The 72,089-nt window shown below is 41.5% G+C and overlaps 1 protein-coding gene across 2 annotated transcripts; it reads right to left on the bottom strand.

Moving 5' to 3' along the window:
* Positions 1-33,013: 33,013 nt before the first annotated feature.
* Positions 33,014-65,960, bottom strand: hnmt (histamine N-methyltransferase). 2 transcript variants are annotated; one of them, XM_043694071.2, is made up of 7 exons: positions 65,747-65,884; positions 60,634-60,743; positions 59,128-59,183; positions 50,014-50,121; positions 46,542-46,672; positions 43,443-43,536; positions 33,014-34,952 (listed from the first exon to the last, which is right to left on the bottom strand). In XM_043694071.2, exons 2-7 carry the CDS (start codon positions 60,711-60,713, stop codon positions 34,612-34,614), a joined length of 810 nt encoding a protein of 269 aa, XP_043550006.1. In that variant the 5' UTR covers positions 60,714-60,743; positions 65,747-65,884; the 3' UTR covers positions 33,014-34,611. The 2 variants fall into 2 exon arrangements, with proteins under 2 accessions (XP_043550006.1, XP_043550005.1); XM_043694070.2 differs by lacking the exon at positions 60,634-60,743 and having other exon boundaries at positions 65,747-65,960.
* Between the last annotated feature and the right edge of the window lie 6,129 nt (positions 65,961-72,089).

Here is a 72,089-nt window from a genome sequence, read left to right as displayed (position 1 = left end):
ACGCATGAGAATTCCTAGAAGCATGGCATTCCAACCTGAACTCTATCAACAAACACATTGAGTTAGACCCCAAATACCACCCCCTGAGAAAAAGAACAGGAAATGACATCACTCCAGGAAATGACAACACCACAGGAAGTGACACTACCAACCCAAATATATAAATAGGAAGCAGGGATCATCAGCAGTGCTTTGCCCAGAAGCCCACTGAAGATGTTACTGAGTAGGGTGACGAAACGTCTGGAAATGAGCCTTCCAGTTTGGCGAGCATCCAGAACCTCAACCTGAGCTACAAATCTTCTCAAAACTCATTAATGCATCTAATGTCATGTAAAATATTCTTAATAGCCATATATTTTTCTCAGGATTTATTGATGTTAAAATTCAAGTGATGATTAGGTTGAAGATACATCAATATTTCAGTCTATTCCATTAAATTGATTTTGAACTGTACAAAATAAATCTCCATAATTTTATGAGTTTAAATTTCTAGTTCACATTCTGAAGGTTTTAAAATACATTATTGTAAGTGAATTACAATTTTACACAGTAATTCATTTTCCCTTGTCCTGAAAGCTTACTTTGAATTATCTAAGAAACTATCATAGGTTCTTTTTGCAGCAGAAGCAATTAATTTTACTTTGTTAACAATGCACCATTTGTCAAGCGTACCCTTACATATGTTAATCATTAAAAACATATATGGTAGAATAGCATATGTTGCATATTCATGTTACCACAAGGCATTTTGTTTTTCATAATGCATGCATAAGTTATAAATACTTTCAAGACATAAAGAAATAATTTACATAGGAATCCGACTTAGCGTAACCAATTTTGGCATATCAGCTTTCTGAACCAAACAAGTATGCTTTCCGTATAACTAATTTTTGCTTTGGGTAATTTCAAACATATTACTATTTTCATTTGAAGGTATAGGCTGATTTACGCATTGACATCTTTTATGCAGAGAACAAAACTAAAAATTAAGTTGCAGTTGACTAGTTTTCAGCACATTTGCATAAGGTTTGAAACATAGGCAAACACTATTTTTGTTGGCCAGAAGAATTAATTTATGTCATTTATCATCAATTCTAACGGATATTTATTGTTTTCTTTTGCATAATCCCATCCAAGGTATCAGTACATTCAGCATTTTGAAAGATTTCTGTATATCATTTTGAACTAAAATATACATTATTTTAGATTCAGCAGCCAATAGGGAATATTTCAGCTGCAAATTTCTATATCCAAAACCTTATGCTCATAAAGTGTTGTGCAAAGTCCAAATGATAAACATTTCGGAAGTGTTGTAGAAATGCATAACAATGTATTGGTTTTATTATCTCATCATGTCAAGTAGGATACTATGCTTCCAATAGTTTTGACACAATTTTTAAAAAAATTAGACAATAAAAGGACACTTGTTCTTGTGATATGCACAGTCTTCCAAATAATTTCATGTTATACGTTTTTGTTAGTTGGTGACTGATTTCTGATGGGAAATTATTTAAAGCAATTTTCTTTGCAGGATACCATGATTATCACAAACAGCCTCAAAATACTTTATTCAAAAGCATTGTTTGTGTGAACCATTTAAAAGCAAAGATTTGGGCTTGGACAACAACAGGTCTATTATTATTTGAACCAGCTGCACTGCACTCAAACTTAAGTTACACCTGCACATGGATTTCAATATTAAAGCTGAAATTTCAACCCTGAAGGTAACTCATGGGGCAATGTAGTATTTTTGGGTGGAAGGGGGTCACCATGGTTCTTCCTTCCTTGACTGGATCTTGAGGTCTATTTTTACAGTGGTAGAGGATTATAACAAAAGACTCTTGTGTCTTAATGAGATGTAGTTTATTACATGCAAAACTAGTAAGACTTAGTGATGAATTTTACTTTATTTGGTTAAGTTCTGGCTGCAGCAAGCATTTTGGAGGGTGCTTGGCTGTGAGGCTTAAAGAGTTTCTTCAAAGTCCTATCAAACTTTCCCCATGAACTACCTATCCTGTGCCTATGGCATTTCTTTCAATTTGCTTCAAGCTCCATTTTACCACACACCAGGGTGCTGTTGCTAAGATATCCCAGAATTGACTGGCAACCCTGCTGTGGTAACATCTTTAAAAATGACTCTTTTCATTCACTCATGGGATTTGGACATCTCTGGATGAGCCAGCATTTATTAGCCAGTCCATGTGCTATAGTAGAACCACAGGATTTTGACCCAGCACCTGCAAATATATTTTCAAGTCAGGATGGTGAGCAGCTTGGAGGAAAGCTTGCAGGTGGTAGTGTTCTCATGTATCTGCTGTTATTGTCCTTTGAGATTGAAGTAGTCACTGATTTGGAAGATGCTGTCTAATGATCACTGTGCAGCCTGACAAGCACTATCAGTCCAGAGGTGCCCTGCATGTTTTCTGACATTTGCACTAAACATGACAAACAAGGGGAATTTGGCACTTTGCTTTGCAGGTAGGGGTCTGAAGGTCCTGCTGGATAGGATGTTGTACAGGCAGGATGTCCTCTGCCCGCAGGTCTGGCAGGGTTGACCATGACACCAGCTCACGCCATCCTGGTCTCAGATTGTGCCTGGGTCAATGCAGTGACAGCTATCAAGTTAAATGCACAGCAATCCAAGAAGGTCAATGAAAACAGACCCCATTAGACTAGAACAAGTCAACATAGATGGAGGGCTACAAACATTTAACTCCTCATCCCTTATGTGGGGAGCATTCTGACCACAGCAGGCAGCTGACCAAGCCCCAGGACTGGGATCAGAGGCTTCCCATGACCCACTCTGCCAGCAGTCACTGACCAAAGGCTACCTCATACAGTCATACAGATGTAAGAAAAAAATTAGAATGATAAATGCATGCCTTAATGATTGAAACAAAAACAGAAATGGCTGGAGGAACTCAGCAGGTTTAGCTACATCTCTGGAGAAAAAGCAGAGCCAACCTTTCTGGTCCTTCAGGTGCTTCATCCCATATTCTGATTACAGGGCAGGGTATTTTCTAATGTATAATTTCAGTTACATCACACTGTAAATTGTAGCTATAAATTCTGAGTCTTACAATTGTGTCCTCCACAAGCACCTGATGAAGGAGCGACGCTCCACAAGCTAGTGCTTCCAATTAAACCTGTTGGACTATGACCTGGTGTTGTGTGATTTTTAACCCTGCAGTATCAATTGCATGTCTGTCCTCTTACATAATAGACACAACATGTCAGTAGCGAGGAGGCTGACTGAATCCTGAAGAAGGAATTAATTGGAGCCACACACGTGGATTCATCTGCAGCCTCAGACTAAGGTATTTGTCCTCTCCAGACAAGACTGATAGTCTTGGCTACAACCCTGTTAAACTGCCTCCTGCTCCCATTGTCTTGCTTCCCCTCTGTATTAGCATAGGTATATGAATCCCCTATTGAGAACAGGCAAAAACCTTCTGTTTAATCTCTTCCCATCAACACATGATCATGAAGAATACGATAATCCATTCATTTATTATCACAGGACATAGGCGTTCACTGGGCTTTGTACGTTTATAATTGCCTATCTTAAATAACGTAGCAACAATCTTTCCATGTGACTGATAGACCTTTTGTTTTATTCCTATAGAAAAATACTGTCTTTGTTTGTAGGGCAGAGTTTGGTGAAAAAGTGTCACCATAAGTAGACGAACAACTACTTCTGGTCACATTGAGAATCTCTCATCGGCTGTCCGATAATAAAGCATCTACCTTTGTGCAGAAACTTGTGTCATCTGGATTTGTGGGTAAAAAGAACATCAACATTTGGTGCCGTAACTCAGGTCTCAACACAGGGAATGTCTCACAGGGCTGAGTAAGAGACATGAAAATCTGAATTGGGCAGAACCAAGCCGTAAGAGTGCGCTGGAGTGTTTTACCCCAGACTGCTCCTTGTTTTCAGTCAGACGATCTGTCCTTCATCCCATGGAACCAGTACCTTGACGAGATTGCACAAACTACCCGAACTCAGCTTGTAAGGTAGGAAAATTGTCCAATTGCTCTAAATTGCTGCAGGATGACATTGGCTACTCTGTATTGTGCAAATTCTGGTTTGAGAGCTGCCTCTTTTGAATATAGCCGGAGGAAGTTAATCTAGAGCTATATAGGAAAGAGAGCAGGCTCAGCAAATCTCTCGAATGAGAATGGGTGGATGGTAAGCGAAAAAGAAAACAGGACAACAGCGCAAAGAGACGAAAACTGGGGAAGATAAACTTGAGGGGTTAAGGAGGCAAGGAGAACGTAAACACTTCTCGAGATCCTGAGCTCAGGTCTGGCATACCGATGTACCTTGGATAACAGGGAGAGGGGGTCAATTACCAGTGAGGCAGCCAGGCCAGTGTTTCAACTGTGGGAGGCCCAGTCACTGGAAGGCTGAATGCCCCCTTCACCCAGAACCCAACTGTCCAGGCCCGGACCTGCCGTCCCGGACTCGTTTCACCTCATTTCACCATTCGCCTGATTCCCAATCAGTAACCTCCCAGTCGTCAGCACGTCCCCTCAGCAGGAACCTAGCATTGCCCTGCAGAAAGCTGGAATGCCAATCCTATTTCTGATAGATACAGAGGCAATCAATTCCACCCTCGATCAGAAAATTGTGAGGGATAAGGGATTTCAGCTATCAGGCGAGACCGTGGCACTCGCCGGCTTTGAAGGGACAAGCAGCATATACCCTAAAATTGCTCCACTGAAAGCTGAGTTCTGCAGATGAACCTGCTCTATTTCCTTCATAGTAACAGATAAGATCAGATGGAACCTGGCAGGCAGGGATCTGCGTTGTCCCCTAGGAGTCGAGATCACCTGTATGAATGAGGGCATTGCAGTGGGACTGCATGGCCAGACACAATTCCTCCAGTTTGTAGTCCCTCAGTGGTGGGGGCTCAGCATTGAATGATCTGCCTTTACATCGTTGTTCCCAACTCTGGTCCCCCATGTGATAGTTTGCTATGACTCCACTGTATGCTCTGCAGAACAAAGCCGGCATTACACGCAGTTTGAGGGCATGGAATTCTCCGTTTCGGTTGTCAGTGAGGTTGAAGGTAAGGAAGGCTCTGCTTATCTTGTTCAAATCCCACACGATCTGTGGCGGCAAACAGGCTTGGTAGTCCCACACATCCCTTGAACCTTTGGCCGCGGTTTAAACCCAGAGATGTAAGCCACTTTGCCTAAACTCTGACACAACTTGCTTCCAACATCAGGGGACAGTGGCAACACTTTACAGAGGGCCATTTGAAACACTGGGAATTCCCATAACAGAAGTTTGGCATCCTGATCCTCCACATATCCTCTGTAGACCCAACCTGGGACGTTGACCCCCAGCTGTAGGCTGCCTCTAACCACGAAGTCGACTATACCCCTTGCCCTCCGATGCAAATACTATTATAAGTGAATCAGAGCCTGCCTTTGATCCCACAGTATCCCATTAAACCAGAGGCAGAACAGGGAATCCAGGCACCCATTGACTCTTTCCTGGCACAAGGTATCCTGGTTCTGTGCAAATCACCTTGCAACACCCTGATCTTTCCAGTTCCCAAACCCGGCCGACAGGACTGGAGGCTCGTGCAGGATCTGAGAAAGGCCAATGAGATTGTGGCACCGTTACAACCCCTCATCCCAAACCCGGCTACCATATTAAGCTGCATACCTGCTGATACCTGCATTTTTACCATCATTGATCTACAGCATGTCTTCTTTTCCATTCCGCAAAAAATCTGGACTCTCAATATTTATTTGCCTTTATTTACCGGAGCCAGCAATACACTTGGACCCGCCTGCCCAAGGGATTTGTCCCCTCTCCCACCCTATTCTCACAAACCCTCCACAATCAGTTACGGTCCTTGAAATTCCCACGAGGATCTACAGTTGTCCAATATGTAGGTTACCTGCTTGTCACCAGTAGCAGCTTATCTAACTGCGAGACCGATGCCACAGTACTACTGAGTTTTCTACACACCCTTAGGTATGTGGTTCTGCCCCATAAGGTCAAGCGTTGTCAAAAGGAGGTGAAATTTTTGGGGCTTCCCCTCTCCGCAGGGGAATGGAAATTGACAGAAGAGCACATTCGACCCATTGTGGAAACCCCACCGCCTATGACCCCTAAACAAATGCAGGCCTTTCTTAGCCTTTTAAATTTCTGCAGGCAATGGATTCCAAATGTCGCCCTTCACATTCGCCTACTGACTCCACTGGCATCAAACAATGCCTCCTCCTACCACCGCGACTTCACTCTTACAACCGGACAGCTAACAGCATTTATCAAATTAAAGAACGGTCCTCTGCATGCCCCAGCCACAGACCAACCCTTATATGATCGACCGTTCCAACTGTATGTCACCGTTAAGGATGGATGTGCCACTGCCATCCTCACCCAAACGCACAGTGGCAGGAAGTGCCCGGTTGCATACTTTTCAACTAAATTGGACCCGGTAGCAGCTGGCCTCCCGCCCTGCTCACTGGTACGTCCTGCTATACATATCCTCATATCAGCCCCCTCAACCATCACCCTGCACCAGCCAGTGGGGGGTTTGACACTCCATTGTTGACCTTCTCACCTTCCGGCAGACTCACCATTTAACAGAGGCACACCAGAATAAATACAAAGCAGCCCTACTCAACAAACCACTACTGACCTTCTCCCGTTACACCACCCTGAATCCAGCAACCTCCCTAATGGAACCCCCTGCAGCACCTCTCATCTTGCGAACACGACTGCCTGCTACAGAATCACCTTTTCACCTCTGCTCGGGGCGATTTAACTGACCTGCCCCTTACACATGCAGACTTCGCCTTCTACGTGGATGGCAGCTCCTACATTTCACCTACAGGTCAGCGATGCTCTGGATACGCGATCACTATGGATGATGAAGTGGTGGAATGTGCAGGCTTCGAAACTCCACTGTCAGCACAGAAGGCTGAGTTGTTTGCCCTCACTCGGGCTTGCATCCTGGCGGAGGGGAGTTCAGCCAATATTTCCATGGACTCTTGGTATGCTTTTGGTTTTGCCCACAACTACGGTGTCCTATGGGAACATAGGGGATTTTTAACCTCCACAGGGCAACCCATTAGTAACGTTGTTTTTGTGCATAATCTCTTGCAGGCCTTACAATTAACTTCCAGACTAGCAGTGATGAAATGCTCAGCCCACACTGGTGCAACTGACAGATTCTCCAAGGGCAACGCGCAAGTATATGCCACCGTCAAATAGGCAGCATTACACCCCACTCACCTAGTTTCTTCAGGGGTCACAGCAGCACCTCGTTACAAATGGTATGAGGACGGGTATGTCAGACCTGGGTGAGATATGTCACTTTGGGGTGATGCCCCTGCAGAGGAACATAGACTATGGTCACGAATGGGGTGCACTGTTGATGCCTATAACAAACTATGGATGACCCCTGCGAAACAGGTCTGTGTTCCCTCTTTGCTTATACCTATCCTGGTAGATTATATGCATAACTGTACACACCTAGGCAAGGAGGGAATGGTTAGCACTTTCTTACAGATCTGGTGGCACCCTGACGTCCAGAAGGCAGCTGAGAAATGACCACACGCATGCTGGATCTGCAAAAAGACTAATGTTGGAACGGGGATGCCTTGCAGTTCCGGGACTACCCCCTTGCCCGGTGGGCCTTTCAATGGTTTATAACTAGACTTTATAGAACTACCCAAAGTACAATGTGAGAAGAATTGCTTGGTAATAGTAGATTTTTTCAGCAGATGGATTGAGGCAATGCCAACAACAAACAACGGTGGTAAACATACTGCTGAGGGAAATAATTCCACGATATGGATTCCCATTAGCACAGACAATGGGCCACACTTGGTGGCTAAAATTAACCAGAGGATTTGCAGGGAACTAGCAATGAACAACAATTCCACTGTACCCACCACCCAAAAGCACCTGGAGTGGTGGAATGGACAAATGGTACCCTAAAGCATAAGCTGTCAAAGCTAAAACAGGAAACAGGCCTAAGTTAGTTGAAGGTCCTCATCCTTGCCTTATTCCACATGAGGGCTACCCCTTCTAGCAAGACTGGCCAGTCTCCTGCTGAGGTGGTTTACGGGAAGCTCATGAGGATCCTATGGGAACCTGGGATAGTCTGACCCTCCTTCCCTGAGAGACTAGATATGAACACCTTGGGAGAGGAGGTGGGGGTATACCTGCAGGGGCTAACCAAAACTCTCCAAAATTTGCATTCATAGGCACGCCAGGCTTACAGAGAAAGTGACGATCTCCCTGAAGGGGACTACCTGCTGCTGAGCCAGGGGATTTTGTCCTGATAAAGTACCGGGAACAAAAGAATGGTGGAAAGGACCATTCCAGGTGCTGCTGACCACTCCCACAGCTGTAATAGTACAAGGGTACCCCCGGTGGATACACAGAACCGACTGCAAAAGAATCACCATGGAAGCAGACACCAACTAAGGCCAAAGATATTTTCCATACTTGTGACTTTGGTGACTTTGGGAAATGGGGCCTTGGGAATAGATGGATTTCAAATTGACACCCCTCAGCATAATACCTTTTTGCACCGAGCCTATCAGACAGCCTGTGTAAGGGGGAAAGACACCCACTGCTTGGTATGTGTCCACATGTCACATTTTTGGGGGTGGGGGGAGCTCTTTGTGGCCTGTACCTTTTCGTTGGCACGAACCGGCCCAATGGCTACTGCATCAAAGCCTTGCTGGTGACCTTGCTAACACCAATGATGCATGAAAATGGCAGTTAGCAGGGTATAACCTGACCTCATTCAGGTACTGGTATTACCCTAATTACAACCGATCGCATAGGCCTTCCTCCCTTGTAGTTCTCAACCACACCATCGACTACACTATTTATTTCAGGCGGGAAGGGAAGTCCTCCAATGGTATTACATGGGAATGAGTGAATGCTCCTCTGTCATTCCCTGGGTCAAACCTATTCAGAATTTAACAGAATGTGGGTACTTTATATTTGATTGGTCTGTTGTCCACAACAGAACTTCAGGCCACCTCTGGAAAAATTCTGCTTCCAGGCTGTTTTGGGGTGGGGGTGGTTGGGTATGCTGTTTCCACCTTGACTGCACAACTTTATTTGCAGGTTAAAAGCCTATCCCTGGCTTCCCTCCGATTGGAAGAAATCGTGTTACATGGGGCATGTTGTACCCTGCATTTGCATTTCAGGCAACTTGCCCTTACCCCCGAGACCCAGAAGATCCCTTGCCAGGTTCCTAACCTGGGTGGGAATGTTCTCTCCCCCAATGGGAATCTATTTACATGCCCAAGAATTTAGTCAGCTCAGGAAGGTATGGGAAAGGGTCACCAATGATACGACTAGTGCTTTAACTGAAATTAACGCAGAACTACTTGCAGTTAGGACTGCGGCCCTCCAGAATCATTTGGCCTTGGACTTCTTGCTGGCCACGGAGGGTGGTACCTGTGCTATTGTTGGGGCAGAGTGCTGCACCTATATCCCAGATGAGTCTACTAACATCATTGACCTCTCTAAACACATCACATAGGACATACAGACTCTCCCTCCTATTGACAAAGGGTTTAGCGATGGCATGGAAGGGTGATCACTAGGGGGCATTTTTGGTGGACTGGGAGGCCTGCTGGTACATATCGAAATTGCAATGCTAATTGTAATCTCCTGCATTTTAGTGCCACTATTGTCCAAATGTTTTCGCTATAGGCTTTGAGGGGACCTGGTTGATCATCGAATGATCAATAGGAGGGAATGAGGAAGCTAGAAAGGGATCATTTCCATATTTTACTTATCTTTCAAGGCATACTGGGGGCTCAAGAATGGAAAATTCTATTACCAAAGAGACTCACTGCAGTATCAATTGCATGCCTGTCCTCTTACAGTATGGACAGAACATCTCAGAAGGGAGGAGGCTGACTGAATCCTAGAAAAGGAATCCTTTGGAGCCACACACATGGATTCCTCTGCAGCTCCAGGCAAAGGTATTCGTCCTCCCAAGGAAAGACTGATAGGCTTGGCCACAACCCTGTTAAACTACCTCCTGCTCCCATTATCTTACTTCCCCTCCGTATTAGCATAGGTATATAAATCCCCCATTGAGAACAGGCAAAACCCTTCAGTTTAATCTCTTCCCATCAATATATGATCATGAAGAATATGATAATGTCCTTATAATCCATTCACTCGTTATCATGGGACATCGACATTCACCGGGCTTTGTAAATTTATATTTGCCGATCTTAAACAGTGTAACAACAATTGACCATCTGACTGATAGACCTTTTGCTTTATTCCTATAAAAAATACTGTCATTGTGTGTCGGGCAGAGATTTGTGGAGAAGTGTCACTACAAGTAGACGAATGACTACTTCTGGTCACATTGAGAATCTAGAACATAGAACATAGAAAAATAAAGTACAGGCCCTTTGGCCTTCGATGTTGTGCCGATCAAGGCCCACCTAACCTACACTAGCCCACTATCCTCCATATGCCTATCCACTGCCCATTTAAAAGCCCATAAAGAGGGAGAGTCCACCACTGCTACTGGCAGGGCATTCCATGAACTCACGACTCGCTGAGTAAAGAATCTACCCCTAACATCTGTCCTATACCTACCACCCCTTAATTTAAAGCTATGCCCCCTCGTAATAGCTGACTCCATACATGGAAAAAGATTCTCACTGTCAACCCTATCTAAACCCCTAATCATCTTGTACACCTCTATCATGTCACCCCTAAACCTTCTTTTCTCCAATGAAAACAGCCCCAAGTGCCTCAGCCTTTCCTCATACGATCTTCCTACCATACCAGGCAGCATCCTGGTAAACCTCCTCTGCACCCGTTCCAGTGCCTCCACATCCTTCCTATAGTATGGCGACCAAAACTGCACACAATACTCCAGATGCATCCACACCAGAGTCTTATACAACTGCAACATGACCTCAGGGATCCGGAACTCAATTCCTCTACCAATAAAAGCCAGTACGCCATATGCCTTCTTCACCGCACTATTTACCTGGGTGGCAACTTTCAGAGATCTGTGTACATGGACACCAAGATCCCTCTGCTCAGCCACACTACCAAGTATCCGACCATTAGCCCAGTACCCCGTCTTTTTGTTACTCTTACCAAAGTGAATCACCTCACACTTACCTACATTGAACTCTATTTGCCACCTTTCTGCCCAGCTCTGCAACTTATCTATATCCCGCTGTAACCTGACACATCCTACTTGTAGTGACAACAACTCCACCGACTTTCATATCATCCGCAAACTTGCTCACCCAACCTTCTAACCCCTCCTCCAGGTCATTTATAAAAATGACAAACAGCAATGGTCCCAAAACAGATCCTTGCGGAACACCGCTAGTAACTGCACTCCAAGATGAACCTTTACCATCAACTACTACCCTCTGTCTTCTTCCAGTCAGCCAATTCCTAATCCAAACCTCCAACTCACCCTCAATGTCATACCTCCATATTTTATGCAGTAGCCTACCATGGGGAACCTTATCAAACGCCTTATTAAAATCCATATACACCACATCTACCGCTTTACCCTCGTCTACCTCCTTAGTCACCTTCTCAAAGAATTCAATAAGGTTTGTGAGGCACGACCTGCCCTTCACAAAACCATGCTGACTATCCTTGATCACATTATTCCTATCCAGATGTTCATAAATCCTATCCCTTACAATTCTCTCTAAGACTTTGCCCACAACAGAAGTGAGACTCACCGGCCTATAGTTACTAGGGTTATCCCTACTCCCCTTCTTGAACAAGGGAACCACATTTGCTATCCTCCAGTCTACTGGCACTATTCCTGTAGACAACGAGGACATAAAAATCAAGGCCAATGGCTCTGCAATCTCCTCCCTTGCTTCCCAGAGAATCCTAGGATAAATGCCATCAGGCCCAGGGGACTTACCTATTTTCACCCTTTCCAGAATTTCCAACACCTCTTCCCTACATACCTCAAAGCCGTCCATTCTAATTAATTGTGACTCAATATTCACATCGGCAACAATGTCCTATTCCTGAGTGAATACTGACGAAAAGTATTCATTCAGTGTCTCCCCAATCTCTTCAGCCTCCACACGCAACTTCCCACTACTATCCTTGACTGGACCTATTCCTACCCTAGTCATTCTTTTATTCCTGGCATACCTATAGAAAGCCTTAGGCTTTGTGCAGAAGGAAGATTGGCAGGCAGGATAGGTCATAAGGATGGTGCTGAGCTGGCAGGTTGGAACTGGGGTAAGGTGGAGGGAGGGGAAATGAGGAAACTGTTGAAGCCCACATTGATGCCCTGGGGTTGAAGTGTTCTAAGGCGGAAGGTGAGGCGTTCTTCCTCCAGGTGTTGAGGGGTGAGGGAGTGGGGGTGGAAGAGGCCCAGCACCTGCATGTCCTCGGCAGAGTGGGAATGAATTGAAATGTTCGGCCATGGGACAGTGGGGTTGATTGAGAACTGTCTTTGCGGAAAACAGATAGGGGTGGGGATCGAAATATATCTATGGTGGTGAGGTCCGTTTGTAGGTGGTGGAAATGTCTGCGGATGATGCAGTTTATGCAGAGGTTCATGGGGTGGAAGATGAGGACCAGAGGGGTTCTGTCCTTGTTGCAGTTGGAGGGGTGGGGTTTGACGGTGGAGGTGCGGTACGTGGATGAGATGCGTTGGAGGGCATCTTCAACCACATGGGAAGGGAAATTATGGACTTTAAAGAAGGAGGCCATCTGGTGTGTTCTGTGGTGGAATTATGCCACCTACAAACAGAACCCACCACCAGGGGTATATTTCCCTCCGCATCGCTATCCCATTTCTGCAAAGACCACTCTCTTCGTGACTACCTGGTAAGGTCCATGCCCCCCAACAACCCACCCTCCCCTCCTGGCACCTTCCCTTGCCACCTCAGGAATTGCATAACCTGCGCCCACACCTCCCCCCTCACCTCCATCCAAGGCCCCAAAGGAGCCTTCCACATCCATCAAAGTTTCACCTGCACATCCACCAATATCATTTATTGTATCTGTTGCTCCCAATGCGGTCTCCTTTACAGTGGGGAAACTGGGCGTTTTCTCGCAGAGCGCTTTAGGGAACATCTGAGGAACATCCACACCAATCAACCCTACCACCCCGTGGCCGAACACTTCAACTCCCCCCCCGACACCCCCCCACTCTGCCGAGGACATGCAGGTACTGGGCCTCCTCCACAGCCATTCCTTCACCACCCAACGCCTGGAGGAAGAACGCCTCATCTTCCACCTCTGAATATTTCAATCTCAGGACATCAATGTGGACTTCACCAGTTTCCTCATTTCCCCTTGCCCCACATTACCCCAGTTCCAACTTGCCAGCTCAGCACCATCCTCATGGCCTGTCCTACCTGGTAATCTTCCTTCCCACCTGCCTCATTCCTGATGAAGGGTTTTTTCCCGAAATGTTGATTTTCCTGCTCCTCAGATGCTGCCTGGCCTGCTGTGCTTTTCAGCACTACTCTAATCTTGACCTTGTCTATTTATCCTATGCATGCCCCTCATGATTTATAAAACTCTATAAGATCACCCCTCAACCTCCAATACTCAAGGGAAACAGCCACAGTCTATTCAGCCTCTCCCTTTAGTTCACATTATCCAACCCTGGCAACATTCTTGTAAATCTTTTCTCAACTCTTTCAGGTTTCACAACATTCCTGATGAAGGGCTTTTGCCTGAAACATCGATTTTACTGTTCCTTGGAGGCTGCCTGACCTGCTGTCTTTTCCCGTACCATTGTAATCTTGACTCTAATCTCCAGCATCTGCAATACCCACTTTGGCCAAGTTTCACAACATCCTTCCGATAGTAAGGAGACCAGAATTGCACACAATATTCCAAAAGTGGCCTCACCAATGTCCTGTACAGCCACACATGACCTCCCGACTCCTATACTCAATGCTCTGACCAATAAAGGAAAGTATACCAAATATCTTCTTCACTATCCTGTCTACCTGTGACTCTACTTCCAAGGAAATATAAACCTGCACTCCAAGGTCTCTTTGCTCAGCAACACTTTCCAGGACCTTACTATTAAGTGTATAAGTCTGATCTGCTTTGCTATTCCAAAATGCAGCACCTCGCATTTATCTGAATTAAACTCTATCTGCCACGTCTCAGCCCATTGGCCCATCTGGTCAAGATTCCATTGTACTTTGAAGTAACTTTCTTCACTGTCCACTATATCTCCAATTTTGTTGCCATCTGCAAACTTACTAACTATACCTCCTATGTTCACATCCAAATCATTTATGTAAATGACAGAAAGCACTGATCCTTGTGGCACACCACTGGTCACAGGCCTGCAGTCTGAAAAGCAACCCTCCGCCACCACTACCTGTCTTCTATCTTTGAGCACTACCTCCCTTGTGATATGGACATTTTGCACTTGCCCACTAGCCAAAAGTTGGAGGGTACTTGGCTGCAATTCAGTGAGGCTTTGAGCCACCAAAGAGAAACTTTTCTCCCATCCTGGAAAAGTGAGCAGTCCTTTGGTCTGGGTTACAGCTCCACGTAGGTGACCCAGTTTCCATGGAAGTGAAGATCAAAGTAACTGTCCGACTCACGATGGTACCTTTCCTAACAGTTTACCTTCAGTGATGTGTCAGACCCTGGTAATAATGAGGGAAACAGCTATATTTTCAATTTCGACTCCACAAATTGTTCTTTTGTGGATTAGCACCCCCAATACCCCCACCCCACCTGAGGATCAGAATCTGAATTCACTTTGAAATTGAAATGTCTTCCACACTCTCCCCCAACCATCCCCATCCTCTGCCCTCTCCGACTCTGTTAGGCACCTGCACTGTTGCTCCAGTCTTCAGAAGCTATTCCTGCTCATATATGGTATGTGCCTCATCATAAGGAAAGTGAGCTGTTTATTTGGCCTTCACATGTGTTCATCAGTGGTGATGCATTTTGCATGTATGTCATGTATCAATGCAGCCACAGATGATTCAACCCTATCTGAAGATTCTTGGTCTTCTGCTGCTGGAGTTCCTCCATTCCCCTTGGAGGACATTTAAGAGATGGAAGTCAACAATTCCTTGCTGACCTGAGGAATTGGTTCAAACTCTGCATGGGATGAATATCATGAAACTTCAGTGTGTGCTAATATCAATTCAACACGAGAGCAGGTGTACTGAGTTGAGGTGTGAGACTACCAGGTATGTGATTTATCCCCATCTCTCCTGTTCTTTGTCTATGGACTTTGACACCCTGCTAATATCCAGAGCCTGGTGCTGTATAGCCGACATAGTGACAAAATCGGTCCTAGTTTCTGGCCTCTCACTGGAACTATCTATTCCCTTGTCGTGCAAGGAGGGAATACTAGAGGAATTTTGAATGGAAGAAGTGGCTTGTCTGTACAGGATGGAATGAGACCATTTATGGAAAGTGACTGTGAGGGATGTGTGTCAGGATGTGAGGAGATGCTTGGAACGAGTAGAATGAATGAAACCATAGGGTGTTTATTTCTGACAAGCGCTGTGCAAGAGAACTCTGTAGAATTCGGGAGTATAGTGGTATGTGTGGCATATTTATGTTACTCATCCTTACGAAAGTTATGAGATCCTTAAACCTCTTGTGACATTGCATCCATTTGTATGAAACCATACTCCCGTTGCTCTTAATTCTCTCACTAGTTCTTTGGCATCTTCCTCAGAGCCACTAGAAATTTTTATTCTGTCCTTCGCCACAATAAACATGCTTGCACGATCTCCAAGGAAGAGTCAGGGAAACACAGAGTCTCAGGGTGGGGCATCAGGATAGCAGGACTGGAAGATGTGAGGTGTCGCAAGTGGAGAAAACAGCAGTCTTACCTTGTCTTCCTGCCATCCTTCATGTTTCTCCTGCCTTCAAAAGGAACATTGGCTGCAGCTACTTTGAACCTTGCTGGTTTTCCTTTGACAAAGTGGCAGTCATCAGCAGAGCTATACTCTGTCATTAGTCAGAAAAGTTGGAAATGTGAGGCTAATGCCTTAGCTTGGTGAAAGATGCATGAAAAAGCCCTCCACTGATACAACAGATTCCTCACATACTCATGATTCCTCCACATGATCTTGTAATGAGAAGTGGTCTACTCTGATCAAGTTTTGGCCTTAAATTCAGTTTTGGGCCAATAGTTATTGAGAAAAGCTTTACAAAAGTAAATATACATATTAATGAGAACATTTCGTTTGCTGTAATTTTCAGCTTCAAACTGACCTTTCAGTTGCTTCTTTTTCCTGTGCATGTGTAATGTTTATTCAGGACTTTAGAAAATCTAAGGTTAGGTTTTAACATTTTCTATCATACCTCAGTTTCAATCAGAAGATATGCTTATCATGTGAGATAACCGTTAGTTAGAAAAGATTCAACACGCACAAGTAGCTCTGAGTATGAAATCAATGGATAAATCTGGCTACCTCTTCCTGAAAACTTTTATTCCCTGCTCCATTTGTAATTTTCTGCTGATTCCCTTCTAAGAATAAAATATTTTTAAAGTGCAGGATCTCATCACCATCTCATGCTGACTTTTACTAGTTGGAAAACTGGGGAACAACATCACCACGGCCATTTCCAGGACCCTAATGCAATCATGCACCTATCAGGCAATTAACTGTCTTGTGCCAGACCTATCATCGCTTCAAAGGACTCAGAACTATTCTTGTGTTTTCTATAGAATAGAATAAGAGAACCATCATTATTTAAAACTTGAACATTTATTCTGTACATCACAATAAATATGTCTTTGATTAAATACCATGTGTTGGATGATAAAATGCATCTAGTTAAACATGGCTATCTAGAAGCTGATGTCAGTAATTCTCTCAACTTCTGATATTTCGATCAGATCATGACTGGGTTAAAGCTGACTCAATTGCCTTAACCTTTAATTGTCTTCTGCAGTAGAAATTTGTGGATGGGGTTCCAGTGTCAGGAAGGGGAGGGGAAGGGAAGGGTTTGGGTGGACTGAGGTTTCAAGGGAGGTAGTTGATGGTGTGGATAGGGTGGTAATGAGTTGAGAGATCCGTTTCATGGTTATGGAGGAGCGATAGCAGGTTTTTAATCCTCTAACCTTTCCTGGATACCTATTAAACCTAAGTGAATCTGAACCCACTGTAGTCTCCAAAATGAATGGACTCTTTTAGAAAGTTCAAAATGCAGGGAATTGTCCATCAGAAAGTTTGATCTCTTGTGCAATTCCCATGAAATCAGTCAAATTGATACACAACTGCAGTCTCCACTGCTCCAGCAATTGCTCTGGCCATCAGAATATCTACACCTTTTCATTATACAGCTCCTGAAGTCCATGCATGCAATCCATTTCAGAAATCAAGATTTTTGTGTCAATGATTCTCTCATCTACAGAAGCTGCATTGATGAAGTCTCTCCAAAATGCAACCAATTGGAATTCATTGAACTAATGAAAACATGTAATATTGCACTCTTAATGTCCCTTGAAAAAGTTACAGCTTGCTTAATGATGTATATCTGGATTTTTAATGGCATATCATACTTTTAATAAACAGCAGAACTGCCTTACTGACCCTGAAAGTTTAATTTTGTATTTATCGAATGTCAATTCTTTTTCCATGATAAAGGCTTGCGCATTTATTTTTAATTTTTCATGAATATTATAATTTCGCTTCCACCTTAATCCCATGTCATAGAGTCATGGATTCATAGAGATGTACAGCATGGAAACAGACCCATCGGTCCAACCATCCATGCCGACCAGATATCCCAACCCAATCTAGTCCCACCTGCCAGCACCCAGCCCATATCCCTCCAAACCCTTCCTATTCATATACCCATCCAAATGCCTCTTAAACGTTGCAATTGTACCAGCCTCCACCACTTCCTCTGGCAGCTCATTCCATACACGTACCACCCTCTGCGTGAAAAAGTTGCCCCTTAGGTCTCTTTTATATCTTTCCCCTCTCACCCTAAACCTATGCTCTCTAGTTCTGGACTCCACGACCCCAGGGAAAAAACTTTGCCTATTTATCCTATCCATGCCCCTCATAATTTTGTAAACCTCTATAAGGTCACCCTTAGCCTCCGACGCTCCAGGGAAAACAGCCCCAGTCTGTTCAGCCACTCCCTGTAGCTCAGATCCTCCAACCCTGGCAACATCCTTGTAAATCTTTTCTGAACCCTTTCAAGTTTCACAACATCTTTCCGATAGGAAGGAGACCAGAATTGAATGCAATATTCCAACCGTGGCCTAACCAATGTCCTGTAAAGCCGCAACATGACCTCCCAACTCCTGTACTCAATACTCTAACCAATAAAGGAAAGCATACCAAACACCTTCTTCCCTATCCTATTTACCTGCGACTCCACTTTCAAGAAGCTATGAACCTGCACTCCAAGGTCTCTTTGTTCAGCAACACACCCTAGGACCTTACCATTAAATGTATAAATCCTACTAAGATTTGCTTTCCCAAAATGCAGCACCTCGCATTTATCTGAATTAAACTCCATCTGCCACTTCTCAGCCCATTGGCCCATCTGGTCAAGATCCTGTTGTAATCTGAGGTAACCCTCTTCGCTGTCCACTACACCTTCAATTTTGGTGTCATCTGCAAACTTACTAACTGTACCTCTTATGCTCACATCCAAATCATTTATGTAAATGACCAAAAGTAGAGGGCCCAGCACCAATCCTTGTGGCACTCCACTGGACACAGGCCTCCAGTCTGAAAAACAACCCTCCATCATCACCCTCTGTATTCTACCTTTGAGCCAGTTCTGTATCCAAATGGCTAGTTCACCCTGTATTCCATGAGATCTAACCTTGCTAATCAGTCTCCCATGGGGAACCTTGTTGAACGCCTTACTGAAGTCCATATAGATCACATCTACTGCTCTGCCCTCATCAACCTGCTTTGTTACTTCATCAAAAAGCTCAATCAAGTTTATGAGACATGATTTCTCACGCACAAAGACATGTTGACTATCCCGAATCAGTCCTTGCCTTTCCAAATACATGTACATCCCGTCCCTCAGGATTCCCTCCAACAACTTGTCCACCACCGAGGTCAGGCTCACTGGTCTATAGTTCCCTGGCTTGTCCTTACCACCTTTCTTAAACAGTGGCACCACATTTGCCAACCTCCAGTCTTCCACCACCTCACCTGTGACTATCAATGATGCAAATATCTCAGCAAGAGGCCCAGCAATCACTTCTCTAGCTTCCCACAGAGTTCTCGGATACACCTGAACTGTTCCTGGGGATTTATCCACCTTTAACCGTTTCAAGACATCCAGCACTTCCTCCTCTGTAATCTGGACATTTAACAAGTTGTCACCATCTATTTCCCTACAGTCAAATCTTCCATATCCTTTTCCACTGTAAATACTGATGCAAAATATTCATTTAGTATCTCCCCCATTTTCTGTGGCTCCACACAAAGGCCGCCTTGCTGATCTCTGAGGGGCCCTATTCTCTCCCTAGTTACTCTTTTGTCCTTAAGATATATGTAAAACCCCTTTGGATTCTCCTTAATTCTATTTGCCAAAGCTATCTCATGTCCCCGTTTTGCCCTCCTGATTTCCCTCTTAAGTATACTCTTACTTTCTTTATACTCTTCTAAGGATTCACTCAATCTATCCTGTCTGTACCTGACATATGCTTCCTTCTTTTTCTTAACAAAACCCTCAACTTCTTTAGTCATCCAGCATTCCCTATAGTTACCAGCCTTCCCTTTCACCCTGACAGGAATATACTTTCTCTGGATTCTTGTTATCTCATTTCTGAAGGCTTCCCATTTTCTAGTCGTCCCTTTACCTGCGAACATCTACCTTCAATCAGCTTTTGAAAGTTCTTGCCTATACCGTCAAAATTGGCCTTTCTCCAATTTAGAACTTCAACTTTTAGATCTGGTCTATCCTTTTCCATCACTATTTTAAAACCAATAGAATTATGGTCACTGGCCCCAAAGTGCTTCCCCACTGAACCTCAGTCACCTGCCCTGCCTTATTTTCCAAGGGTAGGTCAAGTTTTGCACCTTCTCTAGTAGGTACATCCACATACTGAATCAGAAAATTGTCTTGTACATACTTAAGAAATTCCTCTCCATCTAAACCTTTAACACTATGGCAGTCCCAGTTGATGTTTGGAAAGTTAAATTCCCCTACTATAACCACCCTATTATTCTTACAGATAGCTGAGATCTCCTTACAAGGTTGTTTCTCAATTTCCCTCTGACTATTGGGGGGTCTATAATACAATCCCAATAAGGTGATCATCCCTTTTTAATTTCTCAATTCCACCCAAATAACTTCCCTGGATGGTTTTCCGGGAATATCCTCCCTTAGCACAGCTGTAATGCCATCCCTTTTCAAAAATGCCACTCCCCTCCTCTTTTGCCTCCCTTTCTATCCTTCCTGTAGCATTTGTATCCTGGAACATTCAGCTGCCAGTCCTGCCCATCCCTGAGCCATGTTTCCATAATTGCTATGATATCCCAGTCCCATGTTCCTAACAGGGAGTTCATCTGCCTTCTCTGTTCGGCCCCTTTCACTGAAATAAATGCAGTTTAAATTATCAGTCCTACCTTGTCCCTGCCTGCCCTGACTGTTTGACTCACTTCTGTTCTCAGCTGTACCCGTCTCAGATCGATCTCTTTCCTCACTATCTCCCTGGGTCCCAACCCCCCCTCCTTACTAGTTTAAAACCTCCCAAGCAGTTCTAGCAAATTTCTCTGCCAGTATATTAGTCCCCTTCCAATTTTGGTGCAATCCATCCTTCTTGTACAGGTCACTTCTACCCCAAAAGAGATTTCAATGATCCAAAAATGTGAATCCTTCTCCCATACATCAGCTCCTCAGCCATGCATTCATCTGCTCTATCCTCCTATTCCTGCCCTGACTAGCTCGTAGCACTGGGAATAATCCAGATATTACTACCCTTGAGGACCTCCTTTTTAAAATTCTACCATGTGAATGTCTTTATTATTTATTTGAATGTCTGTAAATTTAACGAGTATGGGATTCAGTGATTTTACTTCAACCCAGTGTGATTTGATACTTACTTGTTGCTGCGGGAAGATGCCCTTGACTTGGCAACTGATTCAAACTGACATTGAAGAGTACTTGGAAGTGCATGACGAAATAGGGCTGAGTCAGCACGGCTTCATCAAAGGAAGGTCATGTCTGACAAATTTGTTAGACTTCTTTATGGAGGTAACAGGCAAATTAAACAAAGCAGATTCAGTGGATGTGATCTATTTGGATTTCCAGAAGGCCTTTGACATATGTGCCATACAGGAGGCTGTTCAATAGATAAGAGTCCATAGAAAAAGATTTGTTGACTGGCAGAAGATAAAGTGGTCTTTTTTAGGATCGCAATTGGCGTCAAGTAGAATTCTGCAGGAGGTTATGCACTCTGAAAGGAAGAATAGAGGCATTGATTATTTTCTAAATGGAGGAAAGCTTCAGAAATCTGAAGCATAAAGGGACGTAGGAGTCCTGGTTGAGGATTCTTAAGGTTGGCATGCAGGTTCAGTTGGCAGTTAGGAAGACAAACAGAAAGTTAGCATTCAGTTTGAGGGAGCCAGAATACAAGAGCAAGGATGTACTGCTGACGATTTATAAGGCCCTGGTCAAACCACATTTGGGATATTGTGAACAGTTTTGGGCCCCATATTTAAGGAAGTATGTGCTGGTATTGGAGGGAGTCCAGAGGAGATTTCCAAGAATTTATCTGAGATGAAGAGCATGTCATGTAAGGAGTAGTTGAGGATTCCACGTATTTACCAGTAGAGTTTAGAAGGATGAGGGGGGGATCTCACTGAAACTTACAGAACCCTCTTGATAAAGAGGGTCTGGGGAAGATGTTTCCATGAGTAGGATTGACAATGACCCAAGGGCACAACCTCAGACTGAGGGCATGACCTTTTAGAACTGAGATAAGGAGCAATTTCTTCAGCCAGAGAGTGATGAAACTGTGGAACACATTGCCACAGAGGGCCTTGGCGGCTAAGTCATTAAGTGTATTTAAGATAGAGATCGATAGGTTCTTGATTAACAAAAGGGGCAAATGTTATTGGGCAAGACAGGAGAATGAGGTTGCGAAAAACATTGACCATGATCAAATGGTATCCAATATGAGGTTTAAAATTTGTATTTTTTAACTTTAACAGATGTTGTATAATCCACCTGCTCATTAAACATTTAAAGCATTCCTTCCAACCAATATTTGATCAATCATAACAGAAATCGTACTCATTGAAAGTTACAAGACTGTTCCATGTATCACATACATAACATGCTAGTCCTGTCTTTTCAGCTGCAGTGCATTGCTATATTGCTGCCACTCTAAGTAGCCTGTACTATGGGCTATGCAGCTTGTCATTCCCCGACTGGTATTGCTATGACTATGTTGTCAGTAGTTTCCTGTGATACAAGAATATAATCAAGGTAAAAGCATGACCAATGAAAAGCACGTGTTATAAAGTGAATAATTACTTTGTTCCTATATAGAACAATTATGCCAAAGTTTGTATTCATTCAAGTTCAGTTACGTATCTGTGACACTTGATCTCTGCGGAAGTTAACAACCTGAATCTGATAGTGCAAATAAGCTGTTGGATGATTCTTGTGTGGTATGGGCTATAAAGATTACAAAGATCACAGTTTCAATCCTCAATCTTGTGTAGGTCAAATGGTAGTAAGGGCATTAGAATTGGCTCGGCACACTTGGTTGAGGTTTTCATTCCCAACTGATATTTAACTGCTGGTAGAACACACCTTGTGAGACCAATATTCATCTTGTTTAAATTTTCACTCTCTGTGGTAACATAGCCCACTAAGCATCATTATCTCATCTTACATAAGAAGGGTGTTTTATGTTTACTGCAGTACTTGATGGCCAGGGCCCATTGTACAATCAAGAAATGATGAGACACAAAATAGAAATGAATGTTAAGATGCCAGAGATACAGTTATTAAGCAGTGAGTCAGAATTGGTTTACTGGGAACTCCTTGCCCTCTAAAGCAGAATATTTCAGTCTCACTCCAAGATTTGAGTAAATTATAAGTGAATATAGTTGGCTAATGGCTGAACCATTGAAATCAAATAAACAGTTCACCACTATTGCATTTGCATTATTGTTAGAAGTAATTTCATATTTTCCTCTCTTGGTCATTGAAGCACACATGGGAGACTGGTTAGCAAGGTTAGATCTCATGGAATACAGAGAGAACTAGCCATTTGGATGCAGAACTGGCTCAAGAGTAGAAGACAGAGGGTGGTGGTGGAGGGTTGTTTTTCAGACTGGAGGCCTGTGTCCAGTGGAGTGCCACAAGGATTGGTGCTGGGTCCTCTACTTTTTGTCATTTATATAAATGATTTGGATGTGAGCATAAGAAGTATGGTTAGTAAGTTTGCAGATGACACCAAAATTGGAGGTGTGGTGGACAGCGAAGAAGGTTATCTCAGATTACAACAGGATCTTAATCAGATGGGCCAATGGGCTGAGAAGTGGCAGATGGCATTTAATTCAGATAAATGTGAGGTGCTTCATTTTGGGAAAGCAAATCTTAGCAGGACTTATACACTTAATGGTAAGGTCCTAAGGAGTGCTGCTGAACAAAGAGACCTTGGAGTCCAGGTTCATAGCTCCTTGAAAATGGAGTCACAGGTAGATAGGATAGTGAAGAAGGTGTTTAATATGCTTTCCTTTATTGGTTAGAGTATTGAGTACAGGAGTTGGGAGGTCATGTTGTGGCTGTACAGGTCATTGGTTAGGCCACTGTTGGAATATTGCATGCAATTCTGGTCTCCTTCCTATCGGAAAGATGTTGTGAAACTTGAAAGGGTTCAGAAAGAATGTACAAGGATGTTGCCAGGGCTAGAGGGTTTGAGCTATAAGGAGAGGCTGAAAAGGCTGGGGCTGTTTTCCCTGGAGCGTAGAAGGCTGAGGAGTGACGTTATAGAGATTTACAAAATTATGAGGGACATGGATAGAATAAATAGACAAAGTCTTTTCCCTGGGGTGGGGGAACTTCTACAGAGATCACCTTAGAGGTTTAAGGTGAGAGGGGAAAGATATAGAAGACACCTAAGGGGCAACGTTTTCAAGCAGAGGTTTAGATTAGATTAGATTAGATTACTTTACAGTGTGGAAACAGGCCCTTCGGCCCAACAAGTCCACACCGACCCGCCGAAGCGCACCCACCCAGACCCATTCCCTACATTTACCCCTGCACCTAACACTACAGGCAATTTAGCATAGCCAATTCACCTAACCTGCACATTTTTGGACTGTGGGAGGAAACCGGAGCACCCGGAGGAAACCCACGCAGACACGGGGAGAATGTGCAAACTCCACACAGTCAGTCGCCTGAGGCGGGAATTGAACCCGGGTCTCAGGCGCTGTGAGACAGCAGTGCTAACCACTGTGCCACTGTGCCGCCCACAGAGGGTGGTACGTGTACAGAATGAGTTGCCAGAGGACGAGGTAGGGGCTGGTACAATTGCAACATTTGAAAGACATTTGGATGGGTATATGAATAGGAAAGGTTTGGAGGGATATGGGCCGAGTGCTAGCCGATGGGACTAGATTGGGTTGGGATATCTGGTTGGTATGGACCGAAGAGTCTGTTTCCATGCTGTACATCTCTATGATGCTATGACTCTATGATATAAATATTGAGGAACTTCAGCTTGCAGATCCATTGGGACTGTTTTATTGAAATGCACTATTTGTGTGAAGACATCCAACAGAAGCTCACCTTTACATTTGCTTTAATGAAGCATTCTGAAATAATCACGATACACTATTCCCATTTCATCAAGTGCATTGTGGACATCAAGAAAGCTCCAGCTGGTAGAAAAATAGGAACTAATGTTTCTCCAAAGTGAATGGCATTCACTATCATATATTAATGTAATATTTGAAATATGTTTTAAAATGTATTTGCCTAAAGCTAATGCTGATGGTGAAGATTTACTCTGTAAATTATTACATGGGGAAAGAATACATAGCATATGCATATTATAGTAAGAATGCATTAGGAAACAATTTACCAATTGCTGCACTGTTTAAATGTTTTGATTTGATTTGCTGAGTTAAAAAGAAAGGTAGAGCTGTCTTAGTTTCTCCAATTTCAAACACTGGAGAATCCAAGAAAGTTTAGCACAGAAAATAAGCTATTCAGTTCCACCAACTGTACCTCGTGATGTCTAATTCCATTCCTGCACATTCCCCACACATGTTATCATTCCTCCTATTCAAACATTGTATTTCCTTTTGGAAGTGCTTATTAATTCTACTTCAGCCACTCCTTTCCTTTTCCTTTTATTGTTAATAGCCTTCCTTTAACTGATTCTCCCAAAATTTCTCACAATATACCAAGTGTGATTCATTAAGTTATTTATCCAAGTTTCATCTGCCTTCTGTGAATCAACACTAGGGTGTTGACATGAGTAAAGTAGTGGTAAGCAATGTTTAATGCAGGAAACAGATGAAGTGTTGCTGAAGGTGCAGAAATTCCTGTTCCTGCTGTGAAAGTTGTGTGGAAAGGAAGGACAGAGTCTGCAGCAGCAAATTGGAGAACATGTGTGACAATAAGTGAAAGATCCTATGAAAGAAAAATTAGTGTAAGTTTTAGCACTATGCTAAGTACCGTGAAAAATAAGTGAAAGATCCTATGGAAGAAAAATTAGTGTAAGTTTTAGCGCTATGCTAAGTACTGTAAACCTAATGTCAAGTACAAACTACCAGTGCATTAACTTTGGCTCCTTGGGAACATTTATTATTCTTAACATATTAAAGACCAAAGATTTCAAGAAAACCTGAATGAAATTTCCATTTTGACAGTTGCTTCCTTACAATTGTCAACATTGACTGTTACCTTCTGATCTGTGTTATCATGACAATTTATGATGTTCTGTCCAAGTCCTCACTTTGTTCTAGCAGTGTTCATGTTATTATAAACTATTTGCACACATACCAGATTGTATAGATTTAAACATCAGGGGAAATATGAAGAACAAAGATAATAAATATGATCAACATTCTAGATTACATTCCCAACAGTATGGAAACAGGCCCTTTAGCCCAACAAGTCCACACTGACTCTCTGATGGGTAACCCACCCAGACCCATTCCCCTACCCTATATTTAATCCTGACAAATGCACCTAACACTATGGGTAATTTAGCATAGCTAATTCACTTAGCCTGCACATCTTTGGATTGTAGAAGAAAACCCATGCAGAATGTGCGAACTCCACACATTATAGTCACCTAAGGCAGGAATCAAATCTAAGCTCCATGGTACTATGAGGCAGCAGTGCTAACCACTGAGCCATCATACCACCATAAATCAATGACAAGCATAGGCCCTACAAGTGCGAATCTGTCACTTGCAAACCCCAATACAGACCCAACAATTCTACAGACCAACAAAAGGTTCAAGTATGTGGGAAGTATTTTAAGTTTCTAAGGACTCAGCTAGAAATTAAGTTGTTAAAATTGTAAAGTTTAATTCTTACTTTTGTTGTCTTCAAATGAAGTTGTGATCTGGTTTACTGACTGAAGACTCATGCTGTGTAGTCTTTTCCTGATACACGCCTGGATAAACTAATATTGTGTGCACTGGTCAAGGAGTCCGCAGGGCCTTAGAGGTACCTTGTTCCAGACAACATAACTAATAGAGTTATCTGTCAATGGCTCTTAATCATTTGTCTGTATTTAGAATCAATTTATTTCTGATAAATGATAGTTCTTGTTACGTTTAGAAACCTAATCACTGTGTTCCATCGACCTGGATCTAAAAGTCTGGTGAATTGGAAAATGCTGAACATTTTTAAAAATCTTTAATGCTTGTGCTTCCTTCACCAATAGGTATGACCTTGGCTGATCATCTAGCTCAACTCAATTTGCTGGAGTTTATTGAAAAGGTACCAGAGAAGGTGATGATCAGAAGGCCGCTGAGATCTTTTACATGCATTTCCAAAAGGCGTTTGAGATGGTGTCAACCAACAGACCTATGGCAAACATTTATCTCACAGAATAAAGAGACAGAGGCGGTATAGATATAAAATTGGCTAAGTGATAAGAAACAGAATGTAATGGTTAATCAATATTTTTTGGGCTACTTAAAAGGTTTGTAACGGAGTTTCCCCGATGCTGATATAGGAATACTTGCTTTTCCAAACATATATATATAAATGACCATGAAATGGAATTGTTTGATAGACATCAATGAAATTCAATGTAGATAGGTGTGAGGTGATACACTGATACAAACAACATAGACTGACAGTTAAATAAAAAGGTACCATTTTCAAGAATGGGTAGGAGCAAAAAGACCTAATGCAGGTGTACATAAATCATTAAAGGTGACAGGGCAGGTGGAGAGAGCTATTAATAAAATGTAGAGTATTCAAAGCTTCATAAGTAGCAGTTGTTAATATAAGAGCAGAGAAGATATGATGAACTTTTCCAGCACCACACTCTTGACTCTGATCTCCAGCATCTGCAGTCTTCACTTTCTCCTCCTGTATATGATGAACTTGTATAAAATTCTGGTGCGACCTCAGCTGGAGCACTGAAAATGGTTTTGGGGACCACAATGGTTGTCGGGCGTAGTGCATACACTTGTTGGGTAAGAAAGTTTAATGTATTTTCTAAAATTTAGATTATAATTGGTATTCAACTGAAATGTACAATTTATATTCTGCAGTTGCCAAGCTTAAGCAGGGCTTTTTCAAGCGTTCCAATGAAAATGAAGCTTAAGTAAGAACCAGTTGAAATCAAATGTCCACAAAATTAATCAAATAGGCTTTTTAAATTAGCAGTATTTAAAACTAGCCAATTTAGTGTGACTTGCAAAGGAATTTGACTGACAATGGAGTGCTGAAGTTAAATATTTTGAGGTATTATATTGAGGAAGACAAAGAGGTATTCTGTTGCTTTTCCTGACCCTTGCAGCTTTCATGAACTGATTTATACTTTATGACAGGAGATGAACCTGGTCAATTGTTCTCTAAGGAGATGTTCTCTAAAGCGCTGTGCGAGAAGGTGTCCAGTCTGCCCAATGCAGAGGAGACCACATCGGGGGAGTAACAGATACAATAAATTACATGTGTGGAAGACTCCTTTGGGGCCTTGGACAGAGGTAAGGGGAGAAGTGTGGGCAGAGGTTTTACAATTTCTGTGCTGGCAGGGGAAGGTGCCAGGAGGGGAAGGTGGCTTGTTTTAGGGAGGGGAGGGGAATGGTGCGTGGACCTGACCAGGTGGTCATGGATAGGGTTAGGGAGGAAAACATATCTCTGGTGGTGGGGTCCATTTGTAGGTGTCGGAAATGTCGGTGGATGATGTGATTTATGCGGAGGTTTGAGGGGTGGAAGGTGAGGATCGGGCGGTTCTGTCCTTGTTGCAGTTGGAGGGGTGGGGTTCAAAGGCAGAGGTGCAGGGTGTGGATGAGAAGCATTGGATGGCATCTTCAACCACTTGGGAGGGGAAATTTCAGTCTTTAAAGAAGGAGGCTATCTGATGTGTTCTGCGCTGGAACTGGTCCTCCTGGGAGCAGATGTGGTGGAGGCGGAGGAATTGGGAATACAGGATAGCATTTTTGTAGGTGGTAGGGTGGGAGGAGGTGTAATCCAGGTAGCTGTGGGAGTCAGGTTTGTAAAAAATGTCAGTGTTGAGTTGGTCTCGTGGATGGAGATGAAGAGGTCTAGGAAGGGGAGGGAGGTGTCAGAGATGATCTAGGTGAATTTAAGGTCGGGGTGGAATGTGTTGGTGAAGTTGCTGAACTGCTCAACCTCCTCGCGGGAGCACGAGGTGGCGCTGATGCAATCATCAATGTAGCGGAGGAAGAGATGGGGAGTGGTGTTGGTGTAACTCCGGAAGATGGACTATTCTACATAGCCAACAAAGAGACAGGCGTAGCTGGGGCCCATGCGGGTGCCCATGGCTGCCCCTTTTGTCTGGAGGAAGTGGGAAGATTGGAAGGAGAAATTGTTGAGGGTGATGACCAGTTCAGCCAAACGAACAAGGGTGTCAGTGGAAGGTTACTGATGGGGATGTCGAGAAAGGAAGAAATGGAGGGTTTGGAGGTCCTGGTCATGACGGGTGGAGGTATAGAGGGACTGGATGTCCATGGTGAAGATGAGGCATTGGGGGGCCGGGGAAACAGAAATCTTGGAGGAGGTGGAGGATGTGGGTGGTGTCCTGAATGTATGTGGGGAGTTCCTGGACTGGGGGAATTAGGACAGTATCGAGTTAAGTGGAGATGAGTTTGGTGGGGCAGGAGCAGGCTGAGACAATAAGTCAGCTAGGGTAGTCAAGCTTGTTGATCTTAGGTAGGAGGTAGAACCGGGAGATGCAGGGTTCCCGAATTATGAGGTTGGAAGCTATGGGTGGGAGATCCCCTGAGGTGATGAGTTTGTGTATGGTCTGGGAGGTGATGGTTTGGTGATGGGGTATGAGGTCATGGTCGAGGGGGTGGTAGGAGGAGGTGACTTCAAGGTGGCACCTGGTTTCAGCGGTGTAGAGGTCAGTGCACCAAACTACCACTGCAATCTTGTCTGCTGGTTTTATGGTGAGGTTGGAGTTTGAGTGGAGGGAGTGGAGGACTGCGCATTGTGAGTGTGAGAAGTTGGAGTGGGTGAGGTGTTTGGACAGGTTGAAATGAAGAGGTCAAGGGTGGGTAGCAAGCCAGGACAGGATGTTCAGATGGATGGGGTGTGTTGGAGGTGGGAGAAGGGGTCCTCAATGGGAGAGCGGGTGTCTTGGTTGTAAAAGTAGGCATGGAGGCAGAGGCAGTGGAAGAAACGTTCAAGGTTGCAGCATGTGTCAAACTCATTAATCTGGGACTGTAGAGAGATAAAGGTGAGGTCTTTACTGAGGACTGAACATTTGTCCTCAGTGAGGGGGAGGTCTGGGGGAATGGTGAAGACATGGCAGGATTGAGGGCTAGGATCTGGAGTGGGGCTGGAGTTTGAGGTGGGATGGGAGCTAGGATCTGGAGTGGGGCTGGAGTTTGAGGTGCGGGTTGGAGACAATGGCTTGGGTGGGCGTGGTTATCGGGCCAGTAATGACGTCACCAAAGGAGGTGATGTTTACAAAGTGGGCAGAAAATGGGGTTTATGGTTAATTTAAACTTGGGTGAAAGTGATGTCACGGATGGGGGGTGGGCAATTTTACCGTTGGGTTCCCAGCTGCTGATGTCACCAACGGGATCTACTAGCGAGGTGGAAGTGACTGCCATGGCAACAACTATGGGGCCGGAAGTGACGTTCAAGGTAGGTATCACGTTAGCGATAGTGAATCCAGGGGCGCCGGTGTATCCTACAGTGGTAGTTTTCTCTGCAGTTGTGAAGGTGGTTGAGTGATCGGCGATCTTGGAGGTGGTGTGGTCAGCAGTGGCTGCAGACCGTGTGGTGGCGTCGGGGTTGGAAGTGACTTCATCGATCACCCCAGCGGTTGTGGAAGGAGCAACCGCCTGGCTACTGGTGTCTGGGTGGTTCCAGAGGCAGGGAGAACTTTCTGGAAGGTTTGAGGAAGCCCGTGTAGGAAGGCAAGTACATGAAATTTTGTTTAGCTTACATTATTTTATGTCCGATGCGGTAGATAAATACTGTGTTGAGTGCATGTATCCTCCTGAGGATGTACAAATACAGAGGTCTGGGAAAGTGAGGCTCTGAGCTGGGGCAGGACTGACTGCAGGTAGAGTAGATGGCGGCGCATGGCTGATAGCGTGGAGCAGAGATTCCATTAGGAATATACTTAAGAGAGAAATCAGGAGGGCAAAAGGGGACCTGAGATAATTTTGACAAATAAGATTAAAGAGAATCCAAAGGAATTCTAAAAATTCATGAAGGCCAAAAGAGTAATTAGGGAGAGTTTGGGCCTCTTAAAGATCAGTAAGGCTGCCTATGTGTGGAACCATAGGAGAGGGGGGAGATACTGAATGATACTTTGCATCAGTGTTTACTGTGGAAAAGGATATGGAAGATAGAAAACATGGGGAAATAAGTAACAACATCTTGAAAACTGTCCATATTACAGAGGAGGAGGTGCTAGACATCTTAAAATGCATATAGGTGGATAAATCCCCAAGACCTGGTGTACCCTAGAACACTGTAGGAAGCTAGGGTAGTGATTGCTGGGCCGCTTGCTGAGATATTTGTATCATCGATAGACACAGGTGAGGTGTCGGAAGATTGGAGGTTGGCTAACATGATGCCACTATTTAAGAATCATGGTAAGAAAAAGCCAGGGAACTATAGATTGGGTTAGTAATGGACAATTTGTTGGAGAGAATCCTAGGGATGAGATTTACATGTATTTGGAAAACAAAGACTAATTAAGGATAATCAACATGGCTTCAGTAAGGCATTCAAAAAGGTTCCTCATGGTAGACTGGTTAGTAAGTTTAGATCACATGGAACACAGAGAGAATCAGCCATTTGGATACAGAACTGGCTCGAAGATTGAAGGCAGAGGGTGGTGGTGTAGGATTGCTTTTCAGACTGGAAGCCTGTGACACGCAGTGTGCCACAAGGATCGGCACTTTTGTCATTTATATAAATGATTTGGATGTGAACATAGAAAGTATGGTTAGCAAGTTTGCAGAAGACACCAAAATTGGAGGCGTTGTGGACAGTGAAGAAGGTTACCTCAGTGCACAATGGGATCTTGATATGATAGGCAGTGGGCTAAGGAATGGCAGATGGAATTTAATTTAGATCATGTGATGTGCTGCATTTTGGAAAGGCAAATCAGGGCAGGGCTTATATACTTAATGGTAAGATCTTGGAGTGCAGGTACATAGTTCCTTGCAAGTAGAGTCACAGGTAGACAGGATAGTGAAGAGGCATTGGGTATGTTTGCCTGTATTGGTCAGTGCATTGCGTGTAGGAGTTGGGAGGTCATGTTGCAGCTGTACAGGACATTGACCCGTATTCCCAATTCCTCCGCCTCCGCCGTATCTGCTCCCAGGAGGACCAGTTCCACCATAGAACACACTAGATGGCTTCCTTCTTTAGAGACCACAATTTCCTTTTCCACGTGGTTAAAGATACCCTCCAATGCATCTCGTACATATCTTGCACTTCCGCCCTCAGACCCCACCCCTCCAACCATAACAAGGACAGAACGCCCCTGGTGCTCAACTTCCACTCTACCAATCTTTGCATAAACCAAATCATCCGCCGACATTTCCGCCACCTCCAAACAGACCCCACCACCAGGGATATATTTTCCTCCCCACCCCTTTCCGCCTTGCGCAAAGACCGTTCCCTCCGTGACTACCTGGTCAGGGCCACGCCCCCAAACAACCCACCCTCCCATCCTGGCACCTTCCCCTGCCACGCAGGAATTGCAAAACCTGCACCCACACCTCTACCCTCACCTCCATCCAAGGCCCTAAAGGAGCCTTCCACATCCACCAAAGTTTTACCTGCACATCCACCAACATCATTTATTGTATCCGTTGCTCCCGATGTGGTCTCCTCTACACTGGGGAGACTGGACGCCTCCTAGCAGAGCGCTTTAGGGAACATCTCTGGGACACCCGCACCAATCAACCACACTGCCCTGTGGCCCAACATTTCAACTCCCCCTCCCACTCTGCCGAGGACATGGAGGTCCTGGGCCTCCTTCACCGCCGCTTCCTCACCACTCAACACCTGGAGGAAGAACGCCTCATCTTCCGCCTCGGAACATTTCAACCCCAACTTCAAGTACATGGGATGTAAGCCACCCTTTTATTGCCCCTTTCAAATTGCCCAGAGTACAGTTAAGAGTCAATCACATTCTGGATTCACATGTAGGACAGATGAAGTAAAGAAGGAAGATTTAGTCCCATAAAGGACACTAGTGAATCACATAGGCTTCTGCAAAAATTGACAGTAGTTACATGACTATCATGTGACTAGCTTTTACTTCCGGGTTTTCACTGAATTTATATTTTACCAGCTGCCATGCTGAGATTCCATTTTGCAGCACTGTATAGAGTCATAGAGTCATACAAATTTGGCACTCATATTCATTTATTTATATTGCATTTTGGTCATGTTATACAGAAGTACAACAACTCAGAATTTGTTTTGAATAGTCAAATTGTTACATAATTATCCTATGCTATTACAACCGAGGCTGATGTCTCAAAGTTCACACAATGGTGTATTTGAGATTTCAAAGTTGCATTGCTGGATATAATTATGACATCCTGTGTACTGGAGCTACACGCGTGAATTTTGTTCAAAGCATAACAGCATTAAATTTTTTAAATTAAGGGATTTTATTTTGGAGATTGTAGCTGGACACTTTTTTAACGTTGTGATAGTCATGACAACATGACAACATACAAAGGAAATTGTTATAATCTAATTCAATCAAAATGCCTAGTTTGCTGACAGAGAAATTGCAGATATGAATCACTTCAGTCATTTGTGCACAACAAAAATCAATTTGACAAGGCACATTATCCTTTTATTATCTATTTTAAAAATTCTTCGAAGTTTTTGAAAGTATTGAGCATCTTCTGATTTTGGGTGGATATGACTAGACAATAAAATCAATACATACTTAAAATCTTCTATTGCTCTTTTAATAACCTTATAATGTGATCATTTTATGGAAATGTATATGGAAAAGTTTTTTGGGTTAAATAGTAGAAAGTCATATTTCCAGCCAGCAAAATATTCTTTATTTGGCCTATGAAATTTGAGCAAGAGCACATAAATAGGCTGTAGTAATGTCTATTTAAACATTGTTAAACAGTGAAGCCGTTGACTGTTTTAGGCAAAGATAGAGAGATTTTTGAACAGTAAAGGACTTTAGCATTTTGGTGAGTGGGCAGGTAAGTGGAGCTGTGTCAACAAAAAGATCAGCCATGATCATATTGAATGGCAGAGCAGGCTAAAGGGGCCAGATGGTCTACTCCTGCTCCTCGTTCTTACGTTATGCTCTTATATTATAGTTCAAACAAATTTGTGAAAATGTTTCAAAGTTATCAGATTTTAATAAGTTCAGATACATTATAAGGATATGTTCAGACACTAAAATCAATATTTATCAAGTGGGATAAAAACATACAAATGAAGAGAAAAAAATAAATTTTATATTAAATCTTAAGCAATGTGTAAACCTTTAGTTCACAGTAAAGATCATTTCAGTTGTTGATCATTGCATCAAAAATATTACTGAGTAAATAATCAGTTGCATTATACAATTCAATTTAATAAAGAAGTAGAAATCATGCAAATGAATATACATTGTAGCAATGAAAATCCCTGTTATCATTCCTTATATGAATCAAAGTGAAGTTTACAAAAGGAGCTTATGGCTTCAAACCACCTGAAAATGTGTTATTGAATAGTCATTTTTAAGATTCATCGAGATGACATGGCTAGAAGTTAATCCTTTAGAAGCCAGGAATTTTTAATTTTAATCTTTCAAAAATGTTTTTTTGTAATTTTGAAAGCAGTTGGTGGATTAATTTGACACATGGATAACGGTATAACTTCATAAGTAATTGATGTTAAACAGTTCTGAAGCAAGAACACAAAACTATTAAGAATATTTGAGGTGGAGATAATTGGATAATTACTGACTGATGGAAATACAATTAATAATCAATCACTATGAAATACAAATTATTATTGAAAAGTATTTTCCCATTTTCCTCCCTTGAGCATTGAGGCTGGCGTAAGCATTGAAGAACTTCAGCCTTCAGACCTGCCGGAGCGCTTTTCCTGAAATCTACTATATGCGTAAGGAAATCCAACAGAAGTTCTCCATTTTCATTTCCTTCAATGAAACACTCTGTGATATCAAAGATAGAAGAAAGCTCATAGATATGATACTTCATTCTCATTTCATCAAGGACTTTGTGGACATCAAGGAAAAGGCAACTGCTGAGAAACCGGGATCCAGCTTTCCTCCAAAGTGAATGATAGCCACCGTCATCTGGTAATAATAATATTTGAAAGATATTTGTGAAAACATTCTTATTTAATTTGAATTCTGATACTACAAAATTCCTCTGTAAATTATTTATTTGTCTCAATAGCATTCGGGGACAGTGATTATAGTCATGAAGTGAAAATAACAAATGCTGGAGATCACAGTGGATCAGACAGCATCCATGGAGAGAGAGCAAGTTAACATTTTGAGTCTAGATGAAAAGCATAGTATCATGAAGTATATGTGGAAAAAGTGCAACTAAATTTATTAGGGTAACCATGGTGTGATAACAGAACTGGCTCAGGTAAACTAGAATTAAACATTGGCACACAAAAATGTAACAGAATAATAGGATCCATTTATAGAGGAGATAGTTTCAGTAAAGGCAAAATATATTCCTACACGGGTAAAAACAATGACTGCAGATGCTGGGAACCAGATTCTAGATTATAGTGGTGCTGGAAAAGCAGAGCAGTTCAGCCAGCATCCGAGGAGCAGGAAAATCGATGTTTCGGGCAAAAGCCCTTCATCAGGAATGTTCCTGATGAAGGGCTTTTGTCCGAAATGTTGATTTTCCTGCTCCTCGGATGCTGCCTGAACTGCTCTGCTTTTCCAGCACCACTCTAATCTAGAACCTATTCCTACAAAGGGGAAAGCAAATACAAGCAAATCTAGAGCTCCCTATTTGGCAAAAGAGAAATCAAGCAACATGAAATAGAAAAAGTGTGCATATGATAGATGCCATGTGGTCAGTACAATTGAGAAACAAACAGAATATAAAAGGGTTATATGGGAAATGAGTTTTAAAAATTAAGCAAAGAGAGTTTGAGAAGATACTGACAGCTAAGAAAGCAAGGTATCCAAAAGTCTTCCACAGTGATGTGACATTGGAAGAGTTGTAAAAGTAGGAAAGGAATGATTTTAGATGTTACACATGAAGGCAGAAGACCTGACTGGGATAACAAAAGAGTACTTTTTACTTGTCATTAGTGAGGAGGAAGTTGCTTCTCAAATCAGTATGAAAGGAAATATTCAGACACTAGATGGGCTAAAAATAGATGAAAGTGAAGTATTGGATAACCTGACTGAAGTTGGTAAGTTACTTGGATCAATGTTAATGCAGTTGGTGACATTGAGACAAGTAGGAGCTGAGATATTGATGGTATCTTTCCATTCCTCCTTAAATAAAGGTCTAGTATCAGAGGATTGGAGAATTGCAAATCATAAATTCTTATTCAAAACATGATGTAAAGAAAATCCCAAAAACCACAGGCCAATCAGTTTTACAGCAGAACGAAGGCTTTTGGAAACATTAATTTGGGTCAAAATTAGCAGTCACTTGGACAAATGTAAATTAATTTCTCTGAACCAAAAGGCCTACGTTCAAGTCCCACAAGTTCATGTGGTGCATCATAACATACCAAGACAGGCTGATTAAAAACATAATACAGAATCATGAAAATTTGGAGGAAAGAAATTAAGCCATTCAGGCCATCAAAGGTTGCTCCTCACATTCCAATTCGATTCTTTATAACCTGCATTCATTAGTATTCTTTGCTTACAAGAATATAATTCCCCTTCAGAAATAAATGTTGATTCTGCATCAATCAACATATTTTCTTTATTCATTCACTGGCTGGGCTAGCATTTATTGCTCATTCCTCATTGCTCAGAGGGCAGGTAAGTGCCAACCACTTTGGTGTGGGTCAGGACTCACATGCAGGCCAGATCAGGGAAGGATGACAGTTTCCTTCCCTAAAGGGTGTTAGGTTTTTCCAACAATCGCCACCATTAGCTCCTCAATTCCAGTTTTTTGTTCTACTGAATTTAAATTCCATTACTTGCTATGTCCCAATTTGAACCCAGGTCCCCAGGACACTATTTGATTCTCCAGATTAGTTGACCAGCAGTAATATCACGAGGCTGTCACCTCACCATATTTGAGCAGTGAATTCTGCATTCTATATCCACCAATTTTTCATTTCCTAAAATGCTGACCATTTTCTTTATAAATGGCCTCTTATAAACACTTTATGGGTGAAAATATTCCATGTATTTTTACCCAATCTTGGAGACATCTAACAGATTTCTGCTGCTCAGCTGCAGTGACAAAAGTACGAACATCTGAAGTCTTTAATTCAAATGTAAATCCCTCATCACTACCGATGCTGGCTTTGCACGACTTAGCTTGTGGAGAAAACTTCAAGAAGTAAACTAGCATTTGTTGAAATGTTGGATGCAGTGGGGCATTGCTCAAAGAATTTCTCTTCCACTCTTGGGTGTCCCTGAAAGACAGTTTGCATTTCACTGAAGTATTAGTATTCTGGAGATGTTGACTGCTCTGTATATCAGGAGTTTTGCTGATTTAGAGGTCTTTATTGCCAAACATTTATTGCTGTTGTTTGTTATATAATGAGCCTGCACAGATCACCCCGAATTAGATCTCTTCATCAATGGTGATCTTCTAAGAGATGTGGCTGCCAAGATCTGAGAAGTGCTCAAAATATTCAAGAGTCTCTACAACGCCATTAGGAAGAGGTCTATTTGACTGACCTGTTGCAGGTTGACTTGAGTTTTATTTGGCAGCAATCAAGGGCAAGGCAAATCTCTTTTATGCAAAATATGTTAACTGGTTTATAAATAAATTTAGTGCAGAATTGATTACAAAAATGCAATCACCTGCACACAGCAAGTCATGTATATTTATGGTGATCAGTTTAATGTTGTCATGGATGTCAAGTTAAACATTTGTACATGCAAATATACAGACATATAAATTAGGAGCAGAAATAGGTCACTCAGCAACTTGGACTTGTTTTAGCCATAGGATGTACGCAATTGAGGAGAATTTGTGTCAGGGTTACCCTGCTGAGGACAAAAACTTCAACCATAATCCTCATTCTTTAAGATAGTTGCAATTATTGCATTTCTTTGGTTATATGGAGGAAGTGGAAGGAGGGGGATCTTGTTATTTTTCTTCTCAAATGCATACAATGAATGCTGATGTTTTGCTCTGAGGAAAAGCCAGTTTTGAAGACTTCTTTTGGAATATCATTGGTACCATTTTACCTGTTGATCTCTCTTGATTTTATCATAGGATATTGAGGAGTGTAGTCTGGAGAGCATTAGCTACTACTTGTGTATTCATAGTTGATGAGTTGTTCAAAATGTTGTTGTTGAAGAATGGCATTCTCATCCTTCAGTTGAGAAACACAATCATGAGAGTAAAAGGGATTTTGCATATTTATATTAGACACTTGTGGCTTCAAAAAAGCTTTGCTTGTTATGATGGTCAGCCTACCTCAGGCTTATCTTTTTCTCTACCATATGAGCGTTAGCATCAAGATTTGTCTTTTGGGAGCAGTTTTGAGTTTTTTGAATGCCATTTATTTGATTTGCCACGTTAAGTCTCTCTGCGAAGCCTGATGTCTGTTTATTTTTGTTCCAGGAGACCTCATATTTCAGTATATTTTTTTCAACAAACCAATCCAAGCGATATGGATATTTTAGCCCAATGCTGTGGGTTATAGCAATCTAGTCCAGTTGATTTTATCTTATCTCATTATTCTAGAATTGATGTTGATGTGTGACAATCGAGGTTGGTTGAGTTGCACTTGGAACCTCTTTCTGTAACTGGGTTGCTTTTGGGGCTGAGGCATTGTGTTTCTTCCTTTTGAAATTTAGTAACTGGTGAAAATAACATCGTTGATAATGTGGGCATTCAGAATTGAGCAATATAGTGATAGATAAAGACGAACAGCTAAAAATGCTGGCAGTACTCCTGGTAGGGAAGTCACTACGCCCATCTGAGATGCATCCTAGTTTGCTGAGAGAGGTAAGTGAAAAAATTGTGGAGCCATTGATAAAAATTTTCCAGAACTCTCTGAACACAGAACTAGTCCCACGGTACTGGAGGAGTGTAAATGTGGAGCCATTGTTTAAGAAAAGGAATCCAGGAAATTGCAGATCTGTCAGCTTGACAGCAATAGTGTGAAAACTGACGGAAGTTATAATTTGGGATACGTATACATACACTTGGAGAAAAATAAGTTAATAGTGGACAGTTAGCGTAGCTTTGACATGGGCAGGTCATGTCTGACAAGCTTAATTAAGTTTTTTGACAAGGTGACACAGTCAGTGGATGAAGATACTGCTATGGATGATATACATTTGGATTTTCATTTGATATTGTGCCACATGGCAGGTTGTTTAGCAAATTAGAAATTTGTGCAATTGATGGGTCCTTGGCATTATGGACTAGAATTGGTTAAAGGATAAGAAACAGAGGGTGGTTATAGATGGAAATAGAATCATAGCATCGTGCAGCACAGAAACAGACCCTTCGGTCCAACCAGTCCATGGTGAACATAATCCCAAACTAAACTAGTCCCACCTGCCTGCTCCTGGTTCATATCTTTCCAAACCTTACCTATTCATGTACCTATCCAAACGACTTTTACATATTGTAATTGTATCCACATCAACCACTTCCTCAGGAAGTTCATTCCACATGTGAACCACCGTCTGGATAAAACAAAACATTGCCTCTCATGTCTTTTTTAAATCTCTCTCCTCTCACCTTAAACATGTGTCCCCTAGTCTTGAAATCCCCTGTCCTAGGGAAAAGACAGCTATCAACAATTCTATTTATACCCCTCATTATTTAATAAACTTTTATCAGATTGCCTCTCAACATCCTATGTTCCAGTTTAAAATGTCCTAGCCTATTCAGCCTTTCTTTATAACTCAAACCTTCCACACCCAGCAATACCCCTGGGAATTCTCTTCTGAACCCCCTCCAGTGTAATAATATCCTTCCTATAACTGGACAACCAGAACTGGACACAGTATTCCAGAAGAGCCCTCACAAATATATTGTACAACCTCAACATGATTTCCCTACTCCTATACTCAAACAGACAAGCAGTGAAGGTAAGCATGCCAAATGCCCTTTTAGCCACCTTGTCTATATGTGATGCAAACTTCAAAGCATTATGTACCTGCATCCCTATGTCCCTCTGTTCTACAACACTAACCAAGATCCTTCCATTATTGTATAAGCCCTATCCTTGTTTCTTGTACCAAATTGCAATACTTCACACTTATCTAGATTGAGCTCCATCTGCCATTTGATCAAGATCTCTTTGTAATCTTAAAAAGAACTTTCTTCACTGTCTACTATGCCACCAATTTTGGTGTTGTCTGCAAATTTACTAACCATGCCTTCTATATTCTCATCCAGATCATTTATATAAATGACAAACAAAAGAGGACCCTGATCCCTGTGGAATGCTGCTGGTAACAGGCCTCTAGGCTGAAAAGCAGCCCTCCACCACCATTCTCTGTCTCCTGCCAATAAGTCAATTACATATCCGACTGGCAAGCTCACTGTGAATCCTATTTGATTTGACTTTACTAAGTAGACTGCCATGTGGAAGCTTGGTGTTCCACAGGGATTGGCAATGGGACTTTTGCCTTTTCTAATCAATGTAACAATTTGTAGATGGCTGTTGTGGGCAAAGTCTCTAAATGTATAGATGATACTAAGATGTGAGAATAATGGATTATGAGGAAGACTCTGAGTGACTTCAGAGATACAAAGAAAAACTAGAGAAAGTTGGCTTATTTTCTTTGGAGCAGAGAAGATCAAAAAGTGATCTTATTGACAAGTTCAAATTCATGAACAATTTTGACAAGGTAAGGAAGGATATTCGGTTTCCTTCAGTTGGTATGTCAGCAACTAAGGGTAACAATTTCAAGATTTTTAGCAAAGAAACTAGGAATGAGATGAGGAGAAACTTCTTTACTCAGAGTTGTTAGTAATTGAAATGCACTATCTAGGAGAGTTGTGAAGGTGGATTCTATTGGAAGTTTCAAAATAGAGGTGGATAGATATTTGAAAGTGATGAATTAGAAGGATACAGAGATAGGATTAGAGAATGGCGCAAGCTAGGTTACTCTTTTGGGAGCCAGTTCAGTCATGATTGGTCAACAACCTCCTTCTATACTGTAAAATTCCATGATTCCATAAAATTTGAGCCTCTGGAGGTAGGTTTGCTTGCTGAGCTGGAAGGTTCATTTCCAGACGTTTCGTCACCCTACTAGGTAACATCTTCAGTTGGCCTCCGGGCAAAGTACTGCTGATGATTCCTGCTTTCTGTTTATATGTTTGGGTTTCTTTGGGTTGGTGATGCTATTTCCGGTGGTGATGTCATTTCCTGTTCTTTTTCTCAGGGGGTGGTTGATGGGGCCTAACTCATCATCAACAAACACATTGAGTTAGACCCAATCTACCACTCCCTGAGAAAAATAACAGGAAATGACATCACCACAGGAAATGGCATCACCAACCCAAAGAAACCCAAATATATAAATAGAAAGCAGGAATTATCAGCATTGCTCCACCCGGAGGTCCACTGAAAATGTTACTTAGTAGGGTGACAAAACATCTGGAAATGAACCTTCCAGCTCAGCGAGTAAACCTACATCCACAACCTCAACCTGATCTACAAGTCTTCACAAAGACTTGAGCCCTGCAATGCCTTAATGCTAGGTGGATTGTCAATGCCAATTGGACAAGATAATAGTCTGTCCAGCAGGCAATAGTCCTCCAGCTGGACTGAGTGATAGAAACATCACTTAGAACTTTGATCCAGTCAATAACATAATCCACAAAGTATCAACGCTTTGATCTTGGGTGCTTCCAAGTGTTTTGTGTTTGACCTTCTGGTGGGAAAAAAGTTTGTTAAAATGAGACAATGCTGAGGATTCTTTGTCAGCAAGAGAATTACATTTACATAAATCTTTCCTACTCCATTTGCCCAATGCTTCCACTCCAGACATGAATGTTGTTGTCAACCCTGGCAAGAAAAATCCCCAGAAGAACATATTCTTCTTTTTGGATGGCCACGAGGACTTCATCAAAGTCAGAATGGAACTTTTCCAGAACAGGTTTACTAGAGTTAAGGGTCAGAACATAAGCACTGATGAAGGTGACATCTTGTTTATAGCTGAGCTGTAGTTGAAATGCAATGGGTCTTTCATTTACGCAACTGAACACTTCTGACAGTACAGGTAAGATCCTATTCCAGACAGTAAAACTAAATGTGTGGGCACAAGGGTCACTGTCAACCTGACTTTCCAGTACAAGTTATATCCCTCTGTTTGTTCCTTCATTATACCTACCTGGAAAGATATATCTCACTGAGGTCAGCATAGTCTTTCAGAGTTTTAATAGCTCAGCTTAGATGACTGTAACTGTTCCTCTAGACAATCAGCACATGAGTGTTCTAATACTCCAAGTTGAAAATTTTAAAATGCTTTTCTTTGCCTACAAAGATGTTGATTTCTCAAGATGTTGCTCCTCAGCCAGATAAAAATAGGGTAGCCTAATTTTAAGATATCTTTTCCAGCCCCATCCTCTCTTGGGGTGAGCAGAGGGAGCAAGGACAACTCTGTCCCAATTCAGGTGTCCAATGGCTTTCATATTTCTATCCCATGTACGTGTCATGTTTACTGGGAACTTGAAAATTCAAAACCTTATCCTCACCATCTGTTCTCCACTGCCACAGGGATTGTCAAATGAATCCTGGTAGAAGCTCTTATATGGCTTTATTCATTATGGGAACCTTGGCACATGTAATTGTTCAGACAATCTTGATGGGTTAGAATACTTGGAATCCCTACAGTATAGAAACAGGCCATTTGGCCTAACAAGTCCATACAGATCCTTGGAACATTAACTCACCCAGACCCGGGTGGGGAGAATGTGCAAACTCCACACAAAGAGTCACATGAGGCTGCAATCAAACCCGGGTCTCTGGTACTGTGAGGCAGCAGTACTAACCACTGAACCACCATGCTGCTCCCACTGAGCCACAGTGCCGCTCCCACTGAGTCACCATGCCACCCCCAATTCTTGCCCAATTCTCAGTGAGATGTCAAACCATGATGTTTGGGACCATCTTATGGCTATAGCTTTCCTGCTTCCATCTTCACAAACCATGAGATCCATAGTCTACCTTTTTCTGTTCTGCCATTAACAATATCTTTTCATGTAAAGTAACCCATGCTATGTTCTGTTTTCAACATCATCCATACAATCTTTAGATTCTTAAGGCCAGTTAACATTTTATATCTAATAACCATATCAATGACCAGCCATTGTCTGTTTCCTGCCATCTAGCTAACTCATTCGGTACAATACAATTTTTACATTGCTTCACGTGCAGTGTACTTCCAAAGAAGTCATACTGAACTTGAAATACTAACTCTATTTCTCTCTCCACAGACAGACTACTGAGTTTCTCCAGTACTTACTGTTTCTTTTTGTGCATTTATAGTCTTTTTGAACATGCACCAGAATGTATCAATCTAAATATCAGGAGGCAAATGGATAAATGAATAAAATATTAGATTATATTTTCCTTGTTGAATTTCAATTAATGCAGAGTCCTTATGTTTGCATATCAGAAAAATTAGACAGCCACTTACCTGCAGTTTGTACTATTAGAAGTTTGCCATTAGTTTCCAGAAGGCTGTGAAAATACTTGATGGTATCGTGCAAACTTTCTACATAATACAACATCTAGACAAGAAAATTTAAGATCAGAAATGCAAATATATTTTCATTTAAGCTGCTTTTATTTTAAAATTAATTATGATACCTTCCTCAGTGTTTAAAGACACTGGATTTGAAATTTTGGTGTGATCAATGTGGAATCATATGCAATTTGGAAAGCCCAAAGATGGGGCAGGGAGTTTACTTCTGCCAAAATTGACCATTGTTGTCTCTGTTCTGCTACTTGCAAGTAATGGGGAGCATGAATGAATTTATTTTTGCCACAAACAACTATATTTGTGTGAGTTCTGCATACTGTGGGAATTACCTCTAATACTGATATGAGGCCTTAAGATACTGTGTTCTAACGTAGCCTTTGAAAAATTTCTCAATCCTAAACTCTTGGTAATGAATGGCAAGTGAAGTTGACAACACTGTCACAAAGCTTCTGAAGGAGTTGAAGATTTTCTAGATCCCCTTTCAGACTTTCTCGGTCTTAGAGCGGCACGGTGGCTCAGTGGTTAGCACTGCTGCCTCACAGCACCAGGGTTTCCAGGTTCAATTTCAGCCTCGGGTGACTGTCTGTGTGAAGTTTGCACATTCTCCCCGGGTCTGCGTGGGTTTCCTCTGGGTGCTCCGGTTTCCTCCCACAGTCCAAAGGTGTGCAGGTCAGGTAAATTGGCCATGCTAAATTGCCCATAGGTTAGGTGCGTTAGTGAGAGGGAAATGGGTCTAGGTGGGTTACTCTTCGGAGGGTTGGTGTGGACTTGGTGGACCGAAGGGCCTGTTTTCACACTGTAGGGAATCTAATCTAATCATTGTAGCAATACTCTGATAGTCCAGTTTTCTGCCAGACAAGGAATCAGCTCTGGAGGAAGTGAGACTGCAGATGCTGGAGATTAGAATCGAGAGTGTGGTGATGAGCAATCAGCCTGGTAGGGTAGTGCATTGGCTGTCCTCCAAATAAGGACGCAGAATGTCAGGATAGATTATTCTGAGCTTTTGCGAGCTTCCTACCTTTTGACAATATCTGCAAATAGGGTGAAGTCTCACTGAATCTTCAATAAAAGTGGATTTTAGTCAAAACTCCCTAGAACTATTTGAAATCATGGTGATGTTGGGTGCCTGGACACCTCATATATAAAGCATTTAGTCATGGCCAAACTGAAAGGCTCATCCCTATTTATGGGAGATATATTTGCAGTAAGATTGGATGTTCCAGCAAACCCTGCCTCCTGCCTCTCTTTTACATGTGGTGGATTACAAAAGCAGTATACAATGTATACTAACTCCAGCATGGGCTGAGGACCATAATAGGGCTTATTTGTATGACTGGAGATTTCCATGGATGATTTTAGGAGAAAGATCCCCAATAAAACTATTTTTCCCAATCTCAACAAAAGGTTGTTTCAAAGCACATTAAAAAAATGCTCCTAAAATTAAAGTGAATTGCAACACAATTAATATACTGTAATTCAGTTCTAGTTTGAGAGTCTCATTGCTCATAAAACAGATAAATGTTTATTTAATTCTTCACCTCCCTTAAAAAGGAAGAAATAAGTATTTTTGCGTTAACGTACTCCAGCTATAAAACCGTCTCACGTTTTAGACCTTAACATCCATAATGAACTTGGACTGTAATTAAGAAATTAGATAACAAGACAATTATCTCAAATAAATATTAAACTATGGTTCAGTGGTTTTGAAACCAAATAATGCACATGCAGTTCAAGAAGTTGGAATGTATGAGAAAATTGATATTATATATTAAAAATCAAATAACATAGTCCAAATGTATTTCCTTCTTAATTTTCCCAGTTAATCTGAAGGTCTTAATGATGTATTCATTGGGATATAGAAAAATGAGAGGTGACCTTATTTAAACATACAAGATTCTTAGGGGACTTGGCAGGTTTGAGATAGAAAGGTAGGAAATTCTGGGAGCAGAGGGCATAATCTCAGAGTAAGCAGTCACCCTTTTAAGACAGAGATGAGGTGGAATTTCTTCTTTCAGAAGGTAGTGAATCTGTGGAATTCATTATTACAGAAAGGTTGCATCATTAAAAATATTTAAGGCGGAGATAGTCAGATGTTTAATCAGTAAGCAAATCAAGGGTTATGAGCACAAGGAAGAAAGCGGCTTTGAGGATTATCTGATTAACCATGATCTCATTGAATGGCAGAACAGAATTGATGGGCTGAATTGACTATTTCTGGTTCTATGTCTTATGGTCTAGTTTTATTGGTTCATGAATGTGAAGTGTTGACCTCCTGGCCTGGCATAGCGGCCTCTCTGCCTGCTGTAGTACTCTTCCAGAGCAGCCTCCCTGCGTGGCAGGGCAGCTTCACCCAGCATGGCACCCTCTCCGCCCGGCATGGCTTCCTTGGCCTGGCGTGGTGGTCTAAAGTGATGTCCCAGCCTCACGATCCTCAAGGTGAGATGCAGTGTAGTCTGGAGCCAGGGTTTGGTGCAACCTGGAGGTTAGGTGGAGGCATAGATGGGTTGGAGACCCATTGTTCCAGGTTTCTTTTTCTGCAATGCTGGACATTTTCTTTCTGTATTTTCCAAGATCTTGTAATTAGGTATCTTTGTACCTAAGATGGCGCTGTAGGAGGTAGCATATAAACTTGTCACTATACTCATTGAGTATATGTGACTAAAAAGCTAATGCATTCATTTATTAATTTATCAAATGGGAAGGATTCCGGTAACATGAAAGATGGATTGTGAGAGAATTATGTTACAATCGTCTCCAACACAATATGGTAGATGTTCACAGGCATTACTTGTTATCAAGTTACCCACTTGCCCATTTGGTATCTGAAGTGTTAGGCAGATCAAAGATGAGGAATTATGTGCCTAACTATGATATCAAAAAGAATGTTATTTCTAAAGACTAAGAGGCATGTACAGCAATTAGTGTTTGGACACTGAACGGCATGTTTTGATATTTGGTTAGGACTGCCTTCACAACCAGCCCTAATATCTCCCCTCTCTGCAACTTGTTAAGTTATTTTTTAACTGCTGTTACCTCAATCATGTGAATGAAATCAAATTTTTTACTTTCATTCCTTTTCTTGTTTTGCTTTTCATATTCTCCTGAGGTCATCTGGTTCCAGGTGAAGGAAATATTTGGACCTGAATTCCATTCTTTCACAAGTGCTGGAACACAGAAATAGAATTGCAAGGAAACCTTTTAATAAACTGAAATGAGAAACAATAACAGCTTTGTATCTAGCTTCCAGATGTTTGGTTTAGAAACATTTCATTATTTTCTGCTTTTTGAAGAAGGCATTGATTAGTTAAATGTAGCATTGGTAAATCATACAGAATTTGAAGTCCTTTGCACTTCATAGTGTCGCATTTGCTGTTGAAAAACATGACCTACTTTGATAAAATATGCATATTATCAATCAGTGCATATAGTAGAACCTGCTGGAATGTCTTGGAAGTTACATAAATAGATTTTAACTAGATCAACATATTGAATCAGGTAAACATTGTGCAAAAATGTTGCCCACCAGAAATTCTTTTGCTAATTCTGAGATAGCCACTGTCAGTTTCTACAAATATGTCTGTGTCAACTCATTGAAAGAGCCATACAATTCACCTTACTCCTGAGTTAGATTGCTTTCCTCTTCTATCGTGTTTGTTACTTTAACTGTTGAGCACACAGCCATCAATTACAAATAGCCAACCAGCTCTCTGTCTTTAATGAGGTCGTGTTATGCAATCCAACATGTACACTCAGTGAAAGCAACATTATGATTCTGTATGATTATATAATTATTGTAGATGGGTTCAAAAGTCACAGTAAGAACAAACACAGTGCTTCACAAATTGTAGAAAACAGTGAGTTACTCAAAAACAGTTCTACCAAATCCTTTGATCTCTATATTCTATGCATACTAATACCAAATTGCAATATATTTTAAAAAACAGTCAATTTCAGAAAATATGAAACCAAGAATATATATTTATATCTTCAATCTCTCTCATTAATTCAATAACTGTGATTTAAAAATTTGGCAGTTGGAATATAATGTGGAAGAGTGAGGTTTGAACTTTGGCAAGAAAAATAGAGGACAGGAGTATTATTAAAATGAAGAAAGTCTGCAGAAAGCAGCAGCACCTAAGAATTTGGGAGTCATAGAATCCCTTCAATGTGGAAGCAGGCCATTCAGTCCATCGAGTCCACACCAACCGTCTGAAGAGCATCTCACCCCATCCCCATAACCTTGCATTTCCCATGGCTAATCTACCTAACCTGCACATCCCTAGACACTATGGACAATTTAGGCGGAAGTGGTACCGCAGATGCTGGAGATTAGAGTCTAGATTAGAGTGGTGCTGGAAAAGCACATCAGGTCAGGCAGCATCTGAGGAGCAGGAAAATGGAAGTTTTGGGAAAAAGCCCTCTAGCATGACTAATCAACCTAACTTGCGCACCTTTGGACTGTGGGAGGAAGCCCACACAGACGTGGGAGACTATGCAAAATTCACACAGACAGCCATCTGAGGCTGGAATTGGACCCAGGTCTCCAGTACAGGGAGTCAGCAGTGCTAACCACTGGGTAAAAACAATGACTGCAGATGCTGGAAACCAGATTCTGGATTAGTGGTGCTGGAAGAACACGCTAACCACTGAGCCACTTGCCATCTCATGCAAGCTCTTGTGCATTAATCACAAAATTAAACTGGATACAAGTTCAGTGAGGAAGACAAAATGAATATGGCTCTTTATTTCAAAGAATGAGTGCTGGTGTAGAGGGATTGTCTTATGACGAAAGATTAAACAGGTTGAGATTCTACTAACTGGAGTTTAAAAAATGTGAGGTAATCTCATTGAGACATATAAGATTCTTAAGGGGCTTGACAGGGTAGATACTGAGAGGATGTTTCCCTTTATGGGATTGTCTAAGACCAGAAGACATAGATTCAGAATTAAAGGATGCCAATTTAAGGCTGAAATGAAGAGGAATTTCTTCTGTCAGAGGATTGTGAGTCTTAGGAACTCCTTGCCATTGACAACTGCGGGCAGACTCCTAGTGTATATTTAAGGCTGAGAAAGATAAATTCTTGATCAATTGGGAAACAAGGGTTATAGGGAAAGGACAGGAAACTGGATGCAAGGATTTGGGATCAGCCAAAATCCTATTGAATAGCAGCAAAGGCTTGCAGGACCAAATGGCCTCATCCGCTTCCTATTTCGCATAATCTTGTGGTCTTCTGGAATGGAAAATAATAATATGGACATCTTGCTGAAATTGACAAGACTCTCATCATACCACAGCAGGAGTACTGTGAACAGTTTATCCCCTTATCCAAGGAAAGACATGTTAGAATTTGAGGCAGTCCAGAGAACGCCGACTAGATTGATCTCAGATATGGAGGGATTTTCTTTTGATGATAAGTGAGGTAGGTTAGGCGTGTGCTTATTGGAGTTTAGAAGAATGAGAGGGGAACTTCATTAAAGCATTCAAAGTTCTCAGGGAGCTTGATACTAAAGGTGAAACCATGTTGCTGAAAATGGTTATCCATCATCTTTATATTCGTTAGTAATAGCAACTAACTAATATTATAATTTGAGAGAATAGTATTATCTCAACCACCCACACCCACAAGGGAGCCATATCCCTTGCTGTCCAAAGGGGAAGAACAGAAAAATAAAAGCGGAAATGCTTGCAAATAAACATTTTTGGTGCAGCTAAGATCCATTTTGAGACGTTCTGGACCAGTAATTGTCATTTGTACATTTTCCAGTTTTCCCTCTGGATCCCCAGCAAAAACATCCGTTGCCAGTGCACCAATCTGAAATCAAATGCCCAATTGTGATATTATGCGGGAAGCAGCTTTAATTATTTCAGAATAACATTTCTGCTCCCATCTGGGAGGAAACACTGGTCAAGACAATTGCTAGGTAATCTGATTGGCTGGCAGCTCTGTTATCTCAGCAGTGCTAGGTTCAAGCAGTAGCTGCAGCTGGGACTACATCCTGTCCCCACAAAGGAAGAGTAATGGAGAGAATGGACTTAAAAGTAAGTCTGCTATTTTGGGCAGGTATAGCTGGCAGACCCTAGCATGGGTTGGATTTGCGGAGACTGGATTTCATAGACTGGGGAGGATTTTAAGATGGATGTAGGGCTATTTGCTCTGAGGGGTACAAAGAAAACTCCAAGGGTTATATCCATTTTTGCCAGCCAGCAGCCAGTGCACTGAAAGTTGCCAGTCCACCTGCCTTGAATCTGCAGTCCTCTGTCACACATTAAGTAGAGGAACAAATGGAATATGGCCATTATTTGGTCATTGTAACAGGTCAGAGACAGGAAACAAAGATAAGGGGTCGATATGTAGATGGTAGGAAGGTCACCAGTTTTATTTTGCACGTAACCCTGTCCTTCAAATAAGCTGTAAAATCCATAATTCTGACCAGAAGAAGATCAAAAGATAAATTAATACCTCACACATAACATTTACCACCTGAGAATGTTTTTCTTAATTACCTTTATATTTAGAAATGTGTTGAGGATTAGGCTCCACTACCTCATTATGAATGAAAAAGCCTGGATGCTTGGACTGAATTTTGCCAAGTATTTCAAGGTCGATTTTACCTGAATGGAAAAATAGAAAACAACTGAATGTTTCATTCCTTTAAGTCATTATACATATGTTCATTAGGAATAAGATAAGTGCATACGTTTCACTTTTTCTTTTAAATTGTCATATTATTTTGACATTTCCCTTTTAAATTAATTTTCACTCAATGTTTTTTTTTGCAAAAACATGCGCATCCAGTTGTATTTTCATTGAATAATGCAATTAAATCACAAGTCCATAGCTTGATTTCACATAACCAAGTAAGAATAATATAATCAATTGGCTTGCTCATCTTAGATAGAAAAAATAATCATGGGAAATGTTGGGCATTTAATATTAAATGAGTAGAAGAGGTAGTTAAAGGTGATAAGGAATGGCCTACAATATATGCAGACTTCTTTCTCACACAAAAGTTCAAAAGGTCAACCTGAGTGATACTGGTAGGGAATAAACCAGAGCAGATGAGAGAGGTTAAAAAGTAATGACATACATCATTAATAATGGTCATAATTTATACTTTAGGAATATAATAAAAAAAGCATAAATATGGCAAAAAAGGTTAATTGACTTCAAAGCTGATTTTTCGAGGCTAAAAGAGTTTGAGGAAATAAGTTCAACAACTCTCTGGCAAACAACGATGTTGAACAACATTGAAAAATACTTTTAAGATGTTCAACAAGTGCTGGAAAATTCATTATGTTAAATGGAAAAACAAGCTGTACAATGCTGAGGCTCCATGGATGAATAATTATTTAAGAGAACAATTGAGAGCTCGGAACTGCATAGATAGCAAAGAATAATTCTAAAACAGAATGCTAAAAGATTAGGAGTAATGTAAAAAGGAATTATGAAAGCAAAGAACAATGAAATTAAATTGCCAGGCAACTTAAGACAAGATACTAAAATATTTTTATAGGTACATCAAAAATGGAGAAAAGCTATGATGAGAATATGATTATTAAGAAAGAGGATAATAGCACAAGTAAGAATAGAGATGGTAGATATAAAAAAATTCATAGGATTATTTACTAGAAAGGTGGAACAGTAAGTGGGACATTGAATGAACAAAGCAAAATAAGATATTGGAGATCCTTGGTTCTGTACTTCCATTTAGCTTTGTTTTTCTTTCAATTAAATTATGGGAGCCTTAAATCTCATTAGGTTTTGCATGTAAATTATTTTTAAGAAGGGATGCATAGAAAAATATACTCAAATTCAAAGAGGTTCAAGACACTGCTCTGGTGAGTTTGCATTCACACATTTTGAAAGAAACAAAGGAAAAATTAGCTGAGACATAACTACACATTTATAATCACACATTATAGAGATGCAATGTCAGACTAACAAAATTAAATGTAGTACCTGAATTTAGGAAGTTAAAGAGAACCTATCTTGGGAATTGTCGATCAGTCAACTAGCAACAGTATAAGAAAAATAATGAAATTCTTCCTAATGGAAAGAATAAAAGAACGTCTAGAAATCAGAAATGGATTCCAAAAGAGAAATCTTGTTTTGTAAATTTGATGATGATGTTTTGAGATTTTTGCTTTAATTCCTGGTAAAATATAGTATGGAAGGAAGTCATGTTATGATTTGCTTTAAATCCTGTTTGACAACATGCTTCTGTCGCTTAGTTACTATAAAAACAGTGAGTTCCAAACTAAGACTTACTGAGAGGAAAGCATAAAATGTTTGCATCATTAAAAAAACATAGCAAAAGCAATCAATTTAACTTTCAAAATCTGAGCCTTTGTTGGAAGGAAAGGAGAGAAAGAGAGAGATTGAGCAACGAATGCTGCAGCTAGTCTAATCAGCAGAGTGTATAAGGCAAAAGTGAGGACTGCAGATGCTGGAAACCAGAGTTTAGATTAGAGTGGTGCTGGAAAAGCACAGCAGGTCAGGCAGTATCCGAGGAGCAGGAAAACCGACGTTTCGGGCAAAAGCCCTTAATCAGGAATAGAGGCAAGGAGCCTGCAGGGAGGAGAGATAAATGGGGAGGGGGTGGGGGAGAAGGTAGCAAAGAGTACAATAGGTGAAAGGGGGTGGGGATGGAGGTGATAGGTCAGAGATGAGGGTGGGGTAAGGTAGCAAAGAGTACAATAGGTGAAAGGGGGTGGGGATGGAGGTGATAGGTCAGAGGGGAGGGTGGAGCAGATAGGTGGGAAGGAAGATTGGCAGGTAGGACAGGTCATGAGGACAGTGCTGAGCTGGAAAGTTGGAACTGGGGTAAGTTGGGGGGAGGAGAAATGAGGAAACTGGTGAAGTCCACATTGATGCCCTGGGGCTGATGTGTTGCGAGGCGGAAGATGAGGCATTCTTCCTCCAGGCGTCGGGTGGCGAGGGAGTAACGGTGGAGGAGGCCCAGCACCTGCATGTCCTCGGCAGAGTGGGAGGGGGAGTTGAAATTTTGGGCCATGGGGCGGTGGGGTTGATTGGTGCGGGTGTTCCGGAGATGTTCCCTGGAGCGGAGTGTATAAGGCTGTGACTTATCAGGCAAAAATATCTGGCCTCCTCCCTATCGGTAGGATGTTGTGAAACTTGAAAGGGTTCAGAAAAGATTTGCAAGGATGTTGCCAGGGTTGGAGGATTTGAGCTATAGGGAGAGGCTGAACAGGCTGGGGCTGTTTTCCCTGGAGCCTCGGAGGCTGAGGGGTGACATTACAGAGGTTTACAAAATTATGAGGGGCATGGATAGGATAAATAGACAAAGTCTTTTCCCTGGGGTCGGGGAGTCCAGAACTAGAGGACATAGGTTTAGGGTGAGAGGGGAAAGATATAAAAGAGACCTAAGTGGCAACGTTTTCATGCAGAGGGTAGTATGTGTATGGAATGAGCTGCCGGAGGATGTGGTGGAGGCTGGTACAATTACAATATTTAAGAGGCATTTGGATGGGTATATGAATAGGAAGTGCTTGGAGGGATATGGGCCAGGTGCTGGCAGGTGGGACTAGATTGGGTTGGGATATCTGGTCGGCATGGACGGGTTGGACTAAAGGGTCTGTTTCAATGCTGTACATCGCTATGACTCTATGACTCTGACTCTAAAAATATGAGAGGACACATAGTCTCTGGTCGAAGTGGTGAATTCTGTGGAAATGGAAGAAATCCAAAAGATTTGTTCTGCCATTGCCAAGCGAGGATATAATCAACTGAGTGGGTGTTAATGCTGGTCTTCAGTTTGTGACTCCTCCAAAAATTAGGAGAAGTGTCTTTGAGAGTCATTTAATGTCATGGCTTAGCAGACCAGAGATCAGCAAACTCAGTCGAAGCTGGCAATGATGTTACATCGGTTCTTGTAGAACCTATGATTCTGCACATAGCACATAGTGAAGTACAACTACAATGTGTGATTTATGGTCATGCTAAAAACTAAAAAAAGGAGATATCAATTCTATACTTTAGATTATCAGTTGCCTACTAAGTAGTGCTTAGACAATGTTTCCTTTAGTTATTTTGTTTCAGTGAAAATCTTGAAATGTGGAAACATGTCATTGAATATTTTCAATTATCATTGGAAATTCAAGATTTAAAGTAATTGGTCTCTATCTGCACGACTTTTAATTGTTTTGAGAATTGCATGAGAGGGTAGACAATGGTAATGCAGTTGATGTAATTTATTTAAATTTTCAAAAGGTAATTGATAAAATGCCCCATAGAAGACTGATTATTAAGGGCAGAGAATGTGGAGTTGGGGATACGTGGATTGCCTTAAAAGCAGAAAACGAAACAAGCAAGTAGAGGACAATTATTCAAAGTGGCAGAGTGTGGAAACTGCAGTTTCATAAGAACCAAAACACAGCTGACACCAAACTGAAGAAAATAATCAACACCAATAAGGAATGCACTAAGTAGCATATGACAAATAATAAACATGCAGCATAGGCAAACAAAATTCAACACTGATAAATGTGAGTTAACACATGATGGTAGTGAGATATTTTAGTCTATGGAAGTTTGACATCTTCATGAGGAAGAGGAACAAAAGGATTTTGCAGTAATAATACATAAATCATTAAAATTTGCACTACAGTTTATCAAGTCCATTAAAAAAAAGAAAAACCAAACAGTAGACTTGTATTTCGAGGAATATAATTGAAAAGTAGAGAAATTATGCAAAGCTTATATCAAAATTTGTTTATGTCATGGATGAGGTACTTTGGGCAATTCTAATCACCAAATTATTATAACGGTACCAACACCCAGGAGAAAGTGCAGAAAGGATTTATAAGGATGAAATGTGAAAATATATTCGTATACATTAAAAAAAGATGAGATTCCCTACAGTATGGAAACAGGCCCTTCAACCCAAGCCAACCCTCCAAAGAGTAATCCACTCAGACCCATTTCCCTCTGACTAATGTGCCTAACACTCTGGGCAATTGAACATAGCCAATTCACCTGACCCACATATCTTTGGACTGTGGGAGGAAACCCACACAGACACAGGGAGAACATGCTAACTCCACACAGACAGTCACCCAAGGCTGGAATCAAACCTGAGACCCTGGTGCTGTGAGGCAGCAGTGCTAACCACTGAGCCACCGTGCCACCCCATGGTGGGTATTATTTTGTTTTTCTTTTGAAAACAGGATGAGGAATGAACTAAAGATGATCTTTAAGAATATGAAAGATTTTGATATAACGGATGCAGAGAGAATGCCTCCCTTATAAATATAAATCATCAATATAAGGCAGTTCCTAAGAAATCCAATACGGAATTCAGAGTCAACATCTTTATCCAATGACTGGTAAGATTGTGGAACCAAATCCTTCTGCTTATTGAATAATTTGGTCCTTCACTAACTTGCAGTGATGTTCTTGAACATGGAAACTGCTGAGTAGATGTGAACTATCTCTTTCGTGCAGCCAGAAAGTTGGAGACTTACCCTGGACAAAGGGAGATGACTGTAGTTGTTAACAGTTGATCACTGGGGTATCCCCTAAAGGGAAGATTCAGAATTGTCCTAGGCCCAGTCTTCTTCAGTTATTTCATCAATGATGTTTCTCCACATCAAGTAGGGGAATGTTTTGCTGATGATTGGACAATGTTCATCACTATTCACTACTCCTCAGTCACGAAAGCAGTCTGTGTCCATTAGTAAGACCTGAACAACATCCAGGTTTGGACTGATAAATGGCAAATGATATTCACACCATATACTTTTGCAGATGTTTCCTCACCAGTCTGGGCTGTTTCAGGCAAGAGGTTCTCAAAAGTCAGTGGGGGTACTGAACCTTTTAATGAACCTTTGAGAGCATCCTTGTATTATCTTCTCTTCCCTCATTATAAATGCTTACGTGCTAGATTTGTACATGTGGTGAGCTTATTTTGGAAATCTTGTTTCAGGAATGCAAATGATATGGCCCATCTTTTGCAAACTTATTGATAGTAAATAGTGCTTTGATATTGGCCTAAGAGAGGATCCCAGCACTGGAGAAATCACCTTGCTGTTAGATGTGCCAGGTTTTGAGGAAACATCACTGCTGACATTTCTCTAAGGATTTATGGTTAAGGATTTATCTGCTGTGCACTGTGATGTCAATGAAACGTACAAAAAAAAATACTGTTCTGTAGACCACAAACTTCATGGCAAGTATGAGGACTTTGTCATTCTCTCATATGTTTCCTTAAATGTGTCAATTGTAGATCAGGTACCAGGAAATCCTCAACAGCAGAAGAGAGTGTCATTCTACCATATTCCAGGCAGACACAAGATAAACAGATGTTTCTGTAGCTAGAGGTACAAACGCATAAATTTGCTTCACCAAGTAGGTAGTGTCATTGCGTGAACTAAAGGCTGGGTTCCATGTCACATTGATGAGTATTGGTATGGGGTGGTAGCTGATGTGACTTGATATGCTAATAATCTGCCATGGTCACACGGTGATACATGAGTTAGCTTCTCTAGCATAAGAATGAGATACAGGTCACATTGTACTGCAGCATTCGATTAATTTTTATTTTAGCATCTAATATCTACATATGTATATTACAGTCTCAAGCATTGGTGTGCCTCAGCTCAAGCTAAGCAATTCGAATGTATTGCAGTACCCCTATCACAGCATATCATGCTGCAAGAGGATAGAGCTCAGCAAGATGGAAACTGAGAGCTTTGTAACTATTAGGTCACACACCACAATATAGTTATAATATCATGAGCATGTCACTAAAAGGTATATCACATATCTGGTGCAAGGTGTAACAGACCAGGGGCAGGAACGTTGGTGAAATTTTAGCAGCTATGGCTAATTAATAAGCTGCCACCAGAATGGACTTTCAATTGAAGAGAATAGCCAGCCTCCCAGACATACCAGGACAACCAGAGGGTCATCGGTTGCACTGGCCAAGGTGGCCTTTGCTAAAGCTGCAGAAATAAAAGGAACCTTCAAACCGAGGTAAACATTTTTTATGTATGGCTTTGGGACCAGGACAATAGTTAGGTCTCAGCAATCAGAGATGCAGTATTCAGCAGCAGCAAAATAGTCTACTGGGGTAGTTATTGCTGCTTTAAGTTTCTCTGTGCCCTGGAGTGGACATAAAGGACCAGGCTGTCTATTAAGCAGACTGGAAAGTTGCCAGAGTTAATTTGGTAGGCTCCACATGTGAGGAAGTACTGGCATCATCAAAAATGGACACTTATTTGGTGTAATTGGCCTCCTGGCAGACATCCACAGGAAGGGGTTTACTGCCACTGAAAACACCTCATATTGCTGGAAAAACATGGAGCTCCCTCATGACGCTTTGCGTCACCAGTCCACGAAGCCTCCCGTCTCCTGATTTTCCACCAAGGACTCATAAAATCCAGCTCAGAATTCCTGAGGTGATTGCTTGACCTAGAAGCCTAATGTTGATGGGTGGTCAATGAGAAAATGAAGGTTAAACTTAACCCAGCTGCTGTTATTCTGCTGCTGTAACTTCACAGGAACTACCTTCCAGATCGGCCTCAGCAGTCAGCCTTGTAGCCACTAAACACCTTCAGATGACAAACATGAGCATCTTCATCTCAAAAGATAAACAAGAGATCTCTACTGGAGGAGCTTTGGACCCGCTGTCTGAGGAAGGATGTACTGGTCCTGGGGTGTATTCAGAGGAGATTCACAAAAATAGTCCCAGGAATGAACTGCTTAACATATGAGGAATGTTTGAGGGCTCTGGGTCTATACTCAATGGAGTTCAGGAGGCTGAGGGGGATCTAATTGAAACTTACAGAATACTGAATGGTCTGGACAGAGTGGATGTTCTCATTGTTTGGAGAGACTAGGACCCAAGGGCACAGCCTTAGAGTAAAGGAAAGACCCTTTTGAACAGAGATAAGGAGAAAGGTTTTTGGCCAGAAAGTGGTGAACCTGTGGAATTCACTGCCACAGAAGGCTGTGGAGGTCAGGTCATTGAGTATATATAAGGTGGAGATCAAAAGGTTCTTGATTGTTAAGGCGATCAAGGTTTACAGGGAGAAAGTGGCAGAATGGGGTTGAGAAACTTATCAGCCATAACTGAATGGTGGAGCAGACCCGATGAACTGAATGGCCTAATTTCTGCTCCTATGCCTTATGGTCTCATGAGGATTGTGTATCTTATGCTGCACATAAGTTCCAAGACAGTGCAGTTTCAGAGCTGAAGGTTTATTACCTCCTTCAACTGCAGCTCTTCCATCACCCTTGAGTTATATTTCATACACACCTCTGCAACAGATGGGACTTGAACCCAGGCCTGCTGTTCCAGAAGTAAGGACTTTACCACAAGACAAAAGTGAGGACTGCAGATTCTGGAGATTAGAGTCAAAAGTGTGGTGCTGGAAAAGCACAGCAGGTCAGGCAGCATCCAAGGAACAGGAGAATCGATATTTCGGGCAAATTCATTCAGGCCTAGTGAAGGGCTTTTGCCTGCTCCTCGGATGCTGCCTGACCTGCTGTGCTTTTCCAGCATCACACTTTCGACTCTTTACCACAAAAGCCCTTCCATCTCATTTAAAGGGCCTGTGAGAGATAAAAGACTATTATTGATATAGGAAATGTATGTACATTTTATATGGTGGATATTGTGACACTTTGTTTAGTGGTTACATCTATTCAGTAGGAGTGAATGATATGTGGCAACTGAAACAGGACACAACCAACTGGAGACCCCTAAATCTATCCCACTATGAATGAGAATTTCGGATGAACCTTTGCCCATAGAATCAGGTTTTGTACCAAATTGTACAGAAAGAGGTTTTGTAGAAGTATGAAGCTGATAGGACTATTTCATTTATTGTGTATTTACAGCAATTTCTGTTTAGAATTCAAAATTGAGTTCACCTTGCTTGTCACCTCTGTGCAATCTTTATTCAGCATGTTGTGGGTAATGTTTACTATTTTATATTAAGTCACAGTTTTATTTACAAGCTTTTGATGATCATGGAAGTTGTAATTAGCATGACCAAAATTAGACATCAGCTTGAAATTACTGGGGAGCAATACTTTTTTTTCCAATATGGCAACAATATGATACAAGAGAAATCCAAGTGTGTAATATTTTCTTATTAACTACATAATATAGAACATCCATTAGTACTCCACACTTAAACCATTTTCTTAAGTTTCAGTGGTAAATTTGTATTTGATTAAATATCCTGTAGGAATATAAAATGTATGTATCATGAATACAATGCTTCACGGCATGGTGGCACAGTGGCACAGTGGTTAGCACTGCTGCCTCACAGCGCCTGAGACCCGGGTTCAATTCCCGCCTCAGGCGACTGACTGTGTGGAGTTTGCACATTCTCCCTGTGTCTGCGTGGGTTTCCTCCGGGTGCTCCAGTTTCTTCCCACAGTCCAAAGATGTGCAGGTCAGGTGAATTGGCCATGCTAAAATGCCCATAGTGTTAGGTAAGGGGTAAATGTAGGGGTATGGGTGGGTTGCGCTTTGGCGGGTCGGTGTGGACATGTTGGGCCGAAGGGCCTGTTTCCACACTGTAATGTCATCTATGTAATCTAATCTAATCATGAGAAGCAGAATAATGGCAAATTGTAAGACATACCTGAACCACTTCCCACTCCCAGGACATTAAGACTGGAGCCTCCTTTTTTCCCAATGCTGTAAGAGAAGAAAGGTTTTAATATGAAATGTCATGAAGCAACTCAAAGGCATTTGTAACATCACTAATTTAGAACTATCTAAAACTTTACATGCAGAAGTTTGGAATTTAATTTCATTTTATTTGCAAAATACATTTCATTTTAATTTTATCTGCAAATCAGCCATTATGAAAAAATGAATAAAGAATATAAAGGCCTAGATTTGCAGTAGTAATGAAGGTAAACCTCCTTGCAGTTAAATGCAGAATCATGAGTTTCAATGCTTGACCAAAGGCTGGCTGCTGAGTCACCTCTAGAATTTATTAGAAATGATTGAGCAGGATCTTTCAGAAGACAATGTTTGCTACCCTATCATCTGAGGTAACAGTTGGTAATCCATAAACCCTCTCTATTCCACCCCCACACCCCCCACTCCCCCAATTAAATCATATGAACCCTGGAACTATTTACTGCTCTGCGGAGTGTTGATTGGCTGGAGACAGAACAGCCACCCTCAGGTGGGTAGAGGTGCCACCTCAGCATAGTGGCAGCAGGAACCAGAGTTGGGACTAATTATAAAAAATCCACTGACTGTACGTCCTGGAGCCTATAGAAAACTAAGGTAGAAGGATTCTCATTGCTGGGAAGGAGGTAGAGCCCAGGTGGAGGACCAAGTGTAGACTGTTGCTTCAGGAGTTGGATAAACTCATGAGCCAAGGAGCAGGATGACATGCCAACTGGCATGTGCAGTGCAGCAGAAGCAGGCTAAGTGGAGGATGCATGCGTAGTTATCTGTAAACTCGAAGTTCTAGTCAGTGCTGTTCAATAAATTTGAATGAACTTTTCAAGTGAACTAAATCTATGCTATGTAATCTGTTAGTTTACCAAAAAACACAAGGAAACACAATGGGAAAGGGAAGGGCCAGGATGGGAGGGAGTTCACTGGGGCAGGCAGACCGTGGGAATGAGAGGGGTGCCCGATGTGAAGAGGGAACCCTTGGGAGTGATGGCCCCTTCATTCCATCCATAGATAGTCAACTTAATAATGTACAAATAATCAATATCCTGAACCCTTCACTGTCTTCCAGACATAATCTGTCATTCAGGTGGGTGTAGACCAAGTCATTAGACTCAATGGTTTGGAGAATGGATCCTGACAGAAAAGGGGACTGCACGTGCTGTGTAATCTAAATTAAACAATGGACAGATGTTGTGACCATATGTGGTAACTGGCAATGTTCATGTGATAACCAAGTTACCCTTTGTGTTTAAAGAAACTGCTTTCCAAGAGTCAATCAGTCCGATCAGAAAGATGTATTAATAACTCCAAGATCCCACAGCTCCCTTTTTTCTCTCTAGGCATTGTGCAAGCTCTGCCTAATCTGACCAGTCAAAAAGCACACAGTGTCTTTAATGTAAATCAAGTGATCCATGAGAGGAAAATTGAGTCCTGCAGCAGCGCGTCTTACCTTGGTGCAGCTAAGTGTCTGGCAGAGCAGACTGGAGGCTTGGAGCAGAGTGGGACTGCTTTTGAACTGGAGCCTGGCATGGGTGGTCAGACCACATACTCACTGAGCTGCTGCAATGTAATATCGATTTGAAATTCTTTACTGGACTGTAATATCAATCCTTTAACCATGGTATAACTATCTTACTTCTAATTTATTTCTAGACACTAAGTAATGCTACTATTTTCCTTTTATTGCTCTTTTGTATCCAAAATTTGTACTTATGTACGTGTACTTAAGATAGTGCTGTTAGAGGCAGCCATTGTAAAAACTTTTCACTGTATTGGAGTACACGTGACAATAAAGGATATTCCATTCAATTCTAATTGTGCTGGGGAAACAATAGGAGGTTTATTGCATTGTTGCAAGTATTTACAGATGACATGGATCTCATCCACTGAGCAAAAGCGATTGTTAGGAGCACACTAGACTCAGATCTGTCACCTACTAACTTGTAATTTACTCTGCCCAAGACCATGCAACATTATCACAGTGAGTGGTGCTTACTGCAGTCAATCATGTGTTAATCACTTCAGAAACTTTCAGACCTATACACATGACTGGATACAATAAATACTACTTATTTTTCTTTTGAAACATAAAAGAAAATCTGTCTGTGTGCCTTTTACAATCACAAGACTTAAACAGTTAAACACTCACTGAATTGGTGTTATGTTAAACAATAACACATTGCCGTCAATCGAGAGGTGGATGGAGAGTGGAACTATTCTAGTCTCTTCTCCTGGGTACAACAATAAAGTAATTCTTGAGTGAACATCCCTCCTTTTGTCTTTGCTCTTGTGCTGCCAGTTTCTAGTCTTTATCTTGTTCCTCTTCCTTCAGCCACAACATCAGAGCAGTCATCAAATTCAATGATGTTTTGGTAATATTTTTCCAGGTGGTCCTGATCAAAATCCCAGTATTGACGCAGCCAAATATCTTTACTTTCAGCAATACTAGGCAACACAAAACTATTTAAGCAGCATCCTGATGGTGTTAGTTGGTGTACAATTAATGCTCTATATACTAAAGCTTTTAGAAGTTGTACTTTGAGGTCAAATTCTGCTTGATAGAGAAAACCTCTGAATGCTCTGCTAGGTTTAAGTGCATTATATAAATTTGAGTAGTAGTTGTTATATGAATGCTGCAGTCTTTAGGTACTGTGTTTTGACAAGATGCTAAAACCAAGGAATGACTTGCCCTCTCACAAAATGCAATTGTCTAAATAAAAGCAACAGTTTATACTGTGTTTTGGACAATATTGAGCTCTCAAACATTATCAAAATCAAGGTTGAGTATAAATTGGTCAGCATTGCGGACCTATAGCTCTGCTCAGCAAAGATTAAGAGAACCATTGGGATTGCAAACAGTCAGCACATTTAAGCAATGATCCCAATAAACCCAGAATTGAAGAAAGAGTGAGGGTTTGTTACTAGCTCAATGGGCACCATTGCAGATCAATTGTAGGGAAGTTAAGGAAGTAGTCTCCTTAATTTACCACAGTAGGAACAGGAATTAGATCTTTGATGTTGACATTATTCTGTACTATGCCAGCCAATTTACCAAACTGACTCCCATTAGATGTCACTTTTTTGGTCATCCCAGGCAATAACTTAGATGGCTATCAATAAAAGACAACTTGAGTAGTTCTGTACTACCAAATAAAAAACAATATTAGAAAAAGAAACATCACGCTATATAGCCTACAAAAGCAGGACATTCTTGCACCCAGTTCCACACACAATGTTGTGTTCTGTGCGAAAGTCAAAAACCTTGAGTGTTTCTCATGCCACTTACTCTACTGTTTTTAGGGCATGTCAAAGTAGGATGTTCAAGGATCAAACTTTGAAAGCCAGCAGGTTCTGACCAACTGCATCATAATAGCTGCAAAAATCCACTGTCAACTCAACAGTGATCCTAATCATGAGTTCAATGACATGCAAACAAATAGTTACACAAGAAATGTAACTCAAGTTGTACACAACGTTCTGTCAGTTTGGTTAAGAGGAGAAAAAGCCGATAAATGTCAAAGAATGAAATACCAAAGTTGAAGACAGAAAGTGGTACATGTCAGAGAGTCATAGGAACTTAAAGATTTTATATTTACTTTTATTTTAAAATTATGTAATTACAGACTTTCAATTAATTGATTTAAACCTTACAAAAGGTTAAAACAAAATGATAGCTGGATATCAATTGTCTGATGAGACAATCAATTTCTCACATTTTCCTCAACAGGCATTTTTCCACATTAGTATTTCTGTGTTAATTGTAATAAGGTTTGCTCATTGGAATATGAATTCCCTGACTGGGGCAGTTAGTCTGGTCCAATCTGGAAGCTTTGGCCAGCATAGAATAAGAGTGAGTGTCAAGGATACTGAGACTCTGGTACCTGACTCTGAATGAGGCAATATTAAAGTCAAGGACTTTTCATGTGTAAATAACGGGTGATTTGTTGACAGGACATTGGCCTCTGTGATGCTTTTTCACTTTCTGCTCCTGTTTTCTTCAGACTTTTACTGAGGAAAAGCACTGAAGCTTGAGCAACAAATAATTTGGTCTTTACAGGCGTTGATTGCATGAGATCTATGAAAAAATAATAACAGAACAATTATGCCTTAAATGGTAGCAATTTAGATGAGTGTAGGGGGATGGGGGCATTATACTTGAGCCAATACACTTAAGAGATGTTAAATTTACAGAAGACTTGAATAGGCCATGGTTTTAGTATCACATTAAATTTTCTTCATTTCAAATCAAAAAAGACCAAATACTTCAAAACATACGCTAAAGCTTTCAAGCACCTTTGTGTTGGTTGGGAATGTGTCTTTTTCAAACATTTTCTGTCTCTCTCTCAGCCATGTTTCTGTATTAGCCATGATATCTCAGTCTCAAGCTCCTATCAATGCCCTGCCTTACCTGCTGGGCTTCTCGCATTGAAATAAATGCAGTTTAATTCATCAGTCTTACTTTGGTTTCTATCATGCTCTTGTTTGGCTTGTCTATCTAATTTGCTCCCTTTAACCACTGTACCAGCATCAGCCTTCTCTCTGTTGTCACCACTGCTTTGGAAAGTCCTCTCCTCCTCCTAGTTTAAAGCCTCCCAAGTAGCACAAGCAAATTTCCCCACCAGGATATTGTCCCTCTCGAGTTCAGATGCAACCCTGTCTAATTTCCTATATTCTCTCTGTAGAAACTCAACTGTGTGGAATTTGCACGTTCTCCCCGTGTCTGCGTGGGTTTCCTCTGGGTGCTCCGGTTTCCTCCCACAGTCACAAAGATGTGCAGGTCAGGTGAATTGGCCATGCTAAATTGCCCATAGTGTTAGGTAAGGAGTAAATGTAGGGGTATTGGTGGGTTGCGGGTCGGTGTGGACTTGTTGGGCCTTAGGGCCTGTTTCCACACTGTAATGTAATCTAATCTAATCTAATCTCTTCCTCCACTTTTGTCGTTTTCCCCAATGTGTACACCAAACTCTGCTCACTCTCCCCTTCAAGAATTTGCTGCAGCCATTCAGAGACATCCTTTAGCTGGCACCAGGGAGGCATCCAACCCTGCCCCCGTCTGACCCCTAAACCCCATCCGCCCCTGGCCTCAGCATCTGCCCACCCCCATGTAAGCACCACCTCCCCCATCCGCCCCCCTAACCCTGCAGCCCGTCCGCCCCCCTTCCCTGCAACCCCCCCCCTCCCTCCCCCAATTCCGACCCTCCCCCTCCGTGTCCACCTCTGGGGCAGACAGACTGGACACCAACAGTAAGACTGCTGCTGTCTTTGGGTGATGAGTCTCTAAATAACACACACACACACACACACGTTTTTACTGCAACATTTTGTCAAGTTCCACCTTTGTCCTGTACAGGACAATGTTGGAGAGATTATCTGGGGAAGCAGAGTTTCGGGTAAAACCCTGTGTAGAAATCCAGGGAAAGTGTGGGAGAGACTGAGAGAGAGTGAGTGGGCCGTCAGTCATTTGGAGACATTGCATGGGCTCCCATCGATGTCCAGGACTGTTCTCAGCAGCATTTCAGTAAACCAAGTTCGTTTTTAATCATTGTAAACAAAAGGCGCGATCAGTGTTGAAACACCTCTTTGATGTAATGTTCCTATTGGGACTTTGAGATCTTCAGATAACTGATATTCGGATAATTGAGGTGATGTCATGCTCACAGCCACAGAAATGACTATTTTAATGGAGTTTGGAATTTTCATTTTGCTCAATGAATTAAAAATAATCATAATTTGATGCAGTGTACATGTGTAATTGTATTAATTAAATACAAGGCAGACATTTTGTTGATGTAAAATTTATACTAATGTTCTCCTCAATTGTTCTTCTTTCACAAGTTTTAACAGGAGTGAAGTATTAGGTATGCATAAAATATTAGCTAATAGCACACTGATGCAATCGTTTAACTTAGTAGGGATTTCTCATGCAACATATATGTTAAAAGATCTAAATATTAATGATCTTAGAAAGGGTGAAGTGAACCTAATAATTGAATACTTCCCTCTTCACTACCTGCAGCTGCAACCCTTGAAGGTCCACATTCTTACTGACAATGATAATGCCAAGGTTTCTTTTTCTGCTACCTGATTTAGGGAGAAGCAACCTTGTAGCGTGGAACCATCAGATGTTTTTGGCTCAGTACAACAGCTTTTTTTCCCAGAATTTGGTGTGGACTGCATTTTGGAGAAGAAATGCATGAGCTCTTCATGTTGAGTTTTTTATCTTGATTTGATTTCTTATTGTCACATGTACCAAGATATTGTGAAAAATTATTGTTTTACATGCTATCCAGACAAATCATACCTCACATGTACACAACATAATACATCAGAATACAGAATATAGTGTTACAGCTACAGACAAGGTGCAGAAGAAATGTCTGTAAAAAAGGCATTGTAACCTGAATTTATAATTTGATATACGAAATCTATGAACTCAAACAAGAATGTTACTATTACAACCAATGCGTAAATTAAAGAAAAATAAATGTACATATCAGTTTTGAATAATAGCTCAATTTTTTTTTGATTGTTCAGTTTTTAAGAGAAAGTTAAACATGGTTTACCTGGCTATTACATCTGGAAGGTTCTCGTCAATGAACTTTTGCATGCACTCATGTTCAGTGGAGCGTTCCAAGAAGAGTTTAAATGACTTATAATATTGATTAAAGTCTAAGCTGAGGGGTTTCATAGATGACTCCATCTTTGAATTTGATAGTTACAGAAAGTTGACTGTGGATTGGCGATCTGTGCAGAAACAGGAGATGGACATTGCCTGGATTTGACTGGACTTTAACCAAACAACATTTAAATATTTCAAATATTAACTCCCAAATATGCTCTGGTCGATTAACTTCCTCAATCTTGGCCTCCTGCCTTTGCCTTCATGAAAACAAATTGTACACTCTTTCCACTAAATTCACTGAACTCTTGTACACCATAAATTTCCCTGAATGTCAACTCTCCAAACTATATTCAAGCCATCCCTTTGAACATAACTTTTAACTGCTTTGATACTCCTGCATATCAGTCACAGCTAAGGCCACGTCTGGCAATTCTTTTGTCCACCATATTCCTATTCCATATCCTAACTCTACTACCTTCTGTTTCAACCATGAGAAAGAAATATCTCCCAATTTCCCACCATTTCTACAACATAACTCAAAATTTCCTATCTTCTAATTTCAATTCTGCGGAAGAGTCACACTGGATTTAAAATATTTTCTCTGGTTATCTTTCCTCTGAGTTTTTCTAGCATTCTTTTTGTTTGTTTCAGATTTCTGGCATTTACAGTTTTTTTTTTACCCTTTTTGAGGATTTGCCATTCTGCTTGAAGAAATTTTCCTGAATCAATTTCAGTTGTCCTCTTATTTCATGGACAAAACCCAATAAATTAATTTTGGAATTTCTTGTAGCAAATAGGGAAAATTAGAATCCTTTATTGTTATTCTTCAGATATTCATGACAATATGCTTTATTCATGCTTTGAAGAATCTGATGGTACCCTTTTCATTGTTTATTCATGAGGTATGGGCATTTCTATCTAGGCCAGAATGTATGCCTATCCTGAGGTGGCCTTGAGAAGGTGGTGAAGAGGTGGTTCTTGAACTGCTGCAGTCCATTTTATGTAGGTATACCCAAAATGTTATTAGCTATTGAAATCCAGCATTTTGACCCAGAGAAACTGAATGAATATTGATATATTTCCAATTCTAGATGGTGAGTGTCTTGAAGGGGTACTGGCAAGTGGTAGTGTTCCCATGTATCTGATGCCCTTGTCCTTTTAGGTGGTAATGGTCATGGGTTTGCTGCCGAAAAAGCATTAGTGCATTTTTGGAGTGCATTTATAAATAGTACATCCTGCTGCTACTAAGCCTAAGTCATAGAGGAAATGACTGTTTGTAGATTTGGCGTCAAAGCTCAGTGGACATTGTAAAGGCTAGGAACCCTTACAGCATACTGGTACATAGAACATTACAATGCAGTACAGCCTCTTTGGCTCTTGATGCTGTGCCAACCTGCAAAAACAATCTAAAACCCTTCTAACCTACACTATTCTATTATCATCCATATGTTTATCCAATGACCATTGAAATGCCCTCAAAGTTGGTGAGTCTACTACTGTTGCAGGCAGGGCATTCCACACCCTTACTGATCTCTGAGTAAAGACCTCCTCTCCCTACCAGGCAACATTCTGGTAAATCTCCTCTACACCCTTTCCAAAGCTTCCACATCCTTCCTATAATGCAGCGACCAGAGAATATGCAATACTCCCAAGTGCGGCCGAACCAGAGTTTTGTACAGTTGCAACATGACCTCATGGCTTCAAATGCAATCTCTCTAACAATAAAAGCTAACACACCATCAGCCTTCTTAACAACCCTATCAACCTGGGTGGCAACTTTCAGGGATCTATGTACTTGGACACCAAGATCTCTCTACTCATCCACACTACTAAGAATCTTACCATGAGCTCAGTACTCTGTATTCCTGTTAGTCCTCCAAAAGTGAAACACCTCACATTTTTCTGCATTAAACTAAATTTGCCACCTCTTAGCCTAGCTCTGCAGCTTGTCTATGTTTCTGTGTAACCTACGACATCCTTTGGCACTTTCTACAACTCCACCAACCTGAGTGTCATCCGCAAATTTACTAACCCATCCTTCTATGCCCTCTTCCAGGTCCTTTATAAAATTGACAATCGGCACTGGCCCCAAAACAGATCCTTACAGTACGCCACTAACAACTAAACTCCAGGATGAACACTTCCCATCAACCACCACCCTCTGTCTTCTTTCAGCTCGCCAATTTCTGATCCAAACTGCTAAATCACCCTCAATCCCATGCCTCTGTATTTTCTGTAATAGCCTACCATGGGGAACCTTATCAAATGCTTTACTGAAATCCATATACACCACTGCTTTACCGTCATCCACCTGTTAACTGATATGGTTAATTGATATGTTAATTGGTAATTGATATCAGATGAGGTTTCTCAATTTGTTATGGCTTCAGATAGGGGACCCAAACAGCTAAGTGTTTATTGATGATGAGTGGTTGACTTCAGTTGTTTGATATCCAAACTTCTGTTGATATCCTGGAAAACTTTAAAAATAAAGTTATGACCTTTATCAGATTCTCCTTCAAATGGTAGATCTCAGCAAATGAAAAAAAACAGAGATATTTTATCATGAGCTACCTGAATTTCAATTATACTCAAAGAGAGGGTGGCACAGTAGTTAGCACTGCTGCCTCACAGCACCAGTATCCCAGGTTCAATTCTAGCCTTTGGCAACTGTCTGTGTGGTGTTGGCACATTCTGCGTGGGTTTTCTCTGGGTGTTCCGGTTTCCTTCCACAATCCAAAGATGTGCAGGTCAGGTGAATTGGCCATGCTAAATTTCCCGCAGTGTTAGGGAATTGGGTCTGGGTGGCTTACTCTTCAGAGGGTCGGTGTGGACTGGTTGGGCCGAAGGCCTGTTTCCACACTGTAGGTAATCTAATTGAATAACATTTAGTGTGGGGTTATCACATTTATAATTGTAAAGACATACTGATGTCCTTGTTTATTTTCACCAATGGTCCTAAACTGTTCAAAAACTGTTGCAGCTATTAGAGATGTTGGTTTGATTTCATATTGATGATTTCTGAAAAGTTAACAGATAATAGGATTGTGTAATTTAATTATATGTGTATAATGTATGATAGATATCAGTCTTCAGCCAATTGAATTCACTCCAGATGATATCAAGGAACAGTTAGATGGACTGGATTGTGCAAAGGCTATGGGCCCTGACAACCTTCCGGTAATTGATATGAGTCAGACATCAGGTGAGGTTCCTCAATTTGTTATAGTTTCAGGTAATCTACCACAAATTGTTAAATTCCCAGATTGGGAGGGATGAACTTGCTCCCATTCTTTAGTCGGGGCTTCAATGCAAATTCAGAGTCTTGGACATGGTCACCAAGCTGCTTAAAGCATTCAGGATCTTCTCCTTGTAAGGGATCAGAAGCTGAATGTCAGGCAGCCTGCCACCTGACTTGACACTTGCTACACTATTATGGACTGTCGTCCTGTTGAAATGAGATAGACAGATAGGTATTAAGGAAAATCAAAGCAGGTGGCACAGCTATTATTTTTGGTGCAGGTAAATTTCTACAGTGCACCTTGTAGATAGTGCTTCTGCTGAATGTCAGTGGTGGAGGGAACGAATGCTTGTGGATGTTGTGCCAGTCAAGTTAGCTTCTTTGTCCTAGATGGTGTTAAGTTTCTTGAATGTTGTTGGAATTGCACCCATCCAGGTAACTGGGGAGTACCGTCACATTCCTTACTTGTGCCTTGTGAATGGTAGACAGGCTTTGTGAAGTCAGAAGGGGAGTTATTTATCACAGCATTCCTAGCTTCTGACCTGATCTTGTAGTCACTGGTGTTTATGTGGCAAGTCCAGTTGAGTTTCTGGTCAATGGTAAGCCTCAAGACCATTCATAGTGGGGATTCAGTGATGGGAACAACATTGAATGTCAAGCGGCAGTGGTTAGAGATGGTCATTGCCTGGCATTTGTATGGTATGAATGTTACTTGCCACTTGTCAACCCAAACCTGGATATCGTCCAGATCTTGTTGTATTTAAACATGGACTACTCATGGGAGTGCTGAACATTGTACAATCATCGGCGAACATCCTCACTTCTGACTTTATGATGAAGGGAAGGTCATTGGTGATGCAGCTGAAGATGGTTTACTACCTTCCAACATTGCTGTACCTTCCCTCAGGCTGCATTGACCCAGATAGTAACCTCGGATCAGACTGACATGGCCTGGTGCTGTGGTCTCCACAGCCAGTCCTGAGGAAAGAGGATATTCTTCCTCCACAACACCTCATCCAACAAGACCTCATCCCAGTGCACAAAGTGGGGCACCATTTTTCTCTTCTCTGCCATGTCTGGAGTATAAGTTAGGAACCATGCATGGCAGCCCCAGATTTACAGTGCTTGTCTGTGTGCAAAATGACCTTTCGGAGATGGCACAGATACTGGTCTATTCCAACAGTGTGGAGCTATTGCTTATTTGTTGCGTGCTAAAACAGGACTAGAATCAAATGACAGGGTACATAAGGGTGGGGTAGATTGTTAACAAGGCAGGTTTGGTAAGATGCAGTAAGTAAACACACTGAGCCTTGGATAGATAAACATGCCATGAAACAGAATGAAACTAACACAAAGCCAATAAAATATGTAATTCAGCCCTCACACACAGATAGTGCCCCAGATGAGTGTACAGTCAGCTAGCAGCATGATTTGTTATTGGATGCATCCTCCAATCAGGGAAGTGAGAAAACTACATGAGGTTAACACGCTCTCTAGCTCAACAAGTCCTCATGCTGGTAAATCACAAGCCTCCCCACCTTAAAAGAGCTACAGACCAATGTTTAGCCCTTAAAGTTTAAAAAGAAGAAACAAAAACCAAAAGCCTTATATTGTTTTCTGTCATGTTGCTTTTGGACATGCTATAATTCACATATCAACTCACAATGATCGTTAAATAGTCACACTACTGTTTTAATAGCCCATATTTGAATAATGTGAAAGTGAGTACGGCAGATGCTGGAGTCAAGATTAGAATGGTGCTGGAAAAGTACAGCAGGTCAGGCACCATCCGAGGAGCAGGAAAATCAATGTTTTGGGAAAAAGCCCTTAATCAGGAATGAGGCTGGGAGCCTTGGGAGTGGAGAGATAAATGGGCAGGGGGTGAGGCTTGGAGAAAGGTAGCTGAGATTGCAATGGGTGGATGGAGGCGAGGGTAAAAGTGATAGGTCGGAGGAGAGGATCGAGCGAATAGGTGGGATGGAAGATTGACAGGTGGGACAGGTCATGAGGACGGTGCTGAGTTGGAAAGTTACCCAGGCCATTGTTCTGAACTTTTTATTTCTGTACTTTCTCATGTACATGTGACAATAAAGCTAATTCAGTTCAATTCAGTTCAATTCATTATTATGATGATCAAGTTGGAGTTGCAGTTTTAAAGATGAAGTTTCCATTCAGATGAATTTGAAATGTGAGTGCTCAAGGTTTGGAAACTAATTATGATGTTCTGGCTTCTGGACCACACCAAAGTAATCATGTTTAGTGAGTCAGGTGATCAGGGTTTTTAAATAAAGTATCATGGCATCATGTGTAGGTTTGCACATTGCAATAGCTATGATAGGCACGACATCCTGCACACAAAATTGTTGCCATCTAATTCCTACCAAAAACAAAACTTCAGAAGCACTATCAAGTCACTTTATATGACAAAAGATCTAGCAAGGAGCATTTTATTTTAAAATGTCTTTATGGTGTTACCTATTCTTTACATAGGCATGCCGAGGGAATAAAATCATTATATGGTTTCCATTACTCTTCTTTTTAGAGTTAAATACTGTTACAAATACAAAGGTTACAGGATTGTTATGTTTTTGGACTTGCTCTTTAAATAATAGTAAAATGGAGGATTTGAAGGGGTCAATTCCAAATTCTGCCCAACAACAGATTTGGGAAACTTGCTTGTTTAAGGTTGAAGTTGGAGGGGACAAGTTCTCTTACTGGATAGAAGGTGCAAGATATTCAGACTCATAATTGATGACCAGAGTAGCTCTGCTGAAGGTAGATCAACATTTAGTCGCAAGGTCTGACAAATATTATTAGGAATGTCAGATTTTGTAAATGGTTGTACTTTATACTCTCAATGTAATTTCAAGATAGAATAATATTAGGTTTCTAGGTGATAGTTAATTAGCATTTCTATCTAAATACAGGACCCATATACCTCATGCTGCCACGGACATGGGCTTTGAGACAGAAGAAAAAAATCTTCAGATGATGTCATAATAGTATCACATTTTTCTAAGATGTGAACCTAAGAGAAATACAG

The sequence above is a fragment of the Chiloscyllium plagiosum genome, unplaced genomic scaffold (genome assembly GCF_037043375.1).
Source record: "Chiloscyllium plagiosum isolate Xiang-an unplaced genomic scaffold, Cpla_swu_hap1 HiC_scaffold_7, whole genome shotgun sequence".
Lineage (NCBI taxonomy): Eukaryota > Metazoa > Chordata > Chondrichthyes > Orectolobiformes > Hemiscylliidae > Chiloscyllium > Chiloscyllium plagiosum.
The sequence above is the reverse complement of the archived record's forward strand: the minus strand, read 5'-3'. Positions and strand labels throughout refer to the sequence as shown.

What these genes read in the sequence shown, in the direction of transcription:
- hnmt (XM_043694070.2), bottom strand. Translation starts at nt 65,883, where the DNA reads ATGGAGTCATCTATGAAACCCCTCAGCTTAGACTTTAATCAATATTAT. An exon ending in CTTCCAGATGTAATAGCCAG is followed by an intron (nt 59,184 to 65,746) that starts GTAAACCATGTT and finishes CTTCTCTTACAG; the next exon opens with CATTGGGAAAAAAGGAGGCT. An exon ending in TCTAATAGTACAAACTGCAG is followed by an intron (nt 34,953 to 43,442) that starts GTAAGTGGCTGT and finishes TATTATTACCAG; the next exon opens with ATGACGGTGGCTATCATTCA.